Genomic DNA, 60,948 nt, shown 5'->3' on the forward strand with positions numbered 1-60,948 from the left:
GTAGTTTCAGTCACGTGTCTACCCAGTGATGGCCAGTGATGGTTTTAGATATCAACACATCACAGCGTACACTGTGTAGATATACATGATAAAGATGAGGTCATATGAGGTCAACCCAACTACTGAGAGTGCACATTCTGATATAATCACGACTGCATTATTGACATTTTCTTGACATTATCCCACACGTCACCAAAATCTAAATACATGCTGCAACATCTCCATCCGTCTCTCGCTCGTTCACCCAATGTCTCTTTCGTTGACATACAACACAGTCGGTGAATCCGGGCTTCGTTTACAGCGCTTCCCAGTGATGGTTTTGAATGTCTTGCATATTTTCCATCAACCGCTTTAGTACTTGGCGCATTGCCAGTAACGTGGACTCATCGCGACCCCCTCTTTATTATGATAATGTTTGGGAGGAGAAGGGGCGGGTTTGGACAATGTAATTCTTAGTCTTACGAAAGGTTGGCCATACAAACCCGTGTCGTCTAGATCTATCTTAGCTTAGGGTGGATTTCTCAACGATTTTTTTCTGTGAGCGTGGAAAGAGCATTTAGATCCCTCGATTTGCACCGAAAGCGCCATCAACTTAGATCCCCTGACATGTTATGCTTACATCCCGGTGTTTTACACCATCCCTTCCCTCGGGGTGCGTGGTTTTATTAGTCTTGCTCGTGCAACCATTAAAGAAACAAATGGTTGTCGTGCTCGACAAAAAGCCGAACACTGCTAGATTGGATCGTCAGGTTCGACAAAATCTTATTTTTATCATCTGTTTTTGGTTTATTGTGTAATACCATCATCATACACATGTAAGTTTGCGTCATCTCAAATAAAAGAAATTAAGTTTAGTATATAAAGACTTGTGTAATTAGATGCTCCTGTCAGCCCTCACCCGAACATGTACAGACGCTCTCCAAGTGTGCGGGTCACAGTGACGCGTTCTAAGGCCGCGGATGACGCGGTTGAACGTCGGAAGCTGATGTCAGTGTTGGATGGTATCCAGGGCATGCATTGTCGGGTTGACAGCGGACACTGAGAAGCTCTCTCAGACCGATTGTTGTTTAGAGTTCACGTGCGTATCACAGAATCGTGTACAACCATTGTTGAGGTGACAACAAGAGAACACATTTGATCTCGTTTTCCGTCGACTTCTTGGTGCGCATTCTACTACTACCTACATGTTCTGTGAGATTTCCTGATTGGAGGAATTTTGGGCAATCGTTTTCACAGCTGATCAACCATTCGTGGCTTGAGGTCTCTCCCGGATACTGGTAAGTTATACACAGGTTAAAGCTTACAAGGGACAGTGGGTCAGAAGTTACTGAGGCTTGAGACAACTACTTTTAAACCATAGCTGTTCGGATGATAAGAAACCAGACATGCAAGTCAAGGACCTACTAATTCATGACCCATTTCACCCAACTTTGCTTGGATCGTCCGCCTTGGTTAACGATTCTCAAGTTTCAAGTGCGTATGTCATATGCAGGCATGTATATATGCAGTAAACGATCAACCTGATTTTTCTTTTTACAACTGCGAGTATAAACTGTTTGTTTGACCCCTACTCTAGTATTATTCGTTTCAAGATGTGCTTAGTTGTTTTTTTGTAATGACATGCTTGACGTCTGCTGTTGTTGTGGGTTTTATCGTCGACTTCCTTTAGTGTTATTGGTCTGTTGCCTTTCTCTATGGAAAGTCACCCAATATTGAATTGCTATTGTCACCACCATACCAGACTTGTGTTGGCTCTGAGGGAGCACCATGTGCACGACCAGACATTCCGAGGCGTTGATAGAAAAGTCTGAAGTGAGACACCATACAGCGCCCTTTCAATACACCTCACATATTCTTTCCCGCCTAATTATGCAAACTAGACATTCTTGTTTTTTCTGTAACTTTTTGATGAATTCCAGGAATATTTTAAACATTGTTTAAAAAAAAGAATACATTCAACAGTGGAATTATACCAAAACACAATCTTGAAAGAATGTGGATATTGGCGAAATTGGATCTTTTTGATTTGGGTTATAAATACTTTTTATTGTAAAACGTAGTTAACTACTGCCGCACTTAGTATTGTCAGTTTGTAGAAGGAAGGATTGTTGGCAAGAGTGTAAGGTCAGCAATTAAGTAGTCTGTCCTATTACCAATATCGGACACTTCACTAAATGTACTGGACAAATCATCACGATTTCAGTAGGTTTTTTTACATTAAAATACCAACACGGTTCGGAAAACAGTCTGCGATGTTCTTTTTGTTGATATCAACAATTAAAGCCGACAAGTGCGGGCTATTCGTCAATATTTGAAAGTGAAAAGTGTGATTACCTTACTTAGAGTGTAACCCAGTAACGCTGAAGGGCTTCAGTATAACAAGGCTGAAATCGTTCAAACTCCTTTGTAATGCATACACCTCTATTACGTTCCATTCAACTTACAAATAGACTTGGTCTGCCCTGAGGTGACCCGAAAAAGAACTCTCAATAGACTACCCCTTCTAGATTAAGATTGCTTAAAGGGCGGTGCAGCGGTTCAACAGACAATATCGTGCGTACATGTCACCGCCTTTTGAAATCTCCTTGAAAGGAAAATCGGACGATTCAACACAAACTCATCCGTTTTACCGTGAAGTCTTTACAATCGACATGACACCATCAAACATCACTTTTGTGTTCATGTTTGATCTATTCATCAACAAAGTTTGTCGAATTTACGGCATCTCTTAAATAGCCTGTTTTGTGAACATAAAATTCAGACATACATGACCTTTCATCTTTCAGTGAAAATGATGTCGATTGGCACCAAGGCGGCACTCAATTAATGCCCTAATTACACACTACCGTATATAGACCCCCACGACTATAAATCGAAGCAATTATGAACTATAAAACGGACTCGGCCGTGAACTTAAATATTCACCAACCATCAAAACGCTTTTATACATAAGTACTTGAAAGGTTAGTGAGTCAATCAAATCAAAGCTATACAGTTATACAGGAGAAAATATATAAGAAATAGGAATTGTCACAAACGTTATATATGTATATCAGGACGTTGTTGTTGTTGTTACTGTTATCAGCTTCAGTGCATAGATATACTAGTAATTCATTGGCAGTACAGGGTTGAAATCACAGGGAAAAAAACACTTGCCCGCTAATCTATTCTTGGGACTCATAACGTAACAGAACTGTTCGCAAGTTGATATATGAATTATTCACGTTTTTTATCATAAGAATCACATTATGAACATATTATCATATTATGTTCATAATGCTTCATACTGGTTAATATGGTGGACATAAAGAAAATTCATATATCAACCTGCGAACAGTTTCAATTCACATCTTCATATTCTATAAATATATGAACTTTAAAATTATTCTATAAAAGTACAAATATTTGGCACGAGACCACTGTGTCTAACCCTAACAGCAAGGACACTAGTAATTACCAGTATATCAGTGTCATCTAATTATCATATCATATGTCATATATCACATCGTATTACGTCAAATCACACTACACTGTATTACATTACATCACATCACGTCATATCATATATCATATATGTTGCTATATGCTTGGTAAGATAATATTATATATATATATATGAAAATTGAGGAAAGATTTTTACCATGCGTCTACCATGCGGGTTGAGGATAAAATCTTTTCAATTTTTATTTCATTTCAAATATTTGGATGAGTTTCTTTGTGTCTTACTGAAAGTTTATATATATATATATATATATATATATATATATATATATATATATATATATATATATTAATCCGAATCAAACTTTATTTGGCAATGATCGCTATTAATAGATTGTCAGTATCATTTTATATATATATATATATGGTATATTATATATATAGTGTGTGTGTGTATGTGTGTACACACATACATTTGTCCAGCTGTTGCCTTCTGTATTGTCACTCGATCGTATAGTAATTTAGGATATTATATCTGAACCATGGCACTATGCCTGTCATTGACAGATAACAATCGGGCATGGAATTCCTTTTGTATTTTGATATTTTTAAGTTCGTTGTAAGATTTGGACTTACTATCTGACGAAATTATTTCCTTCTACCCATCCACCCTTCCTTCCTTCCTTCCTTAAAGTTAAAGTGAGAGAAATCTTGTTTGTAAGTAGTGTACAAAGACTATGATCCCATAGACTAAACGTTGCCCGTACCGCGTACCCAATATCTTCCCATCATCAAGTAGACAGATTCGAGGCATATGGTGTATACTACACATTGATGGAAGGAGACAGACAACATTGAAACCTGAGACAGCAACTAACACATTATCTGGATGCCGTTGATCTAGAAACATGGAACGACCTTGGCAACACTACATCATCCATGTAAGGACACAAACAAACGTCAGTAAAGTGTCTTCGTGATCTCAACAAGGTCGCTATACATATATCATATGTTTAATACTAGGTTTCATAGACCTTGGTTTAATGCATACAACGTAAACTTTCGATACTGAAACATAAACTTGTCAAACTGTTGGATTAAAATGAAAGCGTTGATGTGGTCCAGATATACTGGGTCAAAATGATCTAGAATGAATCAACTCGTTGTAGCCATCTGCAGTTAGTTTTAGAAACAATTTGAAATGTAACAGGTTTTGGGGGTGGAGTGTGCTGGTTGTAAAATTTGTAATACAATATTTTAATGCAATGTTATGATATGATAGCTTCCAAGTTCCATTTTCGACGACTGCATAACTTCCACTGGTGTTTGCGTCTTTTTATTTGTTTGCTGCCGCCGCCGCCACTGCTGTTTTTTGTTTGTGTGTTTGTTTGTTTGTTTGTTTGTGTGTTGTATTGTCAGAACAAGTTATCTTTGACTGGTCATTCCTTTATTTTGACACGTTACGTTATATATAGTGCAATTTGAAAATCGTGTGTTGGCAATCAGCGCTATAATTGGAAAATCTCCGAGTGCAAATATAAAGAGTACTTTGGTATATTTTCTCTTGTGATGGGTTCATTTTATTTATCTACAATGAAAGCATCTACTAAATGAAGACAAGCCAAGGTCCTGAATCGACAACCACATAACTTTATGGGGTTTGCGTATTCTATTAATCAATCAATCAATCTATCTATCTATCTATCTATCTATCTATCTATCTATCTATCTATCTATCTATCTATCTATAAATTATATATATATATATATATATATATATATATATATATATATATATATATATATATCTAGCTCTGTCTGGATATCTAGCTATTTGTCTATTCATTCCTTTGTTTGTTTGTTTGTTTGTTTGTTTTGTTGGCTGGTTGGCTGGTTGTTTGCTGCATTGTCAATACAAGTCGTCTTTGTAAAGTTATTTTGATTTGATTTGATTTCATTGAAACAACATGCCAACACGTTTCGGTGCTGTCTGTCTTAGCCAGCAGCTCTGTGACATGTCTGACCGAAAAGAAAGCTCCGAATGCAGTACAAATAAGACTTGTTAAAGTTTCGTCTTTTTTTTATTTCTGATCAATGGTTAATTTACATTCATTTGCTATAATTTTCAATCGGTGTAGTTACTGTTGCTAACTCCTTGCAGCCTCATTCATCGAATTAAAATGATCTCATCCTAGAGTCGCAAAAGAAAGACAGTGCAACTAAGATGACAACACGAATTCTTGAAAATCAAAATGTGTTCCTGTCCCTTTAAAATAATAAAAGTAATCCAGGGATTTGCTGTCTTGTTTTCAACAAACCCATAACAATGTTTTATAACTTGTAGTATTCGGTGGCCATATTGGATTATAAAAACGGTGTTATTTTAATATGATTGTGTTGGCTATTCAACGAATTTGTAGGGTGATCCCTGATTTGTTCTGCTTGATTTTTAAAAGTTGAACATTGCTATACATCCCACTAGACTTACTTCACGAAATGTGACAAGTACGTTCATATTGATTTTTCATTTTGAAATCACTTTATTCAAACATAATTGGTGTCAGTTGAACGGAAGACATGATATATAATTATACGAATCGAAATATTTTTAATGTGTTGAAAATAATTGTGTGCCTTACTGGCTTGTGAACGACATCGTCATTTAAGCCAAGTAGCTAAATGAAGCCTCTGGGCTAGGAAATTGCATGAAACACCAACTCTCAAACCGCCAGACATCCCAAGGACGTTCTTGGTAATAGCAAATTCCACGACAGTTGCATAATTAAAACGCACCCAAGAACCTAACCCAGTGAGCTTTATTCTCCTAGCTTCTGGACTGTAAAGAATGTTGGTTTTCGACTGCTATGAATACAGAAAAAACAACACATGGACTGTGGAGTTCCGCATAAAGTCCATAGCTTGCCAAAGATAACAAGGAGAAGCCTACACACATCGAAGAAGCCACAGCTGACGTGATAACCTGTCATACCACATTTCAAAAGCATAACTTCCAAAACTGATTCTTAGTTTTTATTAATCCAGTGTCATAGTTCCAGTTCAAAACACAGTAGTCATTTCCCCGCGTTTAAATACACGGACCATTATAGCCAGTATCTTCAAGTTTCGTAAAGGAAAGACCTCCATAATTATAAATTACATCAACAAAGAGTTCGGAACGTGCCAAATTATAAAGTTTTGCTTACAAGAGTGCTGAAACGTGCCAATATCTGCACTTAATAGCACCCGTTTCCCGCACTTATATAGGCTGGTAGAGCCGTTTGTGAAGTGGGTGTATAATTTATTTGTGTGATTTACGACTACCCTCGGTGATCAGTCTGTAACGATGTTACTGTCAGTATAACCCACGACCTTAAATTTCTTCAGGGCATGAGATAAAAAGACTCGTTGGCAACTTTCAAAGTAATGCCATGTGCCATCGTGGTGTTTTCAGCGGCTGATCTAGTCAAGTGATAAGCAACAAGGAACCGAGTGACAGCTGTGTCTCTCGGACTCGAACTCTACCCCAACAGACTTCGTTTACACTGTTCAATGGGCAGACGAATCGCCTTATGCACGGTTGGGGTGAGCGCTCGATTTATTTTGACTAGTAAACAACAAAAGCAAATTGAAAAAAAAATCCACACCTTGACTAATTTTTTTTGTCAACCCAGTAAACCGAGTTTCTGGATGGTTACTTGATGCACGTTCATTTATATCCGTGAATCTGAATTCCGTACACCAGTAGCCTCAGTGTCTGTCTACTACCATACAGGGTGCTCGCCTGATTGCTCGGCATTGGCTTAGTTTTGTCAGTCGCCGTCACTCATTAAGAGGTTGTAGGAGGTTACAAAGGTAATAGTTTAATAGAAAGTTTTATAACCCTGAGAACTTTCTAACCTTTAACAAAAGTTTCTCATAACCGGGGTTTGTGATCGTTTATTGCAAGGAAAGGTCAAAAAGCCCCGGGCGAAAGCCTTGACATAGTTTGAAAGGTAGGCTACTATTATAGACTGTCGACAGTCGTTCGTGCCTTTTTTGCTACGTTTCATCTAAATCAAAGTCGTCGCCTCGCTCCGTAGCACTGGATAATTGCGAACTGATAGGAACGGCGATTGCCAAAGGCACGAACTGTGAGTGCCGAAGGCACGAACACTCGCTGATCAGTACGTGGTTATAGTATTGCTCCGGATCGGAGCGATGCAACGACTTTAGTTTTAGATTTAACGTAGCAAAAAGGCGCGAACGACTGTCGACAGTCCAGCTACTATATAGTGATCACGGCAAAGTCTTTAGGTCTTGTGGGCTCTATATGTTTCCATATTCTTCTGGAAAATCCTTCAAGAATCTTGAAATGACGATAGTCCCAAACATTTTCTTCAAACGATCCTCATTTGTATGTTGCTATTTTGCTTTTAAACAAGTGGTCGCATGTACAATATCTTCATACTATGATAGCCAGAGCATGCAAAGGAGCGAACCTCAGATTGTAACCACTAAAAAGGCTACATCTTAAAGGGCCATATTTCAATCCCTGATCATGGCATTAGTGTTACCTTAATAAGGATTACATGAGATCATTCATATGCTCTGAACCAACTTTTTTTCTATAGCTCTGACAAACAACCTATATATAAACATTTTTTTGAAATATATACTTTTATTTATACGTTTATGTTGTACCATCAACTTTTTTGTATATTATGTAATTAAGTCTTGACTTAAAATTTCGAAGTGTAGCTTCTTTGCAAATGGGCCGGAGGCCTGGAAACGCAAGTTACAGTAAACTACCATATTTTTCTATTATGCTATTATGCTATATTTTCTATTTTAACTAAATATTTCTTGAGTAGCGATGAATTTTTACGAACTACCCAAATGTAATCTTACAAGACAAATAGTATTTGATTCAGCATATTTCAGAAAACTGGACCCATTTAAAGTGTAAACAAAGCATATATCAGCCAGCAGACAGAAAAAATCTATAACTTCTTAATTAGCCTTTGGTTCATTACATAATTTTGTTAATGATTGCAATGAAGTAGCCGTAGTTACAGAGGAATTTGAATCGCATATTACAAAGTATTATATAAGTTGTTACAAAATATTAGAACTTAATAATGTTTAGAGAGTTAAGTAGTCATAATCCCTTGGTACATATGAATTATGCTAACCCGTGAATGACACCTTGGGGTGACGTTAATGGGGCAAATCTTGACAACATTCCAAGTGATAGTGATATTAGATAACACTGGCGCAGATTTACATAATTTCATATGCGGATCCAATCGTAATACTAAGAGTAATCATGTGATGACCACTATCCAATGTCAACTCTTTAGGGAGGTGTGAGAGATTCGATTTGGATTTGGAGTTCATGTGGAATAATAAATCAAGTCTCCTTCCAGTGAAAAGCTGTTGTGCTCGAATCTTTGCTGTATGCTGTAAGATTTTGTCGTCCCTCCCTGTGTAACTGACTGTTCGGTAACACTTGGTAGAACAACAACTACCTACTCCTCAACTTTATTACAATGATGCCATGTCTTAAAATGCTAAAGTGAACAATAGCTCATAAGAAATGTCCAGGTCATGCACAGATATAGGCAGCAAAGCACCATTATATTAGTAGATTTCACGAACCAAAGCAGTGGTTCACAGCAGCTTAGGAGTATGTCAGAGTATCGTCTGCTACTCCAGGGTTCTGAATTTAAAGGAAAATAGAGTTTTTGAATTGCATTGTAATTGTTTCTGTTAGTGTGAATCACAGGGGCGTGTAATATTTCATAGATTGTTGTTTTCCGGGTCTACAGACTAAATATAACAACATTTTGATTAATTTATATTCCTACATGTAACTTAAGAGACTAATATTTCTTAGTAGTATAGAGATTGATACATTTGTAGCAGCAAGATTCGTACGATATTTTCCTAAGAAAACGACATTCTAAGCAATAAGAAAACAACAATCTATGAAATATTACACGCCCCTGTGGTGTGAATATACATTGGTATATTCGTTGGCATCTGAAAGCTGCCTAAGTGAAGTGGTCGTACGAATTAGTTTGTTTACATTTATGACGAGTCATTATCTAACCATCACGGTAGGAGCTTCGGACAATTAATTTATCATAGCCCACACACGTCTATAAAGAAAGACATACTAGACAAGTCGTACCTTTTTTTGCAAGTTATACCATAGACAGTGGTATGATATTCCCTGTGGTATACTTTTCTTGTTATAGAAGCAAACTAAACCATTAGTTATTTTTCTTGTTGTCAGTTGTTATTTTCTTAATTTTCTTATCTGTGCTTTCTTGTAACACACTAAACATTTTGTTACTTTTCTCTAGCAGACTATGCACTGTGTTTATATTAAATTTCTGATGGCAGACTACACAAACTATATTATGTTACTTTTCTTGTAGCAGACTAGACAAGTTGTTACTTTCATTGTAGCAGACTAGACAAGTTGTTACTTTTCTTGTTGTAGACTAGACAAGTTGTTACTTTGTTGCAGACTAGACAAGTTGTTACTTTTCTTGTAGCAGACTAGACAAGTTGTTACTTTTCTTGTAGCAGACTAGACAAGTTGTTACTTTTCTTGTTGCAGACTAGACGAGTTGTTACTTTTCTTGTAGCAAACTAAGGTTACCTATGTAAGTCTAAACTGAAGCGGTCCAGTCGTTGGTCCGCTTATGGAACCACTCGGAAGCGGAAACAAGGACGGGGTCTTTCAGGCAAGGCTAGTTGCAACCACATTACTTTCTTGATCTTTCCATGGAAGTATCACCCACTTCTACGATCTTCTTATTGCTGGAAACTTACGAAGGAAACCAGTGGAGTAGCAACAAAACGTCGTCTGATTTATTTTTATCGGGAAATTCTAAAACTCATACTAGATTGCTATTTATAAACTCCACAGTGCAGTATATTGACTCGGAATGTTCCGCAGAGTAGCGTTCGTGTCATCACGGTCAACAAGGATCATCGGTTATTCACCTGTATATAATGATATTCTGGTCACAAAGTATTCTAATCTTTCAATGACAGTGTATCCACTCTCTTGATAACGTTATTCCATAGACTCTAAACAATGGCGGAGTGTCTATGGTTACTCAAACAAGTCTTCCTTACTCACAAGCCACGATTCATGTATTCAAATATAGAATGTTAACAGCCTTGCAGTCAAGTCTAAAAAAACTAACATAGTTACCTTATCGTTCCTTTATTATGATACAAGTAAGTTATTGTATTGAGACTTGTTGTATAAGAAATAACGTAGTTGTATGGCCGTGGGGAGTTTGGATCCCACGTGATGTCTCGGGTTGTCGGTCTAAGGTATGATACGGGGTGCGCAGTGGTGCTTTCAGTGAGGTATTCTTCAAGCTCATTTGCAAACACAGATTTGTTTTTGAATATCAAAATATTCTTTACCATACCGTATTTAAAACACTAGAAAAATAGACAATTGGATTGGTGAATTGATGGCTGGATAGATAGATAGATAGATAGATAGATAGATAGATAGATAGATAGATAGATAGATAGATAGATAGACGGACGGACAGACAGACAGACAGATAGATAGATAGATAGATTATTGTATATATGTATTGGAGGATTCGACTTCGCGCTTCCGCCGGTTTTTTTCTCTTTCTTCCAATTTTGACAGTTTGCAGTATTATAGTAGTATCATGTAGATACGAACCAAATCACGGAATGTGACTTCCTTCCGGGCCAACTCCGACAGAACTTTCCGACCCCTATAGATACAGAACAATGTAGAAAAAAAATTGTACAAGGTGGGGAGGCGGCACATCCGGACCGGTCGCCACTCATTGTTTGTACAACAACAACAACAACAACAACAACAACTACTCATATGGGTCTGCTACTAAGTATCGCGCCCTTTACATCATTATCGTGCTTTTTTTCATCAAAGATCATCAGAGAGGATCTCTGACAACGGAACCATTGTCCTTACACCCAGACGTGATTCTATATACTAGTAACTTGTCCATATAGCGATTTACAACCCCTTTACAAATACAAAGACCTTCTTACTTACTATGCTGACTGTGGGAAAGAGTGAATTACTGCCACATGGCAAGAAGGGTCAAGGTGGCATATCACAGAGTACATTATATTAACTAATATTGACAAGACGTTCCGACAAACACAACTAACTAATCAACGTTAGTACAGTGAATGCAGTGTTTACCTGAATACGATAAAGCACACCTCCTCTTTAGATTACAAAAACATTCGTGGGACTCATGGGACTTATCTATTGGGTATTGGAACGTGAGAGAAGCCAAAGTAACAGGGGGGGGGGGGGTTAATTGCATGAACAATGTGGACACTTCCGTCAATATTGTATAGGGACTATTTGTGGGTCTCACTGAGATCAGTAAAGGACTCAGACCATTTCCTCTGTCGCATAAAGTATTTTGAATGAGTTTAAGACCAGGATCATCCATTAGGATTACAGATAATCACATGACATCTTTTCTTCTGCACATAGACCCTTCACCAACGTTGGTGGCGGGTCTGTGTTCTGCACCCCAGTCTAAAGTCTGCACCAACATTTTGCATACCTCTGCCAGACAACTGTTTTCACACCTCAGGTTTAATCCTAATCAGAACAAGGGCCTCAAACTTGTTACATTGTGTCGTTTTGCGAAATCTTTCATACCAGAACCAATCAGACTTCTTTATGCTAATTTTAAGTGTACTTGACCATTTCCACTGTTGTATTCAGCTGTATTCAGCTTTTTGTCAGACCTTGTCTTTATCTGTCATGTACAATATTTCCGTAGGACTTTAAATATTTATTAGGTTGCTTATGTTTTCCTTTTTAGTCTGTAACGTTAGAGAAAGAATGAATGACTCCGTGAGGTTTTTCATTTGTAACTTAGAAGTTGCCAAATAAGTTTTAAAAACTTGAAATTTTATCTTGGATGTTAAAGACACTGGATGCCCATGTGGGGTTTCAATGTTCAGTACGGTAATATAAAGAGGACGCTTTCAAATGATCTTGCCTCATCTTTTCACGGTCATTATGACGTTGCCCAAATACTTATCACATTGTGATCCGTCTCTCCAGGGTCTTTTGAACTGTTATCCACGTCTTTGTTTATCGAGCTAGCTATATGCATGTTATTAACATATATTAACATATGATTTGCATCTACCAACATCTATGCTATATAAGAAACCAACATTATTATTATTGCATCTACCAATTGTTTACAGACTCCCAATATAACAACAGTGTTACGTCGGACAGTCGCCTTTCTTCTACCCTTGGTCACTCCTTCTGCTAATGCGCTTACAGTGCATGTGATTGCCACAATCTTCAAGATATCAACCCAACACCGTTGAATTTTGACTACCGCTAACAGTCCTCAGGGTTACTGTTGTCAAACAGAGGCACGCTTTGGAATGGTCACCCCGTCAAATTTCATCAGACTACCCCGACACGTTTATGCTGGCGTAGTGGTCTTGGTCACTACATGTGTGTTTCTGTATGCGTACGATAACTATTCACTTCCTACACGCGATTTCAACATTGAAGACGGTTCGAGGTCAACGAATGGTAAGTTTACATTATTTCGATCCTTGCAAACGTCTGTCTACATTTTAAAAGCGTTCACAATCTTATGACTTGGCCACAATCACTAGTGAGATACGAGTCGGTGCATAAGCTTAGCTGGTTCTTACTTAAAAACAAAATAGTGGCGAAAGTAACATTAAGAAAACATTGTCACTAGTGTAAGCATGGAAGTATCACCCACTAATGATACATCCATGGTATAAATAGCATCATAGTCGGGATGCCAGCGTGGACCTAGTGAGTGTAGGTGTAAATCGTATTTGAACTAGACTAGCAACAGCACTATTAAAACAAGCATTTTCGATCGATGTGTGGTGAAATCATCTTTAAAATCAAATTGCTAATTACACAACATGTTTGTTCGAGGACATCCACCGATTTTAATCTTAATTCTTATCACAAAAATGACTGTACTTACGTAATACGTAATATGTGTGTGGGCGAAACTCAGAGAATTGTTACCAAACATTTCATTTAACAAATTAAGCCGTGATATTTTTAAAATACGGTAATGGTCTGAGATCCCTTCGTTTCAATGCGATGTAATTTTTTGCATCATGTGAATTACTACATCGTGGACCTCACAGGCTAGGGAAAAGTACGATTGCCCATAGATCATCAAGCAGGGTGTTCCGGAGTTGTCTGGTCAAAGACAGTCGTAAACATTTCCTAACACCCAAAAACCGCGGAGTGTAGATTCAGTACTGTATACCGTCGCTCTCGGTCCTCGACTAAACCCCACAAAGAAAATAAACAGTAAAACGAACAATGTTGAGTCACACAAAATAAAATATTTTTTAAAAAAAGAATAAAAAGTATTGTAAATAAGAACAAAGTTACAATTATTGCAGCTACATGGAGTGATGCTACCTCCATGCAAAAAAAACAAAAACCTGTTAGATCATATATCACAGAGTGAGACAAGTCTGATATACTAGTACATTTAAAGTAAATATTTATGCCATTTTAGTGTTTTTCTCGATTTAAATCGGATTTGATTTTAAAAACCCAGATTTAAATCAGATTTACTTTAATCCTCAGCAGTCATGTCTCATCTTGTAGGATCATTGGTGATCCTTCTTTTTATCACTGTTTGCAAGTACGCAAATCCTTTAGTCAAACGACTAAACGAAAGAGTGACCAATCCAGATTATGACTGGGTAAACATGCATCGTGATTTCGTGAATCATGTGAATCTCAGACTACGACTGGCTGGGCCTGGGACCCTATTTTGCTCATGACTGACTGTATGTTTGGAGGTGAAGAACTTGTGATGACTCACTGGCAAGTAATCACCAAAAATATAAACATTCCCTATCTGGGTTGTTCATATGCAAATACCACACATTTGAATAATCATAAGTGACACACAATCTAAACAGCTGTTTGCATGGGAATTTGTCTCATTTTGAAAGTTATTTTTCATTCTATGAAATTAACATTGATTTTCAACTAATTTGTGTATCAAGTTGCCATCTATTTTTAGTGGTCTGAGCCCTTCCTAAGGACGAGCGAAAATTAATTAAAAAATAAGCTTACCATAAGCGAATGTTTACGGTAGGGATAACTTATGGCTGAGAAATTTACAATTTATGTGTATTCTTTGAATTAGCTAAAAACAGATAAAGACGAACATTGGGAATAAAATGCACTCACCATCGTTCATTCAACATAAAAAGGAGTAAAAATAAATTGTGCAAACCTGTAGTTTATATACCTCCTTATTTCTATGGTTCGAGTAAGATGTTGAATGACCGACGGTGTTGCTACGCTTTGAAAAAAGAATGGAAACATTACTACTGAGGTGTGATAAACAGCTCAGTTGCCTGGCAAAGCTGTAGAAAAGTTTGACCCAGAACAAAAGAATACTCATATGTTATCCTCATGGTCCCCACTGATTATATAAGAATAACGCGTCACTCCAAGAAATAAAGGTATTTTACACAGTCACTTGTGAAATGATATTCCATTTCAGGATGGTGATTAGGATGGTCATAACGCAAAATAATGACGATATTATAGGTATTTTTAGAATATCGTAAATACCTATAATAACGTCATTATTTTGTATTATGACCACCCTAATTACCATCCTGGAATGGAATATCAGTTCACAAGTGATTGTGGTATTTTAATACTATTAAACTTTGGCCAAACAAATATGGGAATGGTTAATCTATTGCAACAACTGCGAGACCGTAAAGCTGGTTTCGAAACGTTCAGAAAGAAGGGTCAACTTTTACTAATCTGGTGACGTAACGCCAATAGTTTCCCTGCACAAACAAACTCAAAATGTTGAGGGTTCCCTGTACGTAACAACAACATAGTTGGTTGTCTCTAACCTAACTACTATACAACCTGGGTGAATTTTGTACATGTTCGGCGCCCTATTCCACCCTCATAAATGGAGAGTAGTTTCATGATTTCACATCACATAAATTTAGCTTGATTGCCCAAAACACCAAATTGAAAGTGTGTTTTCACCTATTGTTCTTCGAGCTGTGGAGCACTGTTACATCATAGAGGTATTCAAAGGAGACCTCCCATGGTTACATCATATGTCTAGCACACATGGATATTTATGAGATGAACTTTGAATATTCATGACTTCCAAGAACTTAAACATACAACAGGCGACGCCTGGGACCCTATTTTGCATATGACTGACTGTATGTTTGGAGATGGAGAACTTGTGATGACTCACTGGCAAGTAATCGTCAAAATATAAACATTCCCTATACCTGTTTTTTTTCACATGCAAATACCACCTATTTGAATAATCCTGAATGACACAATCTTAGCTGCTGTTTACAGGAGAATTTGTCTCATTTGGAAAGGTTTTTTTCATTCTATGAAACAAACAGATTGATTTCCAACTAATTTGTGTATCAAGTTACCATCCTACGACATTCACAAACAATTTGTACATGATACATGACCTGTGTGTTTCCCGGAGCACAGAAAAAATGCTGAAAACAAGACCCAGAAGCTAGTGCTCTGTACAGCAGTTTGAATTTCCCGCATTTGTATAGATTAGCCATAATCCTCTTTATATGGGGCAGTTCTGTCTTTAATGGCCTGAGGATAAAAGTCACGAATATGCATTGCTCATTTAAATTTAATGTCTACTGAGATTCATGACGCAATAACGTACCATAGCGAGAACAATTGACGTGAAAAAGAACTTTAATTTAATTCGACAGTCAAGCGAAAATTATGTGATGTGAAGTCTAAAATGATTCTCTGTAACACAATGTTTATTTCCTGAAGTGGCGTTCCCTTTCGAGAGAACCCCCCCCCCCCCCCCCTTCAGTCTCTTCTTTGTAAAGCACTTTCCTGTTTATGACAACATTACCTAGTACCTCACGTACGCTTCTTCATTAGTTTTCGTTGCGCCGGTGGAACAAAATTATATCCTGGCTTTCAAAAAAGTTGTATATCAAAATTTTACACCCATATTTTGGATAAACGACTATACATATTCCACACACACACACACACACACACACACACACACATATATATATATATATATATATATATATATATATATATATATATATATATATATATATATATATATATATATATATATATATATATATATATATATATATATATATATATATATATATATAAAAGCCCCTGTGCTGTTAGTCTAGATGCTACCCACAGTATCGAATCAAATCTTTACCACCAGAGATCTTGTGATTCGATGCCGGTGGGTAGCAATAGTCTCTACCATCATACACCAATGAAAACGCCTTATTATGCAACTGATGGCAGTGATGAGTAACCCATTCAAAGGTCAACCTTATGATCCATTGTATGTATACCCCCTCTTAGACCTTGGTAAGTAGGGGGTTTACATATTGACAATTGACCCTGGGATACCACAAATATCTAGGGATTTGCGTTTGATTTTACTCTAGTGGGTCACGAGAAACACTCCGAAATAATGAACAGACAACAAAGAACAGTGGATGGATAGTACCATTATGGAAAGCAAACTATCGGTAAACTAAGATAGACACAAACTAAATGCTGTGATTGTTGCATACAGTAGAGTACACAAATGAGTGATAGCAGTGCCTTTATTTTGTTGATTTTAATCACCTATAAGAAAGATGGTGTAAACACTGAATGGGGTTGAATGTGCTACCAGTGACTTCAGGAACATTTGCTATCACCCTACTGTGAGTGTAGTTACACAAACTTTTATTAATATTATATCACATCTGTCTGGTTGCAACAATTGTTTTAGTTGTCTCTATCTAGTTTGCTGGTAGTGTGCTTTTCATACTAGTTCCTAGGCGAATGTTTCCAATTACAGCACTGTAAAAAAAAGCTGATGAGTATACTAAAGTGGCAGTCCCGTCATGAAATAAACTGTTGACAAATTGTCAAACATAGTTTGCATGTCACTGGTGCCACGATTTATTGGTACGTCAGACCACTAACTGAGGTACCATCGACAGTAATTCAAAGACTACATGTATCACCTATTACATGTAAACTTTCAAACAGCTGAACCCAGTACATACGTGTATCAGTGCATGTGAATCGATGCTGTTGCTCCACAGAACAGACAACAAATAAGCCCTCAAATTAGATGGAAGCGCCAACTGGCAACACTCGTCTACAAATCCATAACAGGTAATACACCTAGTTACCTCACTGAAATGTTCAGTCTTTCCAACCAAATTCATCTTCATAACACAAGACAGGACAGTAAAGGTAACATATACATCCCTACAGTCAAAACTGAATATGGGAAACGGGCATTTCACTATAGTGGTCATGTTCTATGGAACAATCTACCCCTATCCATAAGATCTACTCCGAACTCATCGATATTTAAAAGACATCTTAAGAATGTAGTTTGGTAATGTGGGTGGACATCTTTTAAAGTACACTGTGCGTCTGTAACGTTTTGTCCTGGTTTGTCCCTTTTTTTCTTTTTTTCTGTGTACATAATCTTGCAACAGGTTCCATTGGGAGAACAGTGCTAATGCACTGAAATGGTGTCTGTATATGAAAGATAAATAAATAAATAAATAAACACAGACATTATCTAATGATACCACATGGCGTGAATAGTTAGACATTTTACCCACTTTGATTATTGTCTAGATAATCAAGCATGAAATAACTCAATCGTATTTGTTACTGTTTACAGATGTCGGTCACAATGGTTGCTGTGGCAACAAGGATTTGGCGAAAACTTCAAGAAGCGTAAGTAATGCATCGTGACGGTTGTAAGGTAGCAGACCTCAACCTCCTTACAGCACCCTGTATGAGAATAATTACTTCATTTTCGAAAGCCACTGCATATCTTCGGGGTGCGATTATGCAAATTAATACTTAAAACTGTCATGGAATTACGTTTTTGTTTAGTTGTTCCGTGGAGTTATATTCCACATGGACAATCCATACCTAGTCTTGCTGCTAGACGTTCGGGATTTCCTTCGATACTAAAAGCGAACGAAGTTCGCAGTGAGGGCTTACCCGAACAGTATAGCAAATGTCATTTTTAGACCGGACATTCCATCCTAGATAGCAATGTTCGGTCGTGTGTCGTATTTTATCGGAAGAACATCCGAGGTCTAGCAGATAGACTAATCAATAGGCACGTAGATTGTGATGATTATGCAAACTAATATTGTGATGATTATGCAAACTAATATTCCTTGACGCGTTTATGAAATGAAAAAGTTCTTGTGTAGCTCCCTATACAAAAGCTTAGACCACTTATTATATAGCGGTTTGAGACAACGGGAAAATTACACAATAGACAATCCACAGTCATCATATGGGCTGCGACTTTTATATTATTTAATGTATAAAATTTCACCTTTTTATGAACCGATAAAAAAACCCACAACAACCCCAAATAGATTTAAAAGACTTACAGCAATACAATATGTATAAGGAATCTGCTCCCTGAATACCCAAAACGCTTAATACAACCAACTTCCTGTTTAAAAGGGATGGATATGGAAAATAGAAGCTATTGTCAAACTATTTTATAGAAAGAATTAATACTCGGTGGCGATTATCGTCAGGCTGTAAACATAATTTTGTTTTCTTCATAGACGAATGATTTAGTTTTCTACAACAAAGTAGGAAAATGCGGTAGTCGATCTCTCGTGTATTTACTGAGACTGTTAAGTGCACGGAACGGCTTTACAGCGGCAGGAGAAAACAAGACTCCGAACGTCACCATATATCTAACCCTTGATCAACAGGTAAGTGATCCATGACGTCATAGTGACATTTTACATGCGCGTCCTTGACTGCGCAATTTGCCTATGTATGACATCACGCTGACGATTTGCACTCGCGTCATTAGACTTACTCAAACCGAAGGAATTCTCTACTTCTTTTTATTTCCAGTGAACTATATTAATTTTGCATACTAATGTTTCTTTTGTGAGATAACAACGTGTGTGGGATGATTTCGTCGGAAATTTCTTGAGGTTTACGGAAATAAGAAAGGGAAAGTTTGTAGCAACAATTACATGTGTAAACGCACGCTGTTTACCCCAGGGACCCCTGGTTTACCCATAGACCCTACGTGTCTGTAAATTATTGATTATAAACACACAAAATGCCTGGTGGGACGAGAACCAGTCTAGTGCGTTATGTGTCATGTGACCTATTCAAGGACAATACGTTATGAACCCATTCTGTAGATACCCGTGATCACTAATGTTCATCCGGAGTTTCATTGTACTTTATATTGGAGAAAGAGGAACACTCACTCCAAATAATGATTTCAGTCAGTGTAGGACACAACCATTTCCCATTCGTTAAAACCGAAAGTTTGCAAAGAAAACCCGGAAGTATGCAAAGAAAATGGCATATCGTCATCGTGACTGAAAGTTTACATATTTCTAGACACTTATTGGTCACAGCGATGTGTTGATTATTATGTGGAGAAAAGTGATTAAATGAAATTTTCTTCTTCTCTCTTTTGTAGTCGGTATTGGTTCAACGAATATCTGATTTATCCAGACCAGCTACGTTTTACAGACATACACATTTTATAGATTTTACAAGGTTTGTGAGTCACATTTGCGACACTATTTATGGTATTTCCACGGGTTAGATCAATCGCCGTTTTTACTTGCTGTCACCACGTTGGTAGCGTTGGGCACATACTTGGAGCATTATGACATAAAACCACAGACAGTGGTAGAACTAACATTGATGTCGTGGGATTGTATATGAATATGATACGATGTGATATGATGTGACATATATGGTATATCATACGGCAAGGTATTATGATATGATATGATACGATATGACAAGTTGCTCACGTACGTACACTACGCTATTTTCTGATAACACATGCACTCCTGCTGACAAAGCATGGTTTTTCGCGATCATCTCATTTGTATTCCGTGAGTGTCACGAATGACATTGTGTGGCGTAACCTTCATTATGTTGAAAGTGGCTAATTAAAGGCCCAGTGCAGTGAAAAACAGTTGTCTTGCTGAGCTATAAACCGTTTGTCCAGAATAAGCCTTGGTGTCAAAGCTACTATATATATATATAGTATAACATCACGAGAACCTGGGGTTGAAACCCCGGTCTTTACGATTCAATGCACACACGTGACTTGACGTACCGTACGTCTTTAACATTGATTTATTTATTGTTACAACTAGGTTTGGCTATGAAAATCCAATCTACATCAACATTGTACGTCAACCACTCAGCAGATTAATTTCCGACTATTATTTTAGAAGATTTGGTGATGAGAAAAAGTCTAAAGACAATTTTAAGAGAACAAGCATGCTTTATCAAGTAAGTCCTTTATCATTATGATATTTATAACGACAGACAGACAGACAGACAGACAGAAAGAAAGACATAGACACATACATACATACATACATACATACATACATACATACATACATACATACAACATACGCACGCACATACATACATACATACATACATACATACATACATGCATGCATGCATATATACATACACACATGCATGCTTATATACATGCATACATACATACATACATACATACATACATACATACATACATACATACATACATACATACATACATACATATATAGCGAGAGATAGATAGATAGATAGATAGATAGAGACAGACGACATGGAGAGAACTTTTTCTTGATCAGTATGATCCACTTCATCTCTGTACTTTTCGTACCTTTTCTATCAGACATTCGATGAGTGTGTTCTACGTAATAGAGTAGAATGTAAAGGAGACTCTATATTTTACATAATACCATACTTTTGTGGACAAGATAGCCGATGTAGGTAAGTTGACTCTCCTTTCAATTTTTAGTTTGTATGCAGCAAAATCGTACAAATATTCATAACACAGTCGCCCAGGGTACAAAGTGGTCGACTTTAGGTTTAGGGTATCTCTAGTTTTTATGCTGTATAAACATGAACAACACGGATAATGTCATAGTTTTAATATATCATTTTTTTTGAAGAAGAAAAATGCAATCATTAGGCGGTTTGTACAAAAACAAGAAGTCACATTTCGCGGGGAAAGAAAAACAGGATAAAACAAGACCTCCGTGATGATGCTATGTATGGCAGTTTGAAATAAACCGTAATGCCATTCATACTGTAATTTTGCATTTCTGCGCCTCGAGCTTCTGCTTGCAGAGATAAGGCACTCCATAAGTCTATTTTATGACTTACTCACTCACTCACTCACTCACTCACTCACTCACTCACTCACTCACTCACTCGGTATCACTCTACAAAACCAACCGACACACTGATAACTTTATTTTACCGTTAATGTTAGAAACACAAGCCAATGGGCACTTGATCGTGCTATGGAGAATGTAGAAAAATATTTTTCCGTTATTGGACTGAGCGAAGAATACGAAGACACTCTTAAATTATATGAAGCAACTTTGCCAGAAATCTTCAAAGGAGCCCTTGAAATATACAAAACACCTGGTAAGTTAATAGAAATGTAATTTACCTTTTCTTCTATTGTATACATTTTATTATGTGCACTAAAGTTGATAAAGAAGTTCTCGCTAAGTTTTACATTTCAGATTGAAACTGCAGATAAAATAAAAAGAACTACAGTTATTCTTACTTGTTCAGTCTAAATAAGTTATCACCGGGGGTGTCACCTTCTTTAGGAAAGGAAGCATATTTGGATTTTTCTTGATGTAATAAACTCGTTTGGCATGATAAATAAACTCATATCAATTTATCTGTTTAGTCATGCCAGAAAGCCAATTAACATAGTAGTACGTTTTTAAAAAGTTGCAATCCAAAGTCTTTTGAATTTTTGTGGATTTAAAAACTATATTCGGATAGCTTACAATATAGCGTCATAGTTGTCTAACAGTACAGTTATACACAATTATTACATGTACTATACATGTACCAGGAATAACAGTTTCGCACAAACAGTGATCGCTCAATATATGAAGTATTCATATTTTCACTATCATGGAGAGAACATTCTTCACATGTGTGGTCAAGCAAATGTACTATTTCAAGTTTGGATTGCAGTTGTATGACGTAATGGATCATTACGTCACATTCGATATTCGCATCGGTACTTTAAGAATAGTATCCAAGTGATGGTGTTTCAATACCCAATATGTAAATATATCAATTTGTTTTTATCTAAAATGGATATTAGTTAGATCAACACCTAGGGTTCGAATCGAGGAGAGAGAAAACACTTTGAGCCTGATAGAGGATTAGGTTATTCTCACTGATGCCCGGACAAGTTGTTCTTTTATGCTTAATACCGACATATGAAACACGGTTTCTCAAATGATCATTTATCAAAAGTCCTACATCTTTGTCGAATATTTTATGTATGCATAAATTGTGGGGGTTTACTTTGATTCGTGTGTGTCCGATTTAAAACATAACCAGCTACACGCAAGCGTTGACAAGTCGAGCTTGTGACCAACAGGGAAAGTAAACAAATGAATTAGATTATAATAACTCTCGGCACAACATGTTGGAAGTACAAAGAAGTGTTTATTACATTTCATCATTTGATAAGAACCGTTTTATAGCCGCTTTATGTGTACATAAAATGCCAGGGAACCAGAAGTTCGTTTGTGAATATGTCATGAAAGTGTTCTTATCACAAGTCTCTGTTGTTCCAATATGCTGTGGCATGCCAAGCTGATATTAATCTACCTGGGCGCTTGCCCGTGTGAGGGCGCTAACCCGAGGAGATACGGTAATCCAATTACGCTGCCTGTTTATAATAAGTTCCACTTGTTAATGCTTGTCCGTCACTGGTTGTAATCTACGTGTAATCATTCTCAACTCTCCACAGGTTCAATACGGAGCACAAAAACGAAGAACAAAACAGGTCCGTCACCAGAGGTCGTTGAAATTATGAACGAAAGATTAGCATTAGAAAACGAATTTTACGTTTTTATTAAGAGAAGATTTTATGACATGAAAAGAAAATATGGCTTGACGTCGTGAGAATACAATTCACTGGAACACTTTTAGCTTGTTTTCCCGTGAAACACCATCATACGTGTAAGCCGTCATGGTTCGAACAAACAGACTGGAAGTAGTTTCCTCAAAGCTCATTGTGACAAACAACTTCAGTTGTTATACATAGTAACACCAACATTCGGATAACCATGTTCGATAGCATTGTACTCAGAAATGCAAAAGTTCTGTGTCTGTCTGTCTGTCTGTATGTATGTATGTATGTATGTATGCATGTATGTATGAATGTATGTATGTATGTATGTATGTATGTATGTATGTATGTATGTATGTGTGTGTGTATGTATGTATGTATATATGTGTGTATGTATGTATGTATGTGAGTGTGTATGTGAGTGTGTAGGTAGTGTATAAGTACGTAGGTATGCATCAAGGTTCAAGGATATGTGTATGCATGTCTGTCCATAGGGGTAGTAGTCACATCGACTTTTAACCGGACACTGCCACACATGTTGACAGTAATTTGTCAAATCACTCGTTATGTTCAACTTTGCACTTTGCCACAGAGTATGTGTACAAAAATATGTACAGAAGAATGTTAAGGGTATCGGCCTTCAATAGCTCAATGTCTCTGTTCATCTGTATCTTCATTATGGCTCTCAATCTGTCTGTCTATATATCCATCTATCCATTCATTCATTCATCCAACCATCTATCTGTCTATATATATATATATATATATATATATATATATATATATATATATATATATATATATATATATATATATATATATATGCACCCATCTATCTCTATCTCTCTATCTATACACCCATCTATCTATATATATATATATATATATATATATATATATATATATATATATATATATCTGTGTGTGTGCCCACTTATCTATCTATCTCTCTATCCATGCATCCATCCAGCTATCTATATATCTATGCACCCATCTATCTTTCTATCTATCTATACACCCATCTATATTTATATATCTACGCAGCATCCATCCATCTATCTATCTGTCATGAATTCAGCATCGCCTTTCCTTTTCTTCATTTTTAATCACAACAGAAAGAGGAATAGACAATATGAATACACCTAACGAAGGGATTTTAGTGAAAGTGTTTCTTCCTATTTTTTTCTCTTTTTAAATGAACATAGTGTGTAACCTTGTTGTTCTTGGTCGTTGCGACGTCTGTAATTGTTGCTTTTGTTTCATATTTCATAACGCTTACATTCTTCCAACTACGAAAAACCGTTAACTTGTGTTCAGTAACACTGGTATAGCTCCCAGTAAGGGGACGTGATCTCACGAGATTACTCATGATCTCACGAGATTACTCAGATTTGATCTCACGAGATTACCACAATTTCTCTCTTTTTGTTTTTGTTCCAACAAATTCGAAGAAAATAGTCTCTTCATGTACACTCAACCAAAGTTATTCCCACAGTGTTGGCACCGATTTGCTTTCAAATGAATTATAGTGTCTATTTTATACAGACCTTGGCCGAAACGTTGTTGTCAGTGACACACTTTACTCTACAGTGCTACTGCAACTGTTTAATACTTTAATCAGTTACTCAAAATATGATGATATTTTCCGATATTGAAGAAAAACATTTTTTATCATAGTTTGTAACTGTTATTTTCCATATTGGAAACCTTGTTCCCATGGAATGTAATATTTGTGAGTGAACAATCGTGACCAAAGCAGTTCTAAGTGTATGTCATATCACACATGGTATGAGACAGCAATGCACTAGCTTCTCGCTCAGTGCTTAAAAGCTGATCGCTCACTTTGCATAGGTACTACTTTTGCCATTTTTAGAAAGGAAAAATAGTTTTAAGGTTAATTACGATAGCAAATTGTTTTTTTTTCTGTCATGTTGAGTTTTAATTTGCCTTTTTATCTTAATATGTTGTCTTTTTAAGCATATCTGTACATGTTAGATTATATGCAATAAAAGGAACACTTTTAAGCAAACATTGGTTTTTTTCAACATATGTGTTACAGAATACAGGAATGTATATTAACTGGGGTTTTCATCAGTGTGTGTGTGTGTGTGTTTGTGTGCAAGGAACCGTCGGACAACAATTTCGAGTGTAGACTGTTGTGCCGTTGCGCACAGTACTGTCTAGGTCAGTAGAAGAGAGACTGCAGTGAAACTAATGAGTTTAAAATAATGCAAACAAAACGTAAAGAAGAACTGACAACATCTTGTCGTTTACACTCTTCCCGATAATGTTTATATCATTTAAAGGGAGATGATGAGAAATCGCTAAGGCATGTGTATATACAAATCAAAACCACGACCTAACCTAATACCGCTGACTCGCTTGGGACGTGAAATAAAGTGTTTATAGAGTATAACTTTCTATATATGAAATATAAATGTCTCAGACACGGGCGTGTGAGTTCATTAGGTGAAAGTAGGAAAAAAATTGAACAGTATTCAGACGACGTGGTGGAATGGATGACGTCACATTTCATGGTTGTGTCGTATTATAATGATAATTGATGCTGCATTACTATAAACAGGACATCTCGATCAACGTCTGGATATATGGACTTTGTAACATATCACGTTCCTTTTCCAATCAAGAAAGTTTCTTACATGATTACAGACACCGGATCTCAGTATTTTGGGATATAACTTATGGTTACTTTATCACAAACAGCTGGACAACCTCGTGAATTTATTTTAACCAGTCAACATACCAGCTGGCTGCAGGTACGTGCTGTGATTTATCAAATCATTGTGGAGTAGAAGTTGAAAGTTTATTTTTTACCAACGAATATATGTCAATAAAAAGACGGACCCCCCCCCCACACACACACACACACACACATACATACATACATACATACATACATACATACATACATACATACATACATACATACATACATACATACATACATACATACATACAAATCAATTCCGAAACGCAATGATATCACGTTTGTATGAATTTTGAGAGTACAGTGAAAACCAATAAAGCTGAATATTTTTTTAATCGTTGAACGATGGTCTTGCTAATATTCAAAACGCTGTTGATAAGTACCATGTATGAAAACACACTGAAAACACTCTCGCCATATTAAAACTGCACTAATTTGTAACTGTAGTATCGCGTGTCGACCAGACAACCACAATCTACAATTCAGTGAAAAGTGTTAAAATACCAATATCCATTAGTATTACAATAACAGGTTCAGATCGTGATCGCCGTTGAGGGCGCTGATTTTTGGTACGGACCCATCATTCGATTTGATTTATCATGTATACAGCTACAAAAAATACGTTCACGCATAGGTGATTTAATACTGTTCACGCCATACGATATTATAAGTAAGTTTTTGTATTAAACAAAACATTTCCAATAAACATGTTCAGTTGCAGCTAGTCCATCTTTAATTCAACACTCAACTGATACCTTTAACCTAGATACAAATCTTCCGATCGGTAACCTATATGCTATTTGTGTCCTGTAAGTGACATATTTCAATACAAAACCAATTAATCATATATCAATTCTTATGAATATTAATATCGTACCCGTATTTTTGAGAGTCGTGAGACTGGAGAGATATAATATAGAGATCTATGAATATTTGAATATATATATTTAGTCATCTGATGATCACATATTAAAGCGTGAAGTTTTGAGTTATTATGGATTAGGACCTCATAATTCCTGGTATTAATTATGTATGTATATATATATATATATATATATATATATATATATATATATATATATATATATATATATATATATATATATATATATATTATATATTATATAATACACACACACACACACACACACACACACACACACACACACACACACACACACACATATTCTCGCAAGCCAGAGCATATATTTGATATATCCTCCGGATGTGTGTATGATAGATAGGTAGGTAGGTCGGTAGATATATAGATAGGCCAGCAGACAGACATACAGACAGACACGACGTTTGGAATTCGTAATTAAATACCCACTTGAATATTTTCTACAGATTTATAAATTCGTTGTTGTTTGTCTGTTTAATATTCATTAAGAGCGACCATAAATTTTATGTAAACAAATGATGGTATGTGATATTTCTGTTGATTTATTTCTGAAATCTTATGTAGGGCGATATAATCTAATAATCTAGTTATATTATAGTTGTAAGGATTGTAGGGAGTTGAGAAAGTATAAAGGGCCGTTGTGCCGCTATAGATCCATACCAGGGGTAATAATTATTATTACACTTGAATCAAAGAATACCGATATATTATTGAGTGTACTTATTGAGTGTACATAATTATATGCTATATGAAAATTCTAAATTTGTTTATTGTATTTTTAATTACATTCCCAAAACTGTTCATCCGGCGTAGAACACTAACATAGATCGAGTTCACCGTTTACATTGAAAACAAATGATACTTATGATACTTTATTTGGTTTTCAGTGGTCCACTTAAAATAGGTTTAATTTGGTAAAAAGAGCCACAAATCAAGAGCAGCTGTTTCAAGCCGCTCTTCTTTCTCCCTTTCAGACCACCAGACCCCCCCCCCCTCCTTGACACCATTTTCTCTCCAGCCTTTTCGTCAATTCTGTTTTTATCCTTATTACAACCCACTGGGAAAAAATAGTGCATCTGCTTACTCGTGGTAAGCAGGAATGAGACAAGGTTCCTATGCAAAGACATACAGTCTAATTAGTGTCAGTAATTTGTAAATTTAAAGTATAAACACCACAGGAGCCCATATTCGTCAGTGACTTTGTTGACGAATAGACCACGTGACGACAAGTTGTATATAACATTGAGGGCAACTGTTAGTTTTAAATTACCATTTCCACCTAATATAAACAAACTGACAAAAGCATAGAATCGAAGGCACCAGCCGTTGGTTTTGTATCAGTTGTTTTTACCTAATTTGTCTTTGCATAAAGTCATTCCTTGGCTCATTTCATTCAAATAAACGCACTTTTTTTTCGCATATTGTATCACGGGGGGGGGGGGGGACTCAAATAGAATCGTATGAATAAATACCGACTGATTGATGATAAAATGATTACACTATTAAGAAGAAGTTCCTGAAGACTGGTTTATTAGCCTTAGGTGATCGAAAGCGAATTACCATGGTTACCATGGATTTAGAATAATAGACAGAATGAAAATTCAATTTAACCAGAACTCGCAGATAAGGAAGTTACGTCTAACAAAATAGGGCACGTCAGGGGGAGAGAAACCTGAAAAGAATCTTACGCGTGCGCACAGCCAATAAATGCCAGTATATACAGGTGTCAACAAATCACCTCCGTGTCGCCCCTGTTACTATCCCTATAATACGTACCTGTGACTTTAGAGATGTAAGGTATATTTATCACCCTGCCAAAAATAAAACAACAAACATAGTCCACTAACCTAATACAAATGAAACCATAGAACTGGCAGTACGGTTATTTTTTCCACATTGGCTGGAGTCTGATCACTCCAACTCAAGACACCATCGTGTTAGTTGGCGTGGATTTCAAGATTACTTGACCAAGGTAAGAAAACATGATAAGATATACCTATATTTTTATATCCCGACAGTACGCGTGGAGTACCAAACCAAAAAGTCTATTCAGGGCGATACCTTAAATGTTCAGATTATCGTCTTAGTGTTATCTAAATAAGGGATCATTCATTTATCCTAATCCAGCTTTTTCTATAGCTCTACCAATTGGTTTTCACTCATAGGAAAACGGGCCTTTGAAGAAAAAAGCCAATGGGGGTGTCGAGCATAAAGCAGGGAAAGGATATGCAAGGAAGCACGCCTTTAGGGCGGTGAGACATGGACCAACTTCACACTTACATAAAACGTATCTCCTTTCTTAATTGTTATCCAGAAAGCAGCATAAATTATCCATATAGCATTGATAAGTTCTGTAAGTTGATGTGACGCATCTGCATTTTTTTCGACGATCCTGAGGTCAGTGATACTTTTTTGGGTGCATCCAAAAAGTATCTCATCGAACCATTATTCCGCATTCCTGACTGTACATGTTACGTCACAGATCCCATAATTATACCGATGATGATTAAAACATGTTTCAGTATATTAAAACATAATATTATGAAATAAAACCATCACAGAGAAATGTTCACACTTGACCCATGCCCCTTTAAACATTGGTCGACGCGTTTGACTTGTTTTGCCATGCCAACTTTTACAAGGTCAAGACGTCGATCTCGTACTGTAGTAGACCACCGAGACCTAGTAGGATGGAGGTTGCAAAGTGAGGGCTTTTTTCTTCAGTAAGGAAGAGATATATTTATGGGTGGAAGTCTGTGTGTCTGTCTGTCTGTCTGTGTGTGTGTGTGTGTGTGTGTGTGTGTCTGTTTGTCTGTCTGTCTGTGTCATCGTTTTCTTCATAACGGCTTGCTCAATTCAAACGAAATTTTGAAGACATATTCCGTAGGGTAATGGCAAGACTTGATTAGGTTTTAGTAAAAATCCCGTGAATATTAATGAGCAGTTTACGTAATTAATGATTTTCGGTAATTAGGCTATATCTCAAGAATGCACGCTTCAAATTTATTATAACTTGGTACACACATTTGCGATACCAAAGCACACCTGTCCTGCAAATATTACTAATGTAGCATTTAGTTTTAATAAGTTATTGGCATATTTTCGATTGGCCACAAAAAAGAAAAAAATAGTTTCTCGTCAGGAAATGTCATCTAAAGTGGTGCAACTTTATCATTCAGCTTCAATATAAATACGGGGTTATAATGCATCATGGACATCATTGAAGGGTCTTTGCTAAAACCACCACCGTGCGACCGGTCACCACCACCCCATCATCATCATCATCATCATCATCATCATCATCATCATCATCATCATCATCATCATCATCATCATCATCATCATCATCATCATCATCATCATCACCATCATCATCATCATCATCATCACCAGCATTTATTCGATGACACCTCATCATTACATGTATCACTAGCAAAACGACCACTAACACGATACCATGGCGACAGATGATCGCAAACATAACAGCGCAGTGGTCAAGAACAGCGCCATCTAGTGTCAGGGTTAAAAATGATTTCTATCGAATGTACTTGTTCTGCATTTGAAGAATCGCCTTTACTACAAATGTATTCAATGCACTGATATGACATGATATATAACATCTCCTGCCCATTCTCACACAAAGACTTCAAAAGGTGGTCATGTCAATAACCTTAGCATTTGTAAAACACAAAAGCACAGCACAATCAAAAAGGGAAAAAATAAGTGTCATGTTTGCTTAATGTTTTATTTCCAAACTCAAAGTATAATTATCAATCACACATTGTAAATTATTTTTAACCAATATAATATCACGTGCAGCTAGAAACACGAAATATAGACCCTCCACTATGCACGGAAGCATTGCCGAAAAGTGAGAGAGAGAGAGAGAGAGAGAGAGAGAGAGAGAGAGAGAGAGAGAGAGAGAGAGAGAGAGAGAGAGAGAGAGAGAGAGAGAGAGAGAGAGAGAGAGAGAGAGAGAGAGAGAGAGAGAGAGTTGACTACAATAAATCATTGTAGATCGTTCCTAGGTAGTTGGTACCGTCCTCGTCATCTCTGTTCAAGCATAGACCCCTCCACTGTCTATGGTTCATGCTGTTTTATCCCAATGCATATGAGTCACTTCTCGCACCCCTCTCAAACTATCTTCAATCTATGCGCATACCCCCGCAAGGGACGCAAGCCCTTCTCAGTTGGTTAGTCTGAGTAGGACTATGTCATGTAGATTGTCTCTGTAAAAAATGAAATCACAAATTGTAAAGATAGTATTCAAAAATGCAATACTAAGCGATAATTGTCCATATTAATCACTAGGAACTGACATCATCAATGATAATCTCGGTTACCCAGACTCTGACTTCAGCCACCCCATCATAGAAGTGAGCCATCAGCGGTGAGGCTGTGGAACCGAGACTATTAAAAATCAACACGAGCGGTATATAAGTGTTTATCGTATATTCGAATGGTTTACATTAAACCCAGTCATTCACGGTTTACCCCCCCCCCCCGGGGGGGGGGGGCTACTCACCATATTTGAGTATACGTATATGTGCCGCCCTTTGGGTACGTTTTCTAGCCCTTTGGTCCAAAATGGGGTCTGTTTTTTTTTTCGAGCTGAAGAGTCTAAAACGGGGTCCACTTTGCATTATTTTTTTGGCTAGGTCTAAAATGTGGTCCCTTGTCCTTCACCAAATCATAACTGCAATTAATTGTCCAAAAATGTTGCCTCCTAGGGAAAATGTATTTAGGTCTAAACTTCCATCTTTTTAAAAACCTGTTATGGTCTAAAATGGGGTATTGCTTTTTGGTCAAAGTGGGTCTAAAATGGGGCTGGGGGTTTCTAGCACTGGCCACACACCCCTACCAGAGCTTGCCACTGGTACCGCACCCTGGGGTTTGACAATACCTTACTTGAATGTAAAATTAAATGAATACGTGTGACAAGTTTGTACACTGGGAAAACTCAACATGATACTAGCAATTACATGTGATGGGATCAACATAGAAAGTCTTATTTGTTTGTTTCAAAACAATTGCCTGTCAATCAAAGCCGGCGTTGACACAATGATATCACCATTGGTCAGATTTGTAACATGGAATACATTTCAGCAAAACGGATAATTTTACAATATGCTCATCTACGTATCTTTGGCTCCATTGCAAACTATCGAAGCACTGATAAAACCCAAATATCATCCAGAACTGGCGAGTTTATATTTCCCTGCAACTAGATTCAATTTCATGTTGTTTTCCAGGTCTACAGACTAAATATAACAACCTTTTGATTATATATTCCTACATGTAAGGGGAAGAGACTTCGTAGTGTAGAGATTGATACATTTGTAGCAGCAAGATTCGTACGATATTTTCCTAAGAAAACGGCATTCTAAGCAATAAGAAAACAACAATCTATGAAATATTACACGCCCCTGTGGTTCATCAGCTCAGCTACAAACAATAGCGCCAATGGTGTTGTAGCACAACTGTGGAGTTTTGGCAGCAATGATTGGTGATACAGTGGACGTGTACGTATATGCTTGATTTCTAATTGGCACATTTAAAAACCATACTGTTATTATTATACATTATTACGTTATATTTACCAATTATGGTAATGAAATATGAACTGTTATTATTAGAATTAGAAACACGAACTCTATTCTTTTTAAAACTAAAAACCTATGTATAGTCGACAGTCTATCATTACTGAAACCTCAGACCACTATGGCATTTTTCAATTATGGTGGTCTGAGCTGAGACTGTGCACCAAGAGTGCATCCGAAGTGTCAGCCCCCAGGTCTGTAGTATTCCAAGCTTTTTATTGTCGTGGTTGTGTTTAATGTAGTGATAATGGAGAAAAAAACATTCCATGAAGTGATCTTACACACGTACTTTCATTCACCATCTGGTATCAATCAATCGCTTATCGCTATACACATTATCTACTTTAAGTTCCTCGTCCACCCCTATCTAATGTAGCCGAGTACTGGTCATATATACCAACTCCTATTCAGTTCTGTAATTCTAGTACAGTGACAGCTTCCTGAAGGATGTGGCCATTGAACACGTAGGCATAGAATTATCCTGTCATCTTGAATAAGTCTTTTCTAGTTCATGAATTTGTCACTCAGTTGAATCAAATACTTTGGATCGACGCTAGCAATATGGCGCATGCGCAGGCATACATTTTCATTTTTTTTTTAAAAATATAACAAACAAAGCCGAGTACCAAACTAACAGCTGAATTTGAAATTTTCCAATTGACTGAAAATGTTTAGAATGTTTATTATTTGTTTTTTTAAAACCTCATGAATCGTAGCTAAAATGGGACGGTTTACGCGACTTATAAACAGCTTGTTACGTCAGGAATATTGCTGAAAGGTAGGCGTTATCCTGTCCTGTCGAACATGTAAAAAGTGTGTGTGTACCACGGTGTGTATGTTTGTGTATGCTTTTGTGTGTATTTATGTGTATGTGTGTGTGTGTGTGTGTGTGTGTACGTGTATGTTTGTCTGTCTGTGTCTGTGTCTGTGTGTAGAAGGAGAAAGGATATTACCTCTCATGGCTACCAACAGAATGTGCAGTTTTTAATTTATTTTAATCTTTTCAACACATGAATACACCAGTTTGCAAGTATATACTGTAGATTCCAAGTTGAAAGCATCATACTTATATATATAATTATGTAAGTAGCTCTAACATTTAGGTGTCTGTTCTTGTGTTCGTGTATGTATGTGTTTGTTTGTGATACAGAACGGAGAAATAGCTAAACCAGGGAAGAAATTACCTCGCAAACACACACACACACACACACACACACACACACACACACACACACACACACACACACACACACACATACACACACACCTTTCTCTCTCTCTCTCTCTCTCTCTCTCTCTCTCTCTCTCTCTCTCTCTCTCTCTCTCTCTCTCTCTCTCTCTCTCTCTCTCTCTCCTGCAATAGAATGGCACGTCAACAACAAACACGTCACCGAATAGATATTAAGCTAAGGTAAGAACAAACTACCAGCACAATGGCTATACAGGCACCGTTATGTTGCACTGTTACCATATGACTTTGTTAAATATATCCGTAATGGCTCCCCGTATTTGATGTCCTACTTGCATACAAAAAAACTGCTATGTACTATTAAAGAGGTCCAGAGGTATTTATGACGTACTGTCATTGTAAAGGTAAATAAGCGGGTACTACATATAGAAGGCCTTGAACTAAAATACTATACTTGATCACATGCAGCCCAGGAAGTTTGTTACAAATAAACAAATCAAACAATTAAATAAATACATAAACATACAAACATACACAGACATATAAATATGCATGGGTAACTGAAAACGTCATTTTAAACTCATGGATAATTATCTATATACATTATATATACGTGTGCGTAGTACAGGCCTGCACTCATCCATAATTAATTCTGGTTGTATGGATGAGTATATATCGAAACATAATATATTATTTAAATAGTATACACATGTATATACATATATATAGATAGTTATACACGGGTTTAAAATGATGCTTTCATTCACCATGCCTAATTTGTTTGTTTGTGTATGTTTAGTAATTAATTTATCAATTTATTTATTTGTTTGTCTGTTTGTTCGTAACACGGTTCCTGGACTCCCCGTGATTTGATGTCATTCAGCAAATGGGTATTCGAAGGTTAGGTACATGTATAAACACGAATTCTAACAGTGTAATCACGACTTTGTGTCAAGCAGTGGTTATTATTTGTCACTAAATCATTTATTCATTCCGTATGAAAACATGTTACACGTGCGTCTCAGCGCATTGTACAAAACCGGGAAAGTTTAAAAGTTAACATGATAAAGAAATTAAAAATAACAGCACAGACACACAGAAAGTCAATGGAAGCAAGAAAGTGTCTGAAAGGCTATTGTGTCTAAAATGACGCTTCTAAAAATGGATCAGACTTCATCTAATTTTATTACTAGTTACATCAAAATAAATTAACATACATTTCACCTTTTCACATGCTCCATTATGTGGATACTCTTTACCCTTTACCTTTACATTAGACAGACACCAGTCCCTCGGGAAATTTGTTTTGAGTCCCGTATTCTTCAAATGTTTTGAGTTTGTTTGTTATCAGGTTTTAGTTTTGTAAAAGTCAAAAGTACTTAACTTTTCTTTTCACTTTTTCCGACCAGTTACTGTGCGCGCTATTCGAAATCATTCACTCGGGTCACTGTTCCACACACACAAAAGAACACTGTAACATTATTTTGCATGTGTTTAAATAAAATGCTCAAACACGGAGTGAAAAAAGCCCGGAGAAGCTTGAACAAGTATACGGTCATCTACAGCTAACATAACGAAAGGACAGTGAACTTAACATCGATTTCAAAGGGGTGAAAACCATGGGGGTGGGGGGGGGGGGGCTAGAATTCATTTCTAAGTTACAACTAATGTGTCCTTTTCATACAGGGTTTGCTTTGCAAATGGTAACCCACCGGTGTGTATTCTCACGTGTCTTTATTTGTAATGAGAGGTGTTTGCCAAATTACATACATTAACATCGAAATGAATAATAGGGCGGCCTATTTTTTTCAATGCCGGCGGCCACCTTTATTCATTCAAGTGCGAGTGGCCTTCCCACTAGGAACGATCCTCAAGAGTCTTGGATTGAATGGCACGAGTCATGTTTCCTTTGTCACTCTGTACTTCTTTGCATTACCAAACCGTGTTTGCTGCCACTGCTTTCTAGTATAATTGTTCATTACTCTCAACTGATTGTTCTAACATGCAGGTAGCTTAGAAATTATGAGTGTACATGCATATAGAACCGGATGTGGGAGCTATAATGATCAACTTTTGCTCTTTCAAACTATTGATACAAACATCATATAACAATATGCATCGATAGTGTAAGCTTTCAGGTGTTTTCTCTTTGACTCGGAAATGTCATAACCTCTTTCATTAATACGCATTCTCGCAAACCAGAGCTGTTATTTTTTCCGCGACACTGCGAAATATTAAGCGGTGCTCTTAGACGGTACCGTAAAACAGGGTGTGGTTTACGACGATGTTAAAATGCTGTTATCATCGCGCTGAAGGAAAATTATGAACTATGAAATTTATGAAAATTATGAAAATGATAAACTAACTCATTTTGTAGGTTTAAGAATCGTGCTATAAACTGGTGTTTTTAACAGCTTAGATCTGTCTGTCTATCTGTCTGTCTGTCAGTCCGTCTGTCTGTCTGTGTCTGTCTGTCTGTCTCTATCTATCTATCTATCTATCTATCTATCTATCTATCTATCTATCTATCTATCTATCTATCTATCTCTTTCTCTCTCTCTCTCTCTCTCTCTCTCTCTCTCTCTCTCTCTCTCTCTCTCTCTCTCTCTCTCTCTCTCTCTCTCTCTCTCTCTCTCTCTCTCTCTTCGAGATCTGTCATATGATGTCCTGATTAGAACACGTGAGTGATAACTTAGCTTAATTGTAATTAGTGTCAAACATGACATCTGACGTGGAGACTTGTCTTCATTCCTCGCATTCATCTCATCACGACAGACTCTAAGTTTGACATGTACACCTACACACGAGGACATAAAAACCTTGAAGTATTGTATACCAATCAATTGTCCCAGTATGATTTATCTATCTATGCATACAGGCTACAACGATCCAATACGATTGGGTTGGTTGTTCCCTGTACTGTCATTCAATAAGCCCCGCCTCGTCATGTTACATCTTACACATTGTTTCGTGGTCAAATGATAAACTACGAAACCACGACACGCGAGGTACAAGGCAGGGCACTTTTAAGAAACTCTGCGGGGGATTTGCGCATGTGCGGCTTATCGACCAGATTGACCCAGTTTTTACAGTTTCAGAGTGGAGCACTGAGTTCACATTCTGTGGGACTACCTCACCTTGCTGACTTGGTCACTTCCCTATCCACAACAGGAGACAAGTGTGGCGAACACGTGGGGTGTGTCGAAACTTTTATTGTTTACATAGGTAGGTGTCCCCGCTTTTTTTATATAAGCAAGCAGTGGATAGAAACTATATCAGTCCATGTTATTATCTTACCAGTGAACTTAGTATCGTGAGGTTGGACTTACTAGGACTATATATAAGTGAATCATTTAATTAATATATACAATTGTCAACAGATTGAAAATTGCATAGATTTCGTGACGTACATTTGATAAAAGAAGGTGCATGGAACATAACAAATGAAGGTCAACAGTTGGTCCCTGCCTAATATATAAATTCGGCCGTCCACTTTACTAAATTTGGAACTCTGCAGAATGTTTATTTTTTTTCTCACACCAAATAAACGTATCGCGATCTCGATTTGTAATTGTTCCGGCATTCAAGAATGGAACGCGAACTGTTGAACCCTGCCATACATAATGATACACCTGGGTGCGTACTGTCGCCGAATATGGACCAACTCAGAGATGTTGAAGTAATTTAGACATTGCCAAAACGAAATCTTTAACTGAAAATGTCACTCGACATTCCTTAATTTGCCCTACATTATACGCCTAAACCATGTCGTACATATTTATAGGAATTTTACACAACTAGGCATTGACGGCGACTATTAAATTCTCAAGGTCGGTCTGTTTTGATTACATACACCGAGGTACTGCTAACTCGTAGTGTCGGCAACGTTTTCACTACATGACTATGTTGAATATTTGTCGAATATATGATGACCAGCGTGCCCGAATAGTTTACGCTAACTTAATTTGTCACGGCGAGTTCGTACGCATCCGGCATCCAAATCAGATTATTAACAGGGGGGTGTCTGTGACGAGTACATACGGGATCTATTAGTCGCCGATCCACCCATGCCTTTACTAACATGTAGCCTTTACTAACATGTAACACGCCACAGCTATGTGTGCGGAACTGGTTTTAGATACAAAGGTCAAATTATGAACCGGCATCGTGCCACTCCGACTATTGTTTATTCTTTGGTGGCTTGGAAAGTCCGGCTATTCTGTGCACCGTACATAGTTTGGCAGTCTTCGCCACTCGTGCGTCGTTCATGCAAAACTCATACAGTAACTTCATAGGTGGAGTCAAGATTACAAAAAAAATTAGGTATATGAAGTTCAAGGAAAGATTATTTGGGGTATATTTTGTCTTTCACTGTCAAAGTACTCAGGCTTTACCCTTACCTATTATAGAATACGTGATACAACGTATCTAATGTCACTCAGTCACTCCCTTTGTACATGCGTATATATATAGAAACATTTTGTTATTAAAAGAAACACCATTGACATAGCATTGGCATAGCGTGTCTACGAGCAGAATCTGTGACTGTGCCACACTCGTGCTCTCTTCAACGCATACATGGTGTAATGGAGCCGTTGATTCAACAACTAACCAGGCTAACATTAGACTAAGTATGGGCCGCTTCTCTACAGTCACACGCGATCGCCTTCGGCAGATTTCTAAAAATAGCGTATGCATTTAGAGTCCATTTACAAAATGTACGTTCACTTACTCAAGCCTCATGTAACTTTGGTACAAAATTGTTAAAACCGCTTAATAGCGGTTTTTTGTGTGTGTTTATTTACAAGCAATTTCGACGGCTTTCCCATAAATATATACGTGGAACTTTTAGTTTTATTACAGTAAGATGTTTGTCTGTCTTTAATTTACATAGCCCGTTCTCAGTAATATGCTGACTTATAGGTTTGAGTGAACGTTCTATATTGGGTCTTCAGATCGCTTCACCTCGGTACACATCCACGTCTAAGAGATAAACGAAAGATCAGGATATGTATCGATGAGTCATAAACATTGATATATTATGTTGTATTTTCATTTCGCTTTTAAATGGACATAGAGATTGATATTATTATTTGACATGCAATCGCAAAACGGTACTAACTAGGGGAATGAGATCTAAGTACACGCTGGTAATCATAAAATAAACGTGAAAGTAAAGACCGAGGGTTTCCTAATGGCTTAAAGTGATTTCGAAATGGTTTATTGTGAGGTCTGGGGGAGGGGTATGTTGATAGATGTATGAATTTAAAAAAAAACTTGTATTGCTCCCAGCGAGCACGATTTGTTGACAATTATGACAAAAGACTCTCACCCACACCTACTTTGTCTACTGTATTTACATTAGGTTGTGTAAATGTCAGCGATATAACGGTTTGTTTACATTTATAAATTAATTTTTCGATTTATAGGTCTCTTATAGAAACCCTTTTAGGGAAAGATATTAATTTTGTTATTGATTCGACTCGGGAGGTTGTCGAGTGATTCGAATGTTGAAAAGTACAATGATTGTTCACGAAAAATGAAATTAAGACAAAATCGGTAATCTGAAATGGAAACTTATTTGTCTGTATATTTCTTTCTGTCCAGGGTTCGATGACAAAATGAAAGGTGTTTTTTTTGCATACGGTTTAAAAGAAATATAAACGTGTGTTATTTTTAGTGATGTAAATCAGACGCTTCGTGGTTTCATGTTGACTTAACTAGGATCATGGCATTTTCTTTTCCACTAAAATACCAAACGGTCGTCTTCTCTTCATTTTAATGATTGAGAACACATCGCTTCTTCCTACGTATTGTTTTTACTGAATGTAAGAAGTCATTTGAGATGTAAACATAGCGATCTTAAGTACATGTATATACCATAGTAATCTTTATTTAACGACCCACCTAAACATACAACTGATGAACTACTGCCGACGTAATATGGAAACATATCATTAAAAAAAACATTGTATGTAATGCTGGGATCATTTTACACTTAAAGACTCGAAACACACGACGTACTCCTACCATTTCACCACGGTGTTTTCCGTAATGTGCATTGACTGGAACTTGAGTACGAGGAGATGGAGGTATTGACCATTAAGTGGCAGTAATCACTTAGAAAACTCATTGCGATGAGTGTTCTTTGGAAACACCGACAATATCAGTTCTGTTCTTTTCTCCGTGTTTAATAGATGTACCCCACCCTACCCCCAATTTGCTGTAATCGGCTATTAATAAACCTGCCATCGTGTTGAGAATTATCACCCATATTTGTCAAAAATCAGTCCTATCTGATTTTCCCTATCTGATCATCGTTTTTCTTCCTTATCTTTCATCGCCATATTGATGGCATACGTTTGTATATGAGTTTATTTTACTACGAAACACGATAAATGTGAGAAGGTGTGTGTGAAGGAAGGGGCGGGTACAGAGTAACGGAACTTTTGAATTTGGGGCATGTTTCAATTCAAGTCTTGATAAGTAAACTTTAAGAAATGAATACAACACTCACAACAAAGGTTCCGGGATAATACATCTCTATGTTTTATTGCAAGCTTACTTATTGGTTAACGGAAAAGTAACGGAAGTTGCTCACACCGTTACCAACTGATAAATATGGCGGGTCACGTCTTGCAATATTGTTTTTGTAGTCGTTCCGTAGGATTCATATGATATAGGAATGTTGGAGTCGTAGGGGTTGAATGGTTAGTCGAGAGTGGTCGGCTTCAATCCACAGGTTGTCAGTTCAAGTCTCACCGCTGTCATTTGTTTTTAAATTAGTGGGCAAGATTTGAACCACGGTCCAACCCAGTTGCATGAATGGGGACCTGGTCGGATAGAAGTTACCACGCAATTGATTTCCGCCCAGAGAAGCTGCAGTGCTTCCCAACGGAATTGAGGAAACGTAAAAGGCCGTCGTGACGGTAAAGGGTAATTATTGTAAAATGTCAAGAATAATGATTGTAAAATGCATTGAGTGTGGAATAAACGTTATATATGGAATTACATTAATATCATAGCTCTCTCAACTGATATCACGCCCTGCCCCTCCTACACATACGGAAGAATTACTCTGGTGCGTTAGAATTATCACTTCAATAACACTTAACAGCTGGTATATAATACTCACCATTAACGAGTAATGATGAACATTGGCAGTAAGTAGAATAATTTTATTTATTCATTCAAAATCACATTGATGTGACACTACTCAAAGACAACAATAAAAGACAGCACCATGTAATCCCCAATCGTTTTTTGTCCCATTGTGTTTGAAAACAGAGGGAATTGTTTATAAACTGAATAATGAAAGGTCAGACCGTCCCATCATAAATTTTAGAAAAGCTTAACCACATGCATTGTCTTTTCCAAAACTAATTTACATCAATACACATTTTTTGAATTGTTGGAGTGTTTTCAAGGCGAAATTATGCTCCGGGTAACCTCGGTGATCCAATAGATATACCTATCTAGCTATTGCAGACGATGTTTGTGATTCACGGCGCTGCTTTAGTGTTCTCGCGTGGAGATACCACATATTACTAGCAAGGTATACTTTGAAGTAGAGCAGTCGTTGTCCTCGCACCGTCGCCGTGCTTTGTTGTTGTCGCACCGTCGCCGTACTTTAATTTGTACGTTCTGTGGGTCGTGATTTCCCGATCCATTATCCGCGGTAAATATTGTACAACGCCCGGGGATGTTTCAAAACAACACACGGATTGAAGAACATGTAGAATACGAAATGAGAGTATTTTGACATCAAATGTATAACAAAGGTGATTATGATTCATAGTAAAGAACTGGATAATGTAATGGGTTTTATATGTCACCATGTCCCTCCAGTACAATAAATGTTGCTTAATACTTCGCAAGCTTTGCTCACAGTACCAATGCATTTATATTCGCACACGATAAAACACATAGTTCATGAGTATCATCCAACTGAATGATTTTTTTTTTTGAACTAATAGAATTATACCTGGGCAAGTATAATTTCTGAAAACAAACCGGGAAGAGTAATGCTGACTTTGAAAGTTGTGATTCATTTTGTCGAGCACCACAGAACGAATGACGTAGACACATATTGTCGTGACGTAGAGCGACCAGGGTATAAATCGTGTTTTCTTTTTTTTTTTAGTTTATTTATTTGAGATGTCTACATGATTACCCCATTTACAGACACTCAGAAATTGAAAAAGACTAAAATGCATTCAATATTTACAAAACTAATTACCGAAACTTCCGTTAAATTCACAAATCAACTATTTCATTTAGGACATTTTTTCTAAAATTACTGAGAGTGGAAAATGTGTCAGCGTTTTGCAAGGTATTGATAAAACCAGGTAAAAACGAGTTTTTCGTTTGAGTAGAATTAAAACGAGCCACTTTAAAAGTGTAGTAGAAACGGAGATTCCTGGAGGGAATATGAAAGGGAACATTGGCAACAATATACATTGAGTTAAAATAATCATTTAAACACTGCGTCCAGCAATTTCCTACGAGATTGAAGGCTCTGAATATTAAAACACTTGTTCCAATGTGTTCAACTTTTTTTTGCGTATGGCAAAAAAACCCTCACCCAACGAAATAAGTGAAACTATTTTTCCCCTCATTTATTATGTCTTGGTTGTATACGTCATACTGCAAAACCTATTTAGAAGACAACGGATTAGTTTTGAAGCTTGGGGGTCTAGATGAACACTAGTACTTTTATATTCAAAACTACTGAACCTAAATAAAAGTGGTGGGCGTTTTGCCGATCCGTGGGTAAAAAAAAAGTCTTTATCTTTAGCGTCTCTCGTTCATTGATTGGCAGCTGAAAGGCGGGTGGGTATATAGTTGCTTGTTCTCTCGGGTATAGGTAATTTGCACACATCTACCGTTCCATACAGCTCATCATACAGACTCAGCGTTTGAGGTACTCTGAAATGGACACAGTCGAGAAAGTTGACATGCTTAGGTTCGTATCAAAGTTATTGTGCTACTGTTACCTATGTTACCTACCAAAGTAGGGACTTGACTGTTTCAATATTATACACTGATCTAGTTTTGGTTTCTTTATGTATTATAATTTATACCATCACACCATATATATATATATATATATATATATATATATATATATATATATATATATATATATATATATATATATATATATATATATATATATATATATATATATATATATATGTATACACGTAAAAATGAAACAAGACGTGTATGTTATTTCATTATGGATTTACACTACCGTCCGTTTCACCAAAATGATCATCAAGTGTATGGATGAGCGTGTGGGCTCGCTGACTGTAAGAACAGTGCGAGGGTATGTATACAGTCAGGTGGGTCATTAACGAATAGGTGTACACCAATCATATGTTATGATACGTCTAAATTTTAAATCTGAGTTTTCGCGTGATTTTTCTTTTCCAATCACCAAGCCCTTTTCAGTGATGAGGAGCAATAACGGTTGCGGTTAAACAAACGTACGGTGATTTGTTTCCTCTAGCATCGTGAAATACATGAAACTCTTATATCTGTTCATGAACTGTTTAAACGCTCAAGTGAAAGATTTCGTCATGATGTGAGTGAAAAAAAAGCTGCGTGATGGTTAACATACATTGGTGATAATGTACTAAGCTTTAGATATTATTATTACTATTTAGATGTTATTACGCCCGTTACAAAATGGATGTTTATAAGTTTATTACGGTTATTTTTTTTTCTCAAAGTAGCTGTTGTATATCAAAGTTAACCATCAAACCTGGTAATCAGACGCACTGCATAATTATGAGGATTTATTGTACGCATAATTAAGAGGAAAATTATGCTATGTCATCTTCTATGTTATAACAATACGATATCATGTTTTGTAAAGCCAGCGAATGTATGTGTCAATATTTACGTTATAGTAAAAATATAATATAACCATATCGACGCTTTATGTAAGGACTAACAAAAAAAATATATGCGGTTCCGATTACGCCCACTTTTAAGAATAAGGGGATAGGCAGATTTTTTATTTCATTTTTTAAATATATTTTTTTTCATATGTGAGTGTCTAGTTCAAGTCGTTATGTTTTCCATTGTTTTCCATATGGTATTTGTGTTATTGATTTCTTCTCATCAGATGTACAGCCGTTAATTACAGATTGGAAGAACAGTTTTACATTGTCTTATTAAGTTGACGTCAGTTTCCGCATCCACTATTTCTCGCGAGACTTCAGTTTTCGCGATTTTATTTTTTTTCCTTAAATACGTAAATTGAAAAAAAAAAGTTTAGGGGGGGGGGCGTGAAAAAAGGTGGGGTCGAGTAATCGGAACCAAACAATTTTTTTATTGGGCCTAAGTACTTTCACAGGATAAAAATAACTTACACATTCAGTTCATGTTACTTTAACATTATACTATTGTATAGTTTGATCTATAATGTATTTAAGTATTTTGACAATGGGTGGAAAAGCTTATAAACCCAGCTTGTGCCCCCCTCAAGGACTGGATATTGCCCGCATGTACGATTATCAAACATGTTCAGAAAATGGTCATGTGAAACTGGGGGTCAGTTGTTAATCATCATGTACGCTAACAGGGACAGCCTAGTATATTTGTAGTGATCCACGCCTTTCCTCACAGAGGTCCATCAATTCTGCAGTGAGTAGAGTAGAAAAGGCCGCCGTACTTGACCCTAAACAGCCTCGGGCATGTGATACCAACTTTAATTTATTGTAAATGGTCAACAATCCGTAACATTCTCTACACTGCATGCTACGTATCGCCATGCTGTGAAATACCACACTACGAAATGTTTTGTTATATCATGCCATTCCATGTAATACATTACAGACCGCCATAGGGATGGGTCCTAACCATATGAGGGGTGGGGGTCCTGATCTTTAGGGTAGGGGATTACCTAGTACATGGTTTCGTTCCGATAACGATGCACTATCAAGTCTCCATACTATAGTGTGCTACCTCTTTGACATAGTTAACTCATATTGGGCTCACGTGATAATTTCCGGTTTGTTCAGCACACCTGTTGACAGCAAGCGGCGCCTTTTAAGTCTCCCGCGTCTCCACGGTTTTATTTACCCTCTTTAAAATAGCACATGTATGTACGTAAACATAGCCCGGGGGCCACGTCCATTACAAGAAAAGACAAAAAAGCATCGACCCTAAAGAGTATATGACCTCCCTTTACAAACCCAGTAATCAATGTGTCTGCCTGAATTGATTTTATTTTTTTTCACGCCACGCTTTTACAAATCACACGGAGAGAAAGAAAGGATAGCAAAATAGTTGTACGTGTCAAAATTAATACCGAAACACCTCGTCATGGGAGCTCATTTTTCTATTTATTAAATTGGGCTCCTATCGGCAATTGAAAGTGAAGCAATCTAAACTTTTGTAAATTATACATTTACCCGAATTAGACACTGACGATTTTTAATGAGCATGCGCGTCCTGTAATCTCGCAACATAGGTGCCACGATAATAACGTAGATGAAACGAGATTTATAGTTCCATGCGGTTAATTTTGTCGATGAGAACTCGCATAGAAATTTGAATAGAGATAGTTATCAAACCCATATGAAGTTAGTCACATCTATATTGGGAATATTAAATGTGATTCATGCTGCCATCGGTTTAAAAATAAATACACCAGGAATTTTAATCTGACGAAACAAATCATCAGTGAGCAATCACATTAATAAATAAAGTGTTCCAATTAGACAGGATGTCTTGGATGGTATAAGTCAACCTTGGCCTACCAACCATTCCGCAAATTCTTGGATGGTACTAGTATATTATTTGATTTACACCATTCGTACTGTATTTTTAGCACAACTGATGACTGAGGTTCAGTAGTGCTATAGACATCAGTGGTGTGTATGTATGTATGTATGTATGTATGTATGTATGTATGTATGTATGTATGTGTGTGTGTGTGTGTGTGTGTGTATGTATGTATGTATGTATGTATGTATGTATGTATGCATGCATGCATGCATGGATGGATGGATGTATGTATGTATGTATGTATGTATGTATGTATGTATGTATGTATGTATGTATGTATGTATGTATGTATGTATGCACAACAGTGGAATGATGGTGTATATGGCAAAGATAACAACAGGGATGTATATAGGTAAGCACATACACATTCAAAAATGTATATATAAATATGCCCAACAACAACAACACCACGCGCATAGCAACTGTGAAATCATTGAATGATGATGTTTATTGCAAAGATAACAATATGAGTGGTTAGGCAAAGAAATATATATCTTTTAAAAAGACACATAGTCACCCAGCTACTAAGATAGTGCCAAACTGATGGAGTATATATTATACAGGCAATAACGCGTATGGATCAGCACCTGGATAAAAAGTAAAACAAACGATACAATTGTGCTTCGACGCCATTGGCACTATTTTTTATCTTTTATCCTCTGTCTCAGTTTCTGATTTTAGAACTGACATTTGCAACAGCTGTATTGATTGTTTTGTAATCTTTTAATACATAGCAAGACAGTTTTCCAAGAATCGACATTATGTTTGACTTCTGTGGTATCAAGGGTCGATCCTTTATCAGTACTTATCGTCTTCTAGATTTTGAAATTGTCTATCTTTTTATTTGTCTAGACTTAATGGAAGCAAAATGTCAAAGGTTGCCTTGGTGACAGGTTCGAGTGACTTAGAGGGCATCGGATTTGCCATAGCCAAGGCTCTGGCCCGTACCGGATATGACGTCATTTTGACAGGATCCCGAGAAGAAGAAAAAGTCACTCCATTGGTAGAAGAAATAAGAAGGTAAACAAATACTTTTTGCGTGATATCGTGGTTTCAAGTTTGCTTCAACTTCTGAAACTGAAAGAGATAAGCAAATTGATGAACGAATATTTAAAATTTTCACAAGAGATTGACAATGTAAAAAAAAGTCCACGGAGTTCGCAAGACTGTTGTCATCTGCGATGAGATATTAAAGACAAGTTAAGCGGGAACATACGCATGGTGAACGGACAGACCAGACACCATACGGGACAGTGGCTAAATATGGTACGGAAGTAAAGACAAAATGATATGATGGCCAGATAAACAGGGCAGAGGGACAAACAGTCCATCAATTATAGACAGACAGACAGACAGACAGACAGACAGACAGACAGGAAAAGAGAGAGAGAGAGAGAGAGAAAGAGAGAGAGAGAGAGAGAGAGAGAGAGAGAGAGAGAGAGAGAGAGAGAGAGAGGAGGGGGAGAATTAAAGGGAGAGCGATAATCTAATTGAAAACAAACGACAACGGAATTAAATGATAAAGCAATCGAGCTGTATTCATATATCGGATTTTAATCAGATTGGGAAACGACACGCCTGATACAAAACAAGTCATTTACTAGTATGACGTCACATTTATAAATGTTCAAATATTCATCAAAAAAGTGTAAGATAATAAAAATCCAAAATAGATAAGGCCTTGATACAATTGCTTTTCTCTTTTATGTTCCCATCCTTGCGTCAACAACGGATCTCCAAAATAAAACCGTGACACAATGGGGTATTGTGATATTACGTCATGAATAAATATTATCATGCTTCGTTTCTCACACATCAAGTTATTATTTCGCTATTCTAAAAAAAAAACCCACATCGCCTGAGTGATGACGTTTGTTTTTGAATTGATCAGTCTCAGACTAGTGAAGGACATTGGAACAATAACGAGGATAGAGATAATTGACAGCTGTCAATCATAGACAAATAACTATATTTATTTATAGAAAGGGCGATTGATATGAATTTCAGAATGTGGGCATACTTACCATTACAATGGCCATAACCTATCAATACATAAATAAATAGTTGATACTCAGGGCCAACTCGTTATGTAAAGATAACTGTATATGTAAATTCCAAACTTTCTAGACGATTTATAGATGGAACAGTGTAACACACAACTTGACATTTGCTTCGTGTATAAGTCCGTGTTTTAATGGTGTAAAATATTCTAACAAACCGGACAAACTTTCGAAAATACTGTACCCCGTTCCTAATACTATCAACACCCGTTCTGCTGATTATTCTCAACGGGTGTGACGTTTTCGTGTTTGAAAGCGAGGCCAATAATGAAGCCAATAACGGACAGACATATTTCGTATTTGGCTCCTCAGGCGCTTTAGACTGCGAATTTCTAATTTCGTTTAGTTAGCGAGCGTATACTTTGTTAAACACGATCAATTTCTATTCTAAGGAGAAGCAGACGGAAGAATCTAGGGAAGAGGGTGGACAGCCTTACTTCCTCATTAAAATGAATGTCCAAGTTTGATAAAGCATTGTTGGTTAGTAAATTCCTGTGCAGACAATTTTGTCAGTTTACATAGCGAGTATAAACAACTGATACAAACCGATGAATATGCATCACATTGCCGTTTCCTTGGCGTTTTAGACAACATTTGGAAACGGCGGATTGGTTGTCCGCCTCATTTAGTCACTGTTACGTTGAAATGTCAAGCACATACTGGGATACAATAATTGATCTGACCACTAATCATTGAATCGAAGACGCCTCAATGCGTCGAATTCTCCTTTAATTTATAAAAACTTGGAGAATTTGAAGCATCTCACAACTTTCAATGGTCAAACTGAACAACATTTGCGTCACTCGGATGCTGGAATGTTTATAAGAATAGTTATAACATGTTTAACTGTTTCAACGAACTTTATGTGATAGATGTCGTGTATAGTCTTTACAATTTAAATTTTCGGATTGAAAAGTTAATTGTATCGGCACTGGCACGCACATACAGAAGGCAGAAGGCGAAAAGATTAACTGCTAACTACTTGCAGGGATAAATAGAAAAAAATGTACCGACGATCAGGAAAAACTACATAGTCGAAAATATCACCTCGTTGGTGACTCAACACGTTAGGTATAAGTCCATCAGTTTGTTTGATTGACATTTTGTAGAACGTTGACAGTTGTTCAGCGTTGATGTCTCTCTCTGGACCGACGGGTAAGGTCGGTAGTAGACTGATCAAACGTCGCATTCGTTTCCAATTTACCGTTCCAAAGTATATTGTATATTGTACTGTCCTGCTTAGTTATTTGTTTGGAGATAACGACTACACGCAGGATTGAAAATCATCCCGAAACCAACCCTCCCACACTGGAGTTGTATCCCGGGTTCTAATTTTTAGAAATACCATGGCAGACTTGCCCTCGAAGCATCATACACGACGAGGAGTAGTGATATCACTACGGTATTTCATTTTTGTTTCAGAGATTACAAAATCCGTACTATGTATATCAGGGCTGACCTCAGGAAAGTGTCCAATATTGAATATCTGTGTGAAGAATGTAAACAACATTTCCCAAACGGAATCGACGTTCTTGTCAATAATGCAGGTGAGTTCTGACGTCATCACCACAAAATGTCGTCTGCCGCTTTCATTTTTAGATGACAATCGCGCAATGGTATTCTGTAGAGCGGAGACAAATATGTTTAGTTTGTATCTTTAATTAAGACATTTGTAAAAAAAAAAAAAAAAAAAAAAAAAAAAAAGGCTACCTTTGATAGTATGGTTTATTGTTCCTGAATGTTATAATTTGAATGTGTGAGGTTTCACTAAGCAATTTTGTGTAATATGGCGTGAGTGATGCCGCTGTAATACTTTGAAATAGTGACAGTAGAGAACATAGTTTGCATTAACTTCACCACGGCAACAAAACTTACATTCTTTGCCAAATTTACCTCCAATGAGTTTTTTTGTGTGCTGAAAACAACGTTGGTGTCACTCCGGGGGTGTCGTAGGGTATACAACGTTCATTTTGCTCCCATTCCAGTGATAATAGTCGAATAACGTCAGTCACCCACAGAGCACGAAAACGAAATATAACAAAGCTTTAGTAATGGATTATTGTTGAAGGCTAGGCCAATACATCGAGTGTAATCGCAATTTTTTTAAATCTAGATATTACTATTTGTAACTGGAATCGGGGTGCGATTCCATTACCAATCACAATGCATTACGCGCTCATGACAGCTTTGATACCATACGAAAACCCTCATATTGCCTAGCTAGGTTCTGGTTTTTATCACCACTCAGCGTCCTTATTCATTGTATGCTGTCGTCCCTCCAAATTAACAAACTTGACAACATTTCAGAAGACATGATTATGATCCTCCAGTTTGTTCTACCATACTATTTCATTTCCCCCAGTCTGTATAACTAAAGATATAACATTACACCGATGGTATACAAATGTATCAGTGACCGCCCACATATCAAACTCTGCCCCGGGCAAATAAAAAGAGAAAAAGATCTAGCGCATTAATTGACCAGAAACATTTTTTTGGCCTTAAAAAACTCTTTCTACGGTGAGATAGACCTATGCTACAGTGTTCTAAAAACGCTTCACATTTTTTACATGTTCTGGTTGGCTGTAAGATTGCACCTGCGGGCAATCATACTGGAGAATTCGCCGAGGACATAAATTCATACAATCTCATCTTTTTGTGAAATTTGTAAACTATGAGTGCAAATTATGAGTGAAATTTCCGGGGATCAATTACGCTTCATCAAATAGCCGTAAAATCAGTATTCCTACAAATGGTCAATTAATTGATTTTATTGGCACAAAGAAGAGATGTCAGTTGAGGTTTACATTTTTAAAAATATCTAAAATGGTGGACTCTAGTGAAAGTTACGCCAAACTCAACTTTTGCAGATTCTGAAGCGAATAATTCTATGTACTATGTGTCGGCCGGAGTACCAAAACTACATTTTATTTATTGGTGTAGTAACTAATGGATATACAATATCATGTCTGGTAGTGCAGAATTTAAGGTGTGAATGAACAACAATCTAAAGGTTTTCCCTTACGGAAGGCATTCAGTTTACATCTTGCCTTGCTTGTTGTAACCCTTCTGTGATAAACAATTTGTTGTGCACGTCACTTTGTATACCTGGCAACATAGTTTAGTGTTGTTGTTGTTGTTGTTGTTGTTGTTGTTGTTGTTGTTGTTGTTGTTGTTGGTGGTGGTGGTGGTGGTGGTGGTGGTGGTGGTGGTGGTGGTGTGCTGAAGATAATAGTGACGTTTATAGTGATACTGACGGTGGCTGTGATGGTGATGTTGTTGGTGGTGGTGGTATCGTTTGGTGGTATTGGTTGTTTGTTCGGTTTTTATTCTTAGCGTTTTATTTGATCATTATTTACATATACAGAACATATATAACAGCGAGTTATGTCTTCAATTGACATTTAAATATACTTGGTTTTGAAATACTATATTACAGACAATTTGTACCCTAAATTATAAATATGGGATCATTACAAACAAACGTAAAAGGCACTGAATGTAAAGGTGTCGCATTTCTTTTGTAGGATATGAACATACGGTGATACATTTTTTTAGAGTTTGCATCAAATAACTGTGACATGACTCCGGTGCACTATAGTACATCATGATAGTACAGTTTATATGTTGCTCTTGATTTGGCACCATTCACTGATTCAGAAGAAAAAAAAACATGGAAGAGCAATTATTTGATTTATACCACAGGCAAGTTAATTTGAATGCGTTCGAACAAAAAATATGGGATGTACACCTTGATCGTTCTACGCACAGACAACTTGTGACAAGTAAGACACTGTCTGTGTTAGATACGTCTCAACATCGCGCGTCGACGTCATTCGTTTTGCGCTACTCGATGATATAGGTGACAACACGTTCAAAGTTGTCATTGTACAAAATGTTTTATCTTCCTGATTTTTCATACACTGTGCTTGCATGGGTATTATTAAATTCAGCTGCAAAAAAAATACTTGTGACCCAAATATTTTGTCTCTGATGACTCGAAGTGACAAAGCCCCCATGTACTTTCCTTGGCTGAACGAAGACAAATGGCCTCCAATATTACCACTACACAATGGAAATCAGTTGGGTGGAAACAAATCGTTGTCTGGCGCGACAAAATTTTTACACAACACTACTTCTTTTCAGTAGCTTGCTTAACAAATATCTTTAATACCAACATTCCAACGTGATTTTCTTTGCATGGACTACCATTATCTTAGCAAATCGTCAACAAATAAGGGATGAGATCAATAGTTCAATGTAGGATAAAAAACGAAATTCTTTTAGTTAGGCCTCAGACGACCTCCCCCCATCCCCTTCTAACTAAATTGGCTGATTTTGAAAATACTTGGACAGCACAATCAATTTGAAATTAGTATGTAGTGCTATGAATACAAAGCCAGTATGTAGTTAAAGAAAAATCGTTCTTTACTTTATTTAGTGCCATGCATTTACTAAAAAAGGTGAAAATTCTTTTATTTCTCAATATGACATTTTTTTAAAGATATATTTGCATTTAGGGCTACACACAGATCCAGTAAAAGTAAAAATTGATTTTGTAGGATGAGAACCAAAATGGATCAACCCCCCCCCCCCCCAGTAAAAGAATTTAGTTTTTATCCTACTTTGAACTATTGATATGGGCCTCAAAATCATATACATTGTAACAATGTATACTATTTCAGACGATGGCGGACGATAGGATGTAGCATTGTTGATTAGATTTTTGTCGGGCCAGGCGTTCTGCTATAGCAATGTTTAGCAAGATATTTGTCAAGCAGACATTCATTGAAGCAATGTGAGAAAATGTTTTTGTAGCAGACGACGGGTTTTTTTCTCTCTCAACTGTCTTCCATTGTAAATCTTGGCGTTATGTAGTAAATATAAGATGTTATACCACCCTGTGTTGTCTGATCGTTTTAGGTTTTGGTGATGTTTTCCCCATTGAGTCCTACCCAGTTGAGCAATATGACGATATAATAGCGGTGGATTTGTCAGCGCCTTTTCATCTCATTCGGCTTTTACTGCCTGATATGAAGACAAAAGGTAATGTAATATGTAGTCTTCTGCTATTTCATGTGTCAAGATTTTAAATGAGAAACATAACATTTGTGTTAAACAGCACGTATATTTGTGTTAGAGTGTGCTTTTTTTTCTCTTTTTTTCTTTTTAGATTAATGCGATCTGAAAAGAATAATGTTTTAGCCCTTTATTCTTAGAGTGAACACTCCCTCCCCATGGTGTATACCACGATTGTTTTGTACAGCTCAATCATGATATGCTCTGTGATTTGTTTAAGTAGTTATTGCCAGTAATTCCGACAATGTTTCCCTTTATTCTCATTTAACACAGCTGAAGTTAAGGCTCAGGAATGCATGCTCTGTGGTGAAGTGCCTATCTTTGTGTTTGTGTGATTCTTTGTCAGAGTCCGTTTGTTTGTGTGTGCGCAAGCTTATGTGTGCAAATATGTGTGCCAACCACTCGGTTGAAAAAAAATCACGATTTACTAGAATTTATTGGAAGGGGGTGTTACTTGTTATATTGTGGGGAAAGTCTCTAAACAAATGAATAGCGCCATACATATGCCAATAATGGTAAACAAGACAATGTAGTGTAGTGTAGTGTAGTGTAGTGTAGTGTAGTGTAGTGTAGTGTAGTGCATTGTAGTGTAGTGTAGTGTAGTGTAGTGCAGTGCAGTACAGGGCAGGGTAGGGTAGGGTAGGGTAGGGTTGGGTAGGGTAGGGTAGGTTAGGGCAGCGCGGTTAGATGAGGTGAGGTGAACAGTTTGATGAATGTTCCTCTGGAGGTGTGTCTCGATTCAGAAGTATATATATGTGAAAGGTTTGAAGGATTTCGGAAAAAAAGTAACGACGCTCATAATAACTCCTTAACCACGGGGTTTATTGGTCAACATAAGTATGCCCATGAGTAGAAAAGAAATGGGCATTTGAAACAGACACGATATCCGTAGCAACGATTACCGTGCCCATAGCAACGGCAAAACTGGGTTTTATGGTTCAAAAAACTTACCGCTAAATATTTAGTTGATATTTAAACACTCTGGCAAGTCAGAACACATATTTCTGCTGACATAGATATAGATGTGAATGTACTTTTTAGGTCGACGAAACGAGTTGACCGGGTTATACATGCCATTAACTTATTTCTTGCCCATACCTGCATTATCAGTAAAGAGGTCAGGTGTAAAATATATAGTGTTGGGTGCTTTTAAGCACAACTGAAGTGAAGGTTCAGTATGGCAAAGTATCTGCCTGCCTGCCTGCCTGTCTGTCTGTCTGTCTGTCTGTCTGTCTGTCTGTCTGTCTGTCTGTCTGTCTGTCTGTCTGTCTGTCTGTCTGTGGATGTATGTGTGTGTGTGTGTGTGTGTGTGTGTGTGTGTGTGTGTGTGTGTGTGTGTGTGTAAACAACTTAAAGTCAAAAACTGCTCGACGGATTGCTTTGATATTTGGTGGTCATGTTACTTCTGGTGTCTAGTTGGGAAATTGTTCAAATGAAAATGATTGCATCAGAGTTGTGGGTTTTGGGTCGAAAAATGTGATTTTTGGTCAAAAAACTAAAAACTCCAAAACTACTTGGCAGATTGGCATGAAATTTGATGGGAACATTCTTAGATGTGAGTAAATTAGGATTTGTTCATGAGATGATGATTCCCTTAGTAATATGCAAATTAGGGCTAAAAATGTGTCTTTTTGGTCAAAAACCTATAATTCCAAAAGCACTCAGCAGATTGGGCTGAAATTTAAGAGGGGTGTATCTGTGGGTGTATAGATGAAGAAATATTAAGCATATAATGATCTCATCAGTAATATGCAAATTAGGTGTAAAAATGTGAATTTTGGTCAAAAATTTATATCTCAAAAAGTACTTGGTCAATAACACTGAAACTTTGTGAGATGTTTCTAGAAGTGTTATTCTGCAGATTTTCTTCAAAATATTTTGACACAATTGGCCCTAGCAACTATGACCACGCCCTTAGCAACAACTGAATGGCGGTATATTTTGCTCAAATAACAACATCATCTGGTAGGCAAGTGAATAAACATTCAAAAAATGTATGCAAATATTCCTAGCAACCATGACCACGCCCATAGCAACATTCAAACGGTCATGTAAAAAAATTCACAAAGCCTACAACAGGGATTAATAGACAATTGAACAAACATTCCAAAAATATATGTAAATTTGCCTAGCAAAAAGACAACTCCCATAGCAACAACCAAATAATCACATATATTGCAAAGATAACAGGAATCGAAAGACAAATGATAAAAAATTCAAAAAAACATGCAAATGTGCCTAGCAACAAGACCATGCCCATAACAACAGCCGAATGATCACATATAGGTAGGCGAAGGTAACAACAGGGATTAATAGACAATTGAATAAACATTCAAGAAATGTATGTAAATTTGACTAGCAACAAGACTGCACCCATAACAACAGCCAAATAATCATGTATATTGCAAAGATAGCAACTTGGTTGGATAGGCAACTGGATAGTCATTCAACAAATGAACACCTATTGGTAGCATGGACTAGCATATGGATAAACATTTTTCATTACTGAGATCAGTTCATGTTTTTGAGTAATATCTTTTCCAAGTTAAGTGATTCCTAATAGATGGTACATTGTAGGATTTAAAAGGGTTCATTGTCAGTTCCATTCAGTACTGTAGTATTGTATACTTAGGTGAATACTACATTTGACTGACTGTGCGAGTGTTTCGCCCACGTGCTTAACACTGAAGGTTGAGCAACGTAAACTGTGATAATGGCATGCCCGATATTTTTTTTTCAATTGTACATGTCATGTACGTAGGATCTGGTCGTGCATGGCTTCTCTATCGTCATACAAACGTGTACTGTAACAACGCAGACTCTGGATACAACCAGAGATAAAATGTATAGCGTTGTCCCATTATTTCAGTTATGAAAGTCATCTTAAAGGGGCACAAGCTGAGTTTACATGTTTCTGGGCGATTTTTATGCTGCGAATTTAAAAGTCACCCGTAGTATTCGACTTACTGAAGCATAGGTAACCATCACTTGCAATTAACTGAACTCAAACCTGGTATCAAGATATAACATAAAAAAAAACTATCAGATGACGTAATTTTTTATACGTATCAAAAAATGTCGAGGAATCCATATTAGGCAATTAAGAAACCTTTCTATCAAAACCAGAAGGCAATTGTAATGTCATAGAAGACAGGCGTCGACATTATTAATATTACTAAATCAAGGTTGTATGTAAGTATTTTTCATTTGAATAAAAGGTTTATAAACCGATTGTCATTAAACTCGGTCCGAATTTTGGTTACATCGTGTTACAAAGGAAACGTTAACGTTATACCCCCTCTCCCCACCTGTTGATCCCCTTGACGAAATAAATGTCTTTATTAACCAAACTATACAACCTTACTAAACCACACTCTAATAGTTTGTGTTTTTTATTTGATTTGTTAAATTTTCTTGATAAAGACACAGTGTTTGTCCGACAACTTCGAACGTGAAGAAATGCCAGCATAAGGTACCCAACTCGGAAATAATGGACTCAGTCTGTTAAAAGAAATTTAGAGATGGAGGAAAAATGTGTGAATAACTGTCATATAGCTATGAAAATAAATTGTTCAATTTTTGCGAAAGTGTGATTGTGCCAGCCTCGATCTCAGACCTTTCCCCTGATTAAGTAGCGTTGCGTTGGGAAATGATTGAGATATTTCATTCCGCCATCACAGTTCAGGCCATGATCAGCAATGAAAGTTCACTGTAACCTGTATAAATGTCCCTATGCCAAAATCAATGTAGTTACATTATTCTGATTATTGCCATATCTATTTTAGGATGGGGCAGAATCGTCAATATTTCTTCAGTTTCTGGTGCAAGACCTGTGTCATGTATGAGTGCATACTGTGCTGCCAAACATGGACTCAACGGACTTACCAAAGTAAGCAGGGCTATCTCCTCTTCTAGCATTTCATTTCATATCATATCCTCTCCTTTCAACATTCCTTGCTTACAGCTTTAACTTTTACATAATATGATATAATTTGATTCGCCCACACAGGCCGTTGCCAAGGAAACCGCGGAACATGGAATCACGTGCAATGCTATACTTCCTGGGGTTGTCAAAACGGGATGTAAGTATATCCTACCTTAGGTTGCTAACACCCTATGCTAACAATTTGTTACGTAGTCAAAGATATAGTCACAGTAAATACCAGTTGTGGATCAAATAACATGCAATATGTACAGGTGACATTTCCTTCACAAAAATATTTATTGTGTGTTTTCTGGCGTTGAGGCGTCGCACAGGCCTTCCTGAGAGATTCAGTCATTGCACCCATAGTGCTGTCCATCTTGTTGGACTTTAGTAAGCCTTTGGGAATAACCCCCCACCCCCACCCCCACAAGGATTTCCACAATATGGACAGGTGAGTGGGTGGGTGTAGAATTAGCTCGCAAATTCCACATCACGAAATTGTCATTATCTAGCAAATGTTTTGATATTTCACCTTCGGAGGCGAATTGATATTGGTTTAAACTATATGATTTAATTTATTCAAAGGTTTATGATTGTCCGTTGACGTAGGAGACTGATCCATCTGGATAACGACACGCGTCGTGTTTCTGTCGATTTAAAAACAAAAACAGAATGTAATCGGATGTCTAAAATGATCGCGTGGTTGACCTATTCAAATATTCAATCAAAACAACCACATGGCGTTGACGTCATTGTTCCTGCCATTATGCACATCATAGTCACGACTGGCTGAAACTAGTTTAATAGATAAGAATGAAAAAGTACCAGGTTTACAGTTATCTTACAGGGAATTCAAGGTGAGCATGCAGTTTCGATGAGATGATATGTTAAAGTCAGTGAGAAGGCTAGAAGGTGATGTCATGTTTGTTAAAGATAGCAGAGGTTGGCTTCTCAGTGTGAAGTTGTTTCGCTGTGCTGCCTGTGTGTTTTTTTGGTCACTGCAAATTTGTATGTTTAAAACATGTACAGTCTACCTATCAAGTCTAACATTAGATTGTAATAGTAGTAGAAGTTAGTAGTGCATGCTACTACTCTCTACATCAGTAAAACAGATACAGAGCAGACACTTTGAAAGACACAATAACTTGTGGAAAATCTCACTGCATCCAAACTTCATGCTCATCCTAAAGCCCCTGTAAAACAAATAACGTTCCAGCAAAATGGGAATAAGGGACCCGATACATTGTCCGTTTTTTTATGTTATATCTTGATACCAGGTCCGATACATTGAACTAATCAGATTGGGTTTGACCCCTGTTTGTCAGTCTATCTGTTTTATTGTTTGCCTGTCTGTCTGTGAGAAGGATATGTAAAAATTACAGATATATTTAGATTAAGGTTTGTTGAAAGATTGCTAATGAGACAAAGACCAGTTTATTAGATTTTGGTGGATATCGAATGCCGGATCTGGATTTTAATAATGATTTTCCATGGTGATATTACTAGTATATCAGCCATCGTGCTGAAACCATTGAGGGCGTCCTGCTTTGGTTTTTGAAAAATGCAACTTGCTAATGAGGCGAACTACACGGGCAGATGTATGCGCGTGCACTCTAGCTACATCGATTGTTATCATGATACATGCATACTGGATTGCAAGGAAATGGCCACTTCTCAAAAAATGTATGGAAAGAGTATTTCAATGATTGATTACTGAGGTTTTCATGAAAGCTGTCACCCTGTCGTGGGGCTTTCAATGTATTTGTCGATAACGTGCACGTGAATGTTTACAGAGACACGTAAAATGTTCATCAGCTCTGGCAGTTGTCACTAGTGCTTCGGCGCCATTTGACATTTCCATTGAAATATACCCTTTTTTCCTCAAATTTCCAGTGACAAGGAAAGGAATGGAATTTCTAGCTGAAATTGAAGGGTGTTCAGCAGAGGAAATGACGGTAAGATTCTATGTGTTAATCTCAATTCTTTGCCATGAACAAATTATTGTCTCATGTGAATGGTGTTAGAGCCAAGGACCACTCTCCATAGATCTCGATCTACACAGGAGATATCGGCCTTCAGTAGTACGTAACTGACTTTTGGGTTTAGCTTTGTAGCCAAACTCTCCCGTAAACAAGAACCAGGAAGACATACGTGTCTTAGTATGGTTACTATTGTCCACTGCATGGGCCGGGTATGTTGTGCTTGTTACGAATATTGTGCCCGTAATATGAATATAGTACATGTGTTTGGAATGCATATGATACACGTCGTTCATTTATTTTACAGACCAATTTTTTAAATGAAAAACACCCAACGAAAACGTACGTGCTACCGGAAGAGGTAAGTTTGCGAATGTTCTGTGCGATATTTAGGATCGAACTCCGTCTTTTGAGACAAAACTGGTGTCCTGTACACAAAACCTATATCGATGTTAACTCAAAGTGGTAGAATCGAGTAACTCCTGACCTACAAGTACATTTTGAGAATGAAACATTCATTCGCTAATTTGATTATTACGAACCAGTGGAATGCCCCAATAATATAGCAGATTCGTGAATGAGATTAGAATAGAATAATAACAGACAACTGAGTCTCAGTCTAAAAATCACAAAATAAATACAAAAAAAAAGCGTTCAGAAAATATATCGTTAAAAATCACCAGAAATATCCAGGTCTCATGAATGAAATCGGAGCCCTAGAGTACGCGATAAATTAAATAAATTATCAAAATTATTAAATATTAGTGCGAAATAAAGGTGTTTAAACAGTTAGTATGTAAACTATGACGGAGAGTAAAAGTAAATACAAAAAGGAAAATACTGACAAAAAATTCTCGCCTATTTACCAACAACGGTGGACCGAATTTCTGACAGCAATCCGTCTCCCTCCGCGTAAACTACATGCGCCCTTCTGTACTTGCTATCAATGAATCATTTTTATTTGAAAGGGGAAATTATCACGCATGCGTATTGACACAATAATAGTACTGTTTAAAGTTTATTTATACTAGGAAGTTTACCTCCATGGTAGAATTCTATACCGCAGACAACCAACGCAGGGTATCAAACTTCCACTGACTCTTCCCACGTCGACAATCTGAAATCATTATTGTAATTCAGTAAGATGCATATGTCACACCCCCCTGTTTTCAACAAATCTTTAATGTTGTCTGTCTTTCTTTGTCACAGATAGCAGATTTGGTGGTCTTTCTATGCTCAACGTCTGCATGTCAGATGACTGGTTCTTGCCTACCAATCGATGGCGGTCATATGCTGAACACCAGCACGAATACCAGCAGCAGACTCTGATTGCAAAGAAAATCATGGAAACTAAAAGGAGGAAAAAAACTAAAGTTTTGCGTGATGAAACACTTTTTAATTTTTAAAACCTATTTATAAATGATGCTATAGTTTGATGGACCATAATGCTATATATAATAAGTTTTACGTTGTGCGAACTGAAAACGAAAGTCACCGGAAACAATATTCTGGCGCTGATGGCGCTCGCATCTTTGTACCATCTGATCTTGCCAGTTTCGGACAGACACCGTGGACGATGATGACAAGTACACCCACCGTAAGATATCCAGACGTTATGGGATTTCTGAGAAGTGAATAGAAGCTTAACATCTTGATGTTTTTGATGTGGTTATCCCCATAACTACAGAGTCCATTTTATTAATCGTTTACATGTAATACACGAAACCTCCGAAGGATGGCTACTTGACGGTCAGTTTGAACTTTGTCGTTCATCGTTTACATGGTGGAATAAGCCTACTCTCGAGTACGGTGTCCTGCCGTCGCGCGAAGAAATCTGCCCTTACGGCATAAATGTTAACTATCTATTTTAAATTTGGGCAATATTATCAAGGATGAATGCCAGGATCTGATATGATACATTTTGTATATACATATATCCAACATCGCTTCAAAATTCTGAAAGAAATATTCAACGCAACTGTACAATTATCTGAAATAATGCTGCACAGATTCATAGCATGTGGCACAAATCGTGATATCGACAAATTTTTAACAAAACGGTATATTGAGAAAGATGAGGTATTGAAATGTTTTATCATAGTTAATAATTACTATATATATGGTTATGTTGTGGACACTGGATTTGACTATATTATATATTAGTAATCCAATATCGGACATGGGATATGT

General features: G+C 37.0%; 2 protein-coding genes across 4 annotated transcripts in view; both read left to right on the forward strand.

Annotated features, from left to right (window-relative positions):
- Nucleotides 1-23,770, forward strand: part of LOC144449358 (uronyl 2-sulfotransferase-like) — a 25,772-nt gene extending 2,002 nt beyond the window's left edge. Inside the window, exons 1-9 of one of the 2 annotated variants that reach the window (XM_078139885.1) lie at nucleotides 977-1,277; nucleotides 12,694-13,036; nucleotides 18,234-18,289; nucleotides 19,150-19,302; nucleotides 20,037-20,116; nucleotides 20,731-20,869; nucleotides 21,273-21,370; nucleotides 21,876-22,033; nucleotides 23,394-23,770. In XM_078139885.1, the coding sequence (XP_077996011.1) occupies nucleotides 12,883-13,036; nucleotides 18,234-18,289; nucleotides 19,150-19,302; nucleotides 20,037-20,116; nucleotides 20,731-20,869; nucleotides 21,273-21,370; nucleotides 21,876-22,033; nucleotides 23,394-23,548 (993 nt within the window). In that variant the 5' untranslated portion in view covers nucleotides 977-1,277; nucleotides 12,694-12,882 and the 3' untranslated portion in view covers nucleotides 23,549-23,770. Of the gene's footprint in view, nucleotides 1-976; nucleotides 1,278-12,693; nucleotides 13,037-18,233; nucleotides 18,290-19,149; nucleotides 19,303-20,036; nucleotides 20,117-20,730; nucleotides 20,870-21,272; nucleotides 21,371-21,875; nucleotides 22,034-23,393 lie in introns of those variants that run through there. The other variant, XM_078139886.1, reaches the window with a different exon arrangement.
- A 5,218-nt stretch (nucleotides 23,771-28,988) lies between these two features.
- Nucleotides 28,989-60,087, forward strand: LOC144449478 (D-beta-hydroxybutyrate dehydrogenase-like). 2 transcript variants are annotated; one of them, XM_078140017.1, is made up of 9 exons: nucleotides 28,989-29,096; nucleotides 46,568-46,735; nucleotides 49,198-49,322; nucleotides 52,699-52,821; nucleotides 56,640-56,743; nucleotides 56,864-56,936; nucleotides 58,673-58,734; nucleotides 59,066-59,119; nucleotides 59,968-60,087. In XM_078140017.1, the coding sequence occupies exons 2-9, from the start codon at nucleotides 46,584-46,586 to the stop codon at nucleotides 60,085-60,087; spliced, it is 813 nt and encodes a 270-aa protein (XP_077996143.1). In that variant the 5' UTR covers nucleotides 28,989-29,096; nucleotides 46,568-46,583. The 2 variants fall into 2 exon arrangements, with proteins under 2 accessions (XP_077996143.1, XP_077996142.1); XM_078140016.1 differs by lacking the exon at nucleotides 28,989-29,096 and adding an exon at nucleotides 37,014-37,138.
- Nucleotides 60,088-60,948: the final 861 nt, after the last annotated feature.

Source organism: Glandiceps talaboti, chromosome 18 (genome assembly GCF_964340395.1).
Source record: "Glandiceps talaboti chromosome 18, keGlaTala1.1, whole genome shotgun sequence".
In the NCBI taxonomy this organism is placed as follows: Eukaryota; Metazoa; Hemichordata; class Enteropneusta; family Spengelidae; genus Glandiceps; species Glandiceps talaboti.

Bases quoted from the DNA above. Each gene is read 5' to 3' on its own strand.
- LOC144449478 (XM_078140017.1), top strand. From the start codon at position 46,584: ATGTCAAAGGTTGCCTTGGTGACAGGTTCGAGTGACTTAGAGGGCATC. The intron at 49,323-52,698 runs GTGAGTTCTGAC...TGATCGTTTTAG, and splicing joins CGTTCTTGTCAATAATGCAG to GTTTTGGTGATGTTTTCCCC. The intron at 59,120-59,967 runs GTAAGTTTGCGA...TCTTTGTCACAG, and splicing joins CGTACGTGCTACCGGAAGAG to ATAGCAGATTTGGTGGTCTT.